The following is a 72,089-nucleotide window of genomic DNA, read 5'->3' as shown; positions in this document are numbered from 1 at the left end:
GTAGCTCAATGGTAAAGTGCCCCTGGGTTCAATCATCTGCACCAATAAGTAAATAAATAAAAAAACTTTAAGGCATGAGTTTTTTCCTTCCTTTTTGCTCTTTCTATCCCTTCTACCATGAGAGGACACAGGTTACAATGCCTTTCCCCTTCTACTATGTAAGAACATAGCTTTTGCCTTTTGTAGAGGTTGTGACAAGATGCCATCTTTGTTTTTTTTATTCAATTTATTTTTGAAAAATATTTTTTATTTGTTCTAATTATTTATACGTGATAGTAGAATGGATTTTGACACATTGTACACAAATGGAGCACAACTTCTTCCTCTGGCTGTATGCAGTGCAGATTCACACTGGTAGTGTAATCATCCATGTATATAGGGTAATAATATCTGTCTTATTCTACCATCATCCCCACAGCCCCACCCCTCCCCTCACTCTCCTCTACATAAACCAAAGTTCCTTCATTCTTCCCTACCCCACAGCCCCCCTATGGATCACCATCCACTTATCAGAGAAAATATTCAGGTTTTGTTTTTTAAGAATTGGCTGATTAGCATGATATTCTCTAGTTCCATCCATTTGCCTGCAAATGCCATAATTTCATTCTTCTTTAAGGCTGAGTAATATCCCATTGTATATATGTACCACATTTTCTTTATCCATTCATCTGTTGAAGGACATCTAGGTTGGTTCCATAGTTTAGCTATTGTGAATTCAGCTGCTATCAACATTGATATGGCTGCATCACTGTAGCATACTGACTTTAAGTCCTTTGGGTATAAACAGAGGAATGGGATAGTTGGGTCAAATGATGGTTCCATTCCAAGTTTTCTGAGAAATCTCCCTGACGCTGTGACTGTACCTAGTGGTTGCACCAATTTGCAGTCCCGCAGCAATGTATGGGTGTACTTTTTTCCCCACATCCTTGCCAACACTTATTATTGCTTATATTCTTGATAATTGCCATTCTGACTAGAGTGAGATGAAATATTAGTTTTGATTTGTATTTCCTAATTGCTAGAGATGATGAACATTTTTTCATATTTGTTAATTGATTATATTTCTTCTTCTGAGAAGTGTCTGTTCAGTACCTCAGCCCATTTAGTAACTGGGTTAATTGTTTTCAGTGTTAAATTTTTTGAGTTCTTTATATATCCTGGGGATTAGTGCTCTATGTGAGGTGCATGTGATAAAGATTTTCTCCCATTCTGTAGGCTCTCTCTTCACATTATTTCTTGTTTCCTTTGCTGAGAAGAAGCTTTTTAGTTTGAATCCATCACATTTATTGATTCTTGATTTTACTTCTTGTACTTTAAGAGTATTGTTCAGGAAGTCAGGTCCTAAGCCAACATGATGAAGATGCCATCTTTGAAGTAGAGAACAAGTGTTTACCAGACCTGTTGACACTTTGATCTTAGACTTTCCAGACTCCAGTGCTATATGAAATAAATTTCTCATTCATAAATGACCCATTCTGTGAGATTTTGTTTTAATAGCCTGAACAGACTAAGACACTTGCCTTGTTCTCCTTCACACAGAGCAGTCTGGTTCTAATCTGGAAAATGGCCATTCCCATGTGAGGCTACATGACCCAGGAAGAGTCACTGAAGCCTGAAACCTGCACTGAAAAAGCCTGTCATTTTTGGTAAGTAGTGGCACCTGCCTGATGTGCCAGTGTGGTTAACACAGCCAGAAGAAAGAGGAGCTGAGGACAGCCTTTGATCATGGTTAAATCCTTTCTGTGCTGAGCAGAGTTACAGCAGTGGAAGTTTATAGTCCATTCAGTGTAGGATAGTACTTCAAGTCAAGGAGTCAGATGACCCAGGGTCAGCTCAGGCTCCTTCATTCCAGCTGTGTAGCTCTCTGAGCAGACCTTGTGGGCTTGCTGCCAGGCTCACAGAGAACTACTGAGCATTAAATGACAGGAAATATGGCACTTCCCTGATACTATGTCTGTATCTAGTGATCAATCAGTAGACATTGGCTGTTCTTATTCTAGATCACTTGAGAATCAAAGGCAACCCATTGGTCAGGGCTCTGAGAGATGTGGACTTGATATGGTCTCAGCCCTCATATTTGACAGGGGTGAGGGAACAAGAGAAGAATTCCCAGTGATACAAAATGGAATATAGTCAGTGAGTGACAAGAGACAGAAGTATACCTAGCATGTCATGGGAGCTCAAGCCTCATTGTTTTGAGGTGCATCTTAAAGAATGGCAGGGATTCAGGAGACTGACATCAGAGCAAAAGGAAATCCTCACATAAGGTTCTAGATGTGGATCAAGTCAAGGAGAGAAGGAAGTATGGGATGTTTGGAAAGTGGAGGCCTGTCTAACATGACTCATGAGACATAAGGCAGGAAACCCTACCCATGGCCCATTCACAGGAGTAGGGATTGAACTTCAGAACAATACTAGGGCCTCACTGAAGGCTGAATATACATATAGCTTCCTACTTATTAGGAATAAGAGAAAAATTATATGGAGGGTTGGAAAGTGGCTACAGAAATAAGAAGTAATTGAAAAGTTTGAAGGCTTAAATAGGCAATTTCCTTCCTTTTCCATACATTCTGAAACCCAAATCTCTGGATTCTGCTGTATGTCAGGATCTAGGGATGAAGACAAGTATAAACTGGAATCTGCTTTGGAGGTGTTTACAAGCCTGATGTGGGAGATACCCCTCCCTCAAAACAGGTGGGTTCAGTACAAAAAGGCACCAAGAAGACAAAAATCTGCTGTGGTCAGGAAGGCCATGTGGCCAAGGCTGCTAGCACTGGGATGGGGAGGAAGTTAGGGAGGAGATGGAACTGCTGTAACTAAAAGATCCCAATGTATTTTGTTCCTAATGAGATAGAGGTTCCTTCTCCTTCCTGTGAGAGTCTGTGGCAAGTGGCAGGCCCTCAATGTGGGGAGGAGTCATGAGGCATCATTTCTCTTATTATCTGCATAGTGAAACCAGATCATGACTCATCCATGTTCCAGATAAGTTGAGGAAGAGCAGTTGTCCAACTGGCCAGGGAATGGCTGGAACTGACTCCTGGGCACCCCTTGCTGCACCATATCACACAAAGTCTTCTTGCAGTGCAAATCCTTAATTCCCTGGGGGCTGAAGCTGTCCTCTAGTACCTAGCACAGGAGCCAGACCTTGACAGACTGATGAATGATACCAAGAACAAACACATAATAGCTTCCCCAAAGAAGTGTGTGTCTGTCACATGGACCCTTCTCAGGGTGGAGTCCCAAGGCAATTGGGGACTTGCTGCAACTGAGAAGGTTGAGGAAGGGCTCAGGGCATGGGAATCTGAGCCACAATTTAGGGAAGCAGATGTCACCATGGATAGTCAGAAATGGCAAGGGACAAACAGGAAGGGCTAAGGCAGGGCCACTCCAGGGCTGGATGGGGTCACTCTTGTAAGGGGGTTATGGTTTAGATATTAGATGTCTCCCAAAAGCTCATGTGTGAGACAATGCAAGAACATTCAGAGAAAAATGACCGGGCTGTGAGAATGTTAATCCAATTAGTGAGTTTTTCCCCTCATGGAATTAGTTGGGTGGTAGCTAAAGACAGGTAAGGTATGGCTGGAGGAGGTGGGTCCCTGGTGGCATGCCTTTGTGGTACATATTTTGTATCTGATGAGTGGAGTCTCTCTCTGCTTTCTGGTCATCATGTGAGCTACTTCCCTCTGCCACACTCTTCCACCATGATGTTCTGCCTTACCTTGAGCCCAAGGAATGGAGGTGGCTGTCTGTGGACCAAGATTTCTGAAACTGTGAGCCCCTAAATAAACTTTTCCTCTTATAATTGTTCTGGTCAGCCCTTTTAGTCATAGCAATGAAAAATCTGACGAAAACAGAACCATAGAAGAGGACCTCAGGACTGGATGAACCCTCAGATAATAGTCACAAGGAACCCTCTGAGGAAAGGAAGCAGAATAGAGTTCAACTTCTGCCTCAGAAGCAGAGAGAGGCTCGACAGTAACACACAGGCCAGGAGAAAACCTGCTGCTGTGGGTACCACCCAAGCTTACCCAGAAGAATCCTGAGTGTGCTCCATGTCCCCAGTCAGTTCCACCAAGTGGCCAGTGTATTGGAAACTTTGAACTTTACCACCCACATAAGGGAGACAGAGTATAACACATAGAGGCTAGAACAGGGCTTTGGACTTTTTGTTTTGGTGAGTTGGAGGGAAGAGGTAGGAAGAGGAAGTGTCCTGAGTCATTGTCATTTTGGGCTGAGCAAGACTCAGGACTTGTGTTCTTCATCACGAATAAAAGAGTTGGCTTGGCTGGAGTTGTAACTCAATGGTTGAGCGCTTGCCTAGCATGTGTGAGGCACTGGGTTCGATCCTCAGCACCATATAAAAATAAATAAAAACATTGTGTCCATCTACAACTAAGAGAGGATCCGGGAGGATGGCTCTATCCTTCATCCCTTTGGGGAACAAGAAAGGCATTTCAAGTGCCTTGGATGAATTTCATTGCCATGGCCTCCTAGCATGACAAGATAGTTGGTGAAAATGACCTAGGTGACTTGCTCAGGTATGATAGCCTAATCTTTAATTGATGATGAACCACTTGTCACATAGACAGGGCCACAGAGAATAAAGTCAGGTAGGTAGCCTCAGAGTGCTATAGAAACAAGGAACTACTATCATGCCCATATAAGGAGACAGCCTTGTGTAATGGAAGCCTAACCTCAGAAAGGTTCTGTAAATATTCTTGGTTTAAAATACTGCTCTAATTCTTAATGATCCCATTTCCTGACAGAACAAACAGAACCAGTTAATTGTTTCCTTTTTGTTAAAATTTCAAACTTAGAAAAATTTCTGTGAAAAATCATATATGCCTTCAACCAGATTCAGCAAGTAATATTTTGCCGCATTTGTTTTATGATTCTCCTTTCCTCCCTCTCTCTACATATGTACATATGTGTGTGTGTGTATAGATATAGATATAGACATAGGTATAATTTGCAGGGAGCAGGTTCTTGGAATTAAACTCAGGGCACTCAACCACTGAGCAACATCCCCAGCCCTATTTTGTATTTTATTTAGGGACAGGGTCTCACTGAGTTGCTTAGGGCTTTGATAAGTTACTGAGGCTGGCTTTGAACTCACAATCTTCCTGCTGCAGCCTCCAGAGCCTCTGGGATGACAGGTATGTGCCACCATGCCTGGATATATATGTATATATATAATTTTTTACAGGTTGAATATCCATTATACAAAATGTTTGGGATTTTGGATGTTACAGATTTAGATTTTTTTTCAGATTTTGGAATATTTTCATAAACTTTACTGGTTGAACATCCCTAATCCAAAAACTGAAAATACTCCAAAATCCTAATTTTGTTTGTGTGCATGTGCTGGAGATCAAACTTGGGGCCTTTATACATGCTAAACATGTGCTCTATCACTGAGCTTCACCCCTAGTCCATGATATTTTTTTAATGTTTATTGGTGATCAAAAAGTTTGTGATTTGGAGTATTTCAGATGTTCTATTTTCAGATTAGGAATGCTTAACCTGTATTTCTTTTATGAACCACTTGAGAATTAGTTGCAGACACATACCCTCCTTGTTCCTAAACACTTCCAGTGTACATTTCCTAAGGACAATTACATTTTCCCACGTATTCACCATCTTAGCTCTGGTTGCCATAACAAAATACCATAGGCTAAGGGGCTTAAATACCAGATGCATATTTCTCATAGTTTTAGAGGCTAAAAGTCTAACAGCAAGGTGCCTGCCAATTGGTTTCTGGTTAGGGCTCTCTTCCTGGCTTTTAGATGACTGCCTGTTCTCTGTGTCTTCACATGGCCTTTACTCATGTGGGGACAGAAAGAGAAAGCAAGCTCTCTCTGTCTCTTCTTATAAGGATACTGAGCCTATCAGATCAGGACCCCATTATGACCTCATTTAACCTTTTTATATATAATTAGTTGTAGATGGACAAAATACCTTTATTTTATTTATTTTTATGTATGCTGAGGATCCACCCAGTGTTTCACATGTGCTAGGCAAGTGCTCTGCCACAGTTCTTAATTAATTCTACATCTCCAAGTTACAAATACTTGGGGAGTTCAGTTTTCAATCTTTGAGTTTGGGGGAACACAAACCATGCATGACAACCACCAGTATAATAGTCATTATATTTTCAGATTAGGAATGCTTAACCTGTATTTCTTTTATGAATCACTTGAGAATTAGTTGCAGACACATACCCTCCCATAAGGAAATGTAACATTGACACAACAGTGTTATCTCACCCATAAGTCTCATTTGTTTTCTCCATTTGTGGTCCAGGATATAATCTAGGATCACATTACATGTAGTCAGCATGTTTCTTTGGTTTCCTTTGACTTAGATCAGCTTCCTTAAAACTTTCCAGAATGGTATAGGCTTAATTGTGCTCCTACATTCACACATTGAAGTTCTAAGCCCCCTTAGAATGTGACTGTATTTGAGGGTAGAGTCTGTAAAGACAACTGAGGATAAATGAGGTCATTGAGATGGATGCAAAACCGCTATGACTGGTGTCTTTACAAGAGGAGGAGGTTGGGTCACAGACATGCATGTACATGGAGGGAAGACCACGTGAAGACAGAGGGAGAGGATGACCATCTATAAGCTAAGAGAAAGGGCCTCAGAATGAAACCAAGTCTGCTGACACACTGGTCTTGAACTTCCAGCCTCCAGAATCATAAGGAAATATATTCTATTGTTAAGAAGCCACCTCCCCCACAAAAAAAGGAAGCCACCCAAGAGCCAGATGCAGTGGCACACTTGTAGTCCCAGCAACTTGGGAGGCTAAGGCAGGAGGATTGCTTGAGCCCAGGAGTTCAAGACCAGCAAGGCAACATAGCAAGACTCTTGTCTCAAAATTACACCACATGGGCTGGGGATGTGGCTCAAGCGGTAGCGCACTCGCCTGGCATGTGTGCGGCCCGGGTTCGATCCTCAGCACCACATACAGACAAAGATGTTGTGTCCGCCGATAACTAAAAAATAAATAATAAAATTCTCTCTCTCTCTCTCTCTCTCTCTCTCTCTCTCTCTCTCTCTCTCTCTCTCTCTCTCTTTAAAAAAAAATACACCACCAACAACCAAATACCAACAACAAAAAACAACAAAACAATGAATAAACCACCCAGTCTGCAGAATTTTGTTAATGACAACCTGACCAAGCAAATGCACTTGATTTTTCATGACCTTTTGAAGACTGCAGAACTTTAAATCATTTGGCATTGTGTGTGAATCTGATGTGTTCTTATTGATTGGTTTTGGATTATGCATCAGTAGCAGGAATCCCTTAGAAGAAATGGCTGTGTCCTTCTTGGTGCTTCATATTAGGAAGAATCACTCCCTCACACATGATTTCTGTTTCTTGCTCAAGGTGTGACACACTTGTTTTAGGGTGGGAATTCTACATACCACAGAGAATTATGAATAAGAAAGAAGTAAGAATTACCCACTTGTGTTTTCCACATCACCCAGGATGGTCACTTCAGTGGGAACAGGGATGTGCAGATAGGTCATGGCATCTAAGGATGTGGCTGAGGACTCCACCCTGGAGTGGTGTAAGTGTAGCCCTGCCAGGAGCCTGACACTGGACAACCACAGCCTCCTGGTCGCTGTGAGTGAGGACAGTGTCCCTGTATGCTTAGATATTTGAGGTTAAGTTCTGAAGGCTGGGAGACCTTTCAGGTGACTAAAACATTTGACCTACAAAATGAGTATGATGCCAGTATTCACTTCACAGGGCTCTGGACATGAATTTATTGGCAGCAAACCCCTGGCCCAATGCTTGGGACTTTTTCAAAGCTCCATATGTGCTAGATTTTGTTATTTTTTTCTGTTACCACATGGCCACTTCCCCTACACCTAGTATCAGAATGCTCCATTCTCTCCCTAGTAACCCCCAACCCCACAGGATGCTTACAATCTAGACCTGAACCTGCTTATGACTGTATTATAATAATCATTGTCCTTGGTATTTATAATCCTTGCAGGCACCACACACAGGAAATATGATCACTCTTCTCTTTTGACAAATTAGAAAAATGAGTCACAGGTCAAGTGATAGAGTCCATGTTACCATGTATTGCAGATATCTGAGGCAGGATTCATGGTAGATCATCCAACCCCAAAGCCAAACTGAACTAGGCCATTGTATAGCCCCCTCTCTCACAGTAACCCTACCTTACCCATCCAAACTTTCAGCCTGGTGCTCTTTATGGAGGGTAATGAAAGGAAGTAGAGAGATGCCCCAAAACCCTACTCCCAACTCAGCTCTTCCTCAAGCATAGAATATCCCCTGGGACATATTGGAGTGGATCAGTCAAGGTGTCACATGAGGCACCCATGGGAATGATGGCTTGCTACTGGGACCCTCCTGGCCTGGGCCTAGCAAATGGTAGAGTCTTTGTTCAGGCTACTGTAACACATTACCACAAACTGGGTAGCTTAAACAGCAGAAATTCATTTCTTATAGGTCTAGAGCCTAGAAGTCCAGGAACAACATGCCAACCATTTTGGTTCCTAGTGACTTGCAGACAACCACCTTGCTGTGTCCTCACATGTCAGAGAGAGGAGGCAAATGTTCTCCTATTTTTCCTTATAAGGACTCCATCCTCATGACTTAATTATAGGCCCTACTTCTTAAAACCATCACATTGGAAGTTAGGGCATCAACATCTGAATGTGGGGAGCACATTCATTCACAAACATTCATTCCATAACAGATGGAGAGGCTGGAAAGCTGTCCAGGAAAACACCCAAGGGCAGGGGTAGGTGGCCCTTAGCAGAACTTTCCTGTCTCATGGTATGATGAGAAGCGCCATGCTGTGTGGAATAGATGAGATCATACGGGCTGCAGAGCATGATAGGAACAGTGGGAAGTAAGGAAGGCTGTGGGGGACTGTGAGGGCTACGTGTAGAGCCTAAAGGAGTGTGCCTTACATTGGGGCAAGCTGGAATGGCACACAGGGTAGGATGCGGAGGCTGGACACAGGTAGAGTCAATATCAAGGTGAAGTGTTCATTCAGGGCAGTGCCACAATATCTGTTGCTAGGGTTTCACAACCTTGGTTCTGTTGATATCTGGGCTAGACCATTTTACTGGGGTGCTGACCTGTGCATTATAAGATATTCACCATCATCTTTAGTATTCCTCCCAGTTTTGGCAACTGAGATTCTCCAGCTAAGAACCACTGATCTAAAGCAACTATATGTGTTCCATGTGGTCTGATGCAGGGATTGGCAATTTTTTTTTCTGTAAAGGTTAGCTAATAAATATTTTAGGTTTTGAGGGCCCCTATGGTCTCTGTCACAGCCACTCACCTCTGCTGTTGTAGTGGGAAAGTGACTGTAGACTACATTAAGAGTGTAACTGTGGTGGCTGGGTTTGTAGCTCAGTGGTAGAGCACTCGCCTAGTATATATGAGGCCCTGGGTTCGATCCTCAGCACCACATACAAATAAATAAACTAAAGGTATTGTGTCCACCATATTTTAAATTTTTTAAAAAAAGAGTATAGCTGTGTTCCAATAAAACTTTATTGATGGACACTGAGATTTAAATCTCACATAATTTTCACATGTCACAAAATAGTCTTTTGACACTTTTTCAACCATTTAAAGTTGGAAAAACTGTCTTAACTTGCAAGCCTTATGAAAAATGGGCAGCAGGCTGGATTTGCCAACTGTGGTCTACAGGATGAGATTCCTATTTTTGTGTAAGCTACCCAAATTCAATTCCCCACATGGGAATGTGCAGAAACTTTCACACAGCATTTTATCAAAGTGGCATTCTAAAATCTATCTTTACCTGCTCCATCTCTTCCAGTCCCAGTCATTAATACAGGTTGAAGCACAAACTGAGCATAGTCTGATTTCCTGAAGTCCTGATTTGATAGATGGAGAAATTGTGAATTACAAAAAGCTTCCACATAAAACAAAAGATTTACAAGTATTCTTTTTAATTAAAAATTATTTCAGGCCTACAGAAAAATTATAAGACTAGTGTAGAAAAATCCCATAGAACTTTTATTCACATTACCAATTTTGAACTTTTTATACATTATTTCTTATTCACTTTTATTTTTTATCACTTTTATTTACTTTTTGCTTCATAATTCTGTTTCAATCTCCAGATTATTACTGATTTTTTAACTAATAGAGAGTGACTTGAAGACATTATGGTACTTTTCCCTTAAAATCATTATTTTGAATTTTTTTTCGAATGAGTACATTGACTTAACATGACCACAGGCAGTTTTGAAAAAAAATTAGAGATTTCTTGAAGATTAAATTTATATAACATACAGTTCATCCATTGTAAGTAAATGGGGAGGGCAAGTGAACTCCCAGCAACAGAGGTCTTGATAGGGGACTTCATGTCTAGGTGATGTTGGTCAGTAGCACCATGGGGAAACTGGGTCAGAAAGCTCTGATGGGCAACATTGGTTTGGAGTTTGCTTTATAGATCTAGGGTTTTTCTTATATCTGGCTATCAAATACTGTGTACACTTTTCATGGGGTATATACTAAGCAGGAAGTCTCTAAATGGCTAAAAACCAAGTTGAACCATAATTGATATTTGGGCTAGACCAGCATGCAATTCATTTTGCCCCTGTCGGCAGCTATGGCTAACACTATATGCAGATTTGGTTTGGCGGGCAATTCTATCCTGGCTTTTCAGTTTCCAGCTAAATTCCAATAGTGCATAACATCTGTGTGCTTTTGTGGTCATGACATAAGCTATGCAGATGCTCTCAGCTGTGTTTTTTCTTAAGTATTTCTCAGCTATTTGAGATGTTTTGAAATGTTTTCATGGGAAGTTTGACTTTGGCAATGGCAACCTTTGAGCTAACAGCCTGGGCATACTATGAAGAATTAAACAACATAGGGCTACTGTATATTGGCCATCTTTGATATATATCCATCTCCTGGTCCCATTTCATTCTATGACCTAAGTTGCATATTATTTCCTAATGCCCAAGTTTTCAGTCAGCAATAAAACATTCTTAAGACCCACTCAGGCATGGTGATGGACTCCTGTAATCTCAGCAGCTCAGGAGGCTGAGGCAGGAGGATCACAAGCTCAAAGCCAGCCTCAGCAACTTAGCAAGGCTCTAAGCAACTTAGTGAGACCCTGTCCCAAAATGAAAAATAAAAAAGGCTAGGGATGTGGCTCAGTGGTTAAGTACCCCTGGGTTCAATCCCCAGTAACAAAAAACCAAAACAAACAAACAAAAAACCCAGAATCCGGTTCACTGGTAGAATATTGTGTGCTTAGCATATGCGAAGCCCTGAGTCCAATCCCCTGTATTTAAAAAAATCTATAAAGACACAAACTAGAATTTCATGCCCCTTTATAGCCCGTCTGCCAGTTTAGTGAGGAAAGGCAGAAGAATGGATCAGAAAAGGAGATTTTGATTCCTTCAGTCTGTTCAGTCAGTACAGTGACACTTTGACCTCTATAGTACATGTCCCTGGCTATCTACAAAACTTGGTCAGTGTCATCTATCCATATAAGGCAAGACAAATTGGCTATTATGTAGTCCTCCCCATAAGCAGCCTGGGAATAATTGAGGGCTACATGGTTGTCAGATCCCATGATCCCTAAAGTACAGTGAGATTCAGTCAATAATTCCAATATTTGGATTTATTAATTTGTATGAAATGTGGTATCCTACATATAAGCAGTTCCTACAGACCCTCAAATTAGTGGCCCTAGAGTAGTTAATACAGGAGGAAGAGTTAGTACAGAAAAAAAAAAATTTGCGATGATGGAGAGTAATAGCTAGAGTGATTTGTGAGGGCCAGTTCTTGGGACATGCTGCCAGAATTTTTAGAAAAGCCCCTTATAGACCCACCATGCTCTGTGCTCTGTTCTGTGCTCTGTCATACTAGGAAGACAAGTTGGTGTGGCTTACTGTAGCCCCGGATGATGCAAACAATACATAAGAGATCATGTGTGTTCCATGTTTCATTCACCACTTGGCTCAACTCAGTTGATTATAGACTCAGCTGACAACTGGCCAATGTAGATACTTTTTGAGATGTCGGTGGTTACAGCATAAGCTCATCTCCATAAATTAGGTTTATAGGGGACCTTGCCAAAGAACAGATATAATACTGCGTATCCTAAAATCACTTTGGCAGAAGCCAGTCCAGCATGCAATTCAGTTTGCCATCTGTCAGCAGCTGTGGCTAACACTATATGCAGATTTGGTTTGGCAGGCAATTCTATCCTGGCTTTTCAGTTTCCTGGTAAACACCAATAGTGCATAACATCTGTGTACTTTTTTGGGCATGAGATAAGCTATACAGATGCTCTCAGCTGTGTTTTTTTAAATATTTATCAGCTGTTTTTTGTAAATTATTCATTTAGCCACATACATTTGGAAATAAGGGACACTCATAGATGGTATCCTCAAAAGGGGTTCCAAGTTATTTAAAAAATAGACATCAGCTGTATCATAAATCTGAGCCATTTCTATCCTTGATTATCAGGACATTGCTCTGCTTCAGTGGGGACCATAAGCTCCATTGCTTAAGATCAAGGAGAAGCTGTTCTAGGGCAGTCTTCTCTACAGTTTTGGTAGTAACAGGGATGGCCCCTTGGGAGTAGGCAGTGTAAAGAACTAGTTGTCCATGTGGGTGGAAAAACTCTCCAAGCACAGAGTGGCCAGATTTCTCCATGGGATCAACGTGGGTTTTTTGTTGTTGTTGTTGTTTGTTTTGTTTTTTAAATAATTCTCTATGCAAAACCACACAACAGCAAGGCATCCTGTGGGTTGCCATCATTGAGGATGCAAAGCTCACCTCCTAGAAGCATGATGTAAGAGCCATCCTTGCTTGTGGTGAAGATGGGTTAAGGAAGAATTACCGAGCTGGTTGTAACCCCTGATGTTTTGCATATGCCTTGGTCCACATGATATGACGTGCCATTGCTTTCCCTGGATATATTGAGGAGGTCAGGAGGTTGATGGAAAGCAGCCTCTGGCCACTTGGCTACTGTGGTTTCTTTCTGCCTCAATAACTGGGGTTGAACTGGAGGGGGAGACAGCATTCTAATAAACAGGAAGTGAGGCCAGTCATGCTAAGGGTGTATATTGTTAGGGTTCACACTTACCATCACCACAGGGACTCCTAAGAGCTATAATGTTATCTCTGTAATCCCACAGATTTGCTGGGATTGACTCTGGATTGCAGGGTTCTTATTTTAATTGTACCAATCAAGAGCCTCCTGATTGCAATGCTGGGCATATCCTGCCTGTGGGCACTCTGGGCATGCCTTAAATGGGACTCCATGGGTGTGGCCTATTTCTCTGTTTGATGGCACTGGTTGATTTACAGTAATCAGTTTTCTCTGACGTGTGGTCAGAGTTGGCCCACAGGACCTCAAAGGCCCTGCGTGTCACAGGCTGTATCCTAGAGTAGGGCTGGGGCTGAGCCCGGATGGGAGCTGGCTGTGGTAGCAGAGATAGAGGAGGAGAGCAGGCCTCAGTGTTGGTGTCTGATCGTGTAAGTAGGAATGACCAACCAGGGTCTGCAGTATGGTTCCTGCTGTCCTGCTCTGGCCCAAGTCCTGTGTCTCTCTGTGGGTGTAGATGTGGCACAGTGTTCCAAGAAACTCCCAGTCAGCATTAGGATGTGGACCACCAGGGAAGGGTGACTCACCAATGCACATGTAGTCCTCACTGATGAGGAAAGGAGTCTCTCAGGTGAGGTCGGGCACAGCCACAGAGGAGGCTTAAAGTTGCAGATCATCTGTGCTCAAGAGCAAGGGATGATAGTTCCCATGCTATGAAAAATGGCAGTGGTGTGTGTCTGCTGTGGGTACGTCACAGCATGTCTGTTCGTCTCCTCACTTGTTGTGAATCTCAATATGGTGCATTCATTCCATAGGGATTTGAATTACTGTTATCAAACTACAGACCCCACTTTAGACCATTAGAGTGGCCATTCTGCAATGGAGCTTATGATCCCCACTAAAACAGAGCAATGTCCTGATAATCAGGGACAGATGGTGTCACCTGGTGCAGGGGTAACAGCTCCAAGTCCTGGGTGTCAGGAGCAGGTCCACCTTGGTTGCTCAGAGCCTTTGGTGGTGCACAGCATGTGGGTGGCAGTCAGGACGCCTCTCTGCAGAAATGGTTGGGTGGTTTCTTGGCCTGTGCTGAAAAATCATTGCGCCCAGGCTGGGGATGGTCGCAGAATGGGTGGTCCATGTCAAGTCTCCTTCAGGATCAAGGAGAAGTGGCTAGGCTCTGGAGTATCTGTGAGGGAGGAGGGAAAGGTGAAAGTCACAGGTGGAAGTTCCTTTGCCTTGGATGCCAAAGTCAGGGTTCCCCTGTCTATGAAGAATGGCAGTGGTGTGTGTCTGCTGTGGGGTGTCACTGCATGTCTGTTGTCTCCTCGTTTGTTGTGAATCTCAGTATGGTGCATTCATTCCATAGGGATTTGAATTACTGTAATCAATATTATAAAGGAATTTTTGACCACTACAGTGGCCGTTCTGCAAGATTCTCAAATAACCCTTGTTTTGAAAGAGGGTAACTTACTTTCTATGATACTTGCTGCTATATTACAGCAGCCTAGGTGTGAAACCCAAGCCAAGGGATTTTGTGATGCCCATTGCTGCATTTGCATTGAGGTTCATCAGGAGCTTGGATGTGATGAGACCTTGGGGCACATGCAAAGACCATCTGTGGGAACCCCTTGCTGATATTAGAAGAGGACAAGCTGAGAGGCCTCTGTTAAGGCTGCTTAATGGCTCCTGCTGCTGCAGGAAGAAGCCCAGTGAGATTGAGTTGCCAGTTCTGAGCCCCCCCCCTCTCAAGTTTCCCTCCCATGTGGTGGCCCTAGTGTTGAGATGTCTAGCACCCAGTACAGCCTCTAATGGCTTTGTGTAAGTGTCTCTCTGCTGGGTCAACTCCTCTAATAGAGATCCACTGTGAAAGCCCCATGATGCCCAAATGCCCTCACTTCTCAAGTGATAGGAGGGGTAAAGTACTCTCCCCTGGTCTGGTGACTCCCTCTCCTTCAAAGTTTCCTTACCTTGGGAGTTTGGTTAGTTCATTTTTAGTGTTGTATACTCCCACCTTCATGTCAGCGGATATGTGGTGCTCCAGGATGGACAGAGCAGGGTCCAGTTTGCTGATTTTTTTTCTCATGGGATTTGGTGATTTTTTCCCCATATACCTGAGCCTTGTATTTTCCAGGCCTGTTTTCACCAAGCCCCAGCTGAGTAGTTACCTATTAGTCACTGACCAGGAGTCAGTACAAGACTGTGAGAAAATGTCTGTCAGGGGCATATTCTATTTCTAGGAGGAGAATGGTTCAGCCCATTGGTCACTTTGTTCGGTCCCCCATATCGAAATTGCACTGTCTGATTCAGAGTGACAGGCCGCGTTGTCCATTCACTGGCCCCCATGTGCCTGGAATTTACTGAGTGCCTAAAGAAAGGCCATCGCTTCTCTTATTTTGGGGTGCTGACCACCCTCCCTTTGGCCCATTGCACCGGGTAGAGGCATTTCTGTAGTTCTTGGGGAATTAGCTCCACTGGCAGAGTATGCGGCTTCTCCTCTGGGGTTTGTGATACCCCCGTAGAGCCAAATGTTACCCATAGCTGGATCCTGGGGTAACATTTCTTTTAATGAGGGGCCCTCTGTGGATGAGCTGATACTGGGGCATGTGTGGGGGGTGCACTCTTCCGTAGCACAAGGTGTAAGAGGAATCTTGGCATGTAGGGGCAACTAGCTCCTCCAAGGAGTGGCTTCAGTTTCTATTAGTGCCCAGCATACCACCAGGGGGCACCTGTCTAGGGGTGAGTACCTGTGGGTGGAGCCTGAGAGCTGCTTAAGGTGAAGTCCATGGATAGGCTCTGTCCTTTCCTCTAGAGGTTCCAGGAAGTGAAATTTGGCGGGGTGGAAGGTTCGGATTACAAGTCGTGCTCTTGGGGAGCTAGCAGGAGCAAGGAGTGATAACCTCCTTTAGTGTGTGTAGTGCCTGTTGTTCATGTCCCCACTGTAAAGTGCAAGACTAATGGTGACTCAGTGGATGGGGTTAACAGGTTTGCGGGTGGGAAGTGGTCAGAGGAAGTTTTGGCCCAAATTCAACATTATTGCCACCTGGTGGCCTCCTTAGCCACGTGGGAGTTGGAGCCCAGAGAGCCTGTCTTTGGCAGGATCTGAACAGGTTGCCCACTGAGTTCCACATGAAGCCCCTGAGTTAACAGAGCTGGTGGGGCTGTGTACCTTAGGAGACAGTCAAGTTCCTGGTGGTGGGGGGCCAGCAGCCAGCCTATAGCAGAGCCCACGTGCTGTGGAGGTCCCTACCACACAGGTGACTGAAAAGAGTGAGCTGTTGACCCTCCAAGGGGAACGAGGTTGTGGTGGCCCTCCTGTAAATCTGTCACTGAACAGAACAGGTCAGCCGTATCTGATCTCCATCTCCTCAGGTCATCTTGCATTTCACACGTACGATGACAAGGTCTGGCAGTGAAGGGAATTCGTGTTTCACCTGCCATCACCTGTATTTTGCCCCCTCTCCTCAGGGGCTTTAGGCACAGACCACACTAGAGAACTGCAAGGTGACATGCTAGGAAATGTCCTCCTTCTTTGAATAAATCATCTGTGACAGGCTGTGCCTAGCTGGTGCTGCCTGCATTTACCCCCATGCTGATAAGTGTCCCCAATAGTGTTGAAGCCTCAGGTTTGTTCCAGAAGTGACCTGCTGACTGAGTAGGTCTGTTCCATTGATGAGAAAAGGATCATTGGAGACAACAACTAGGACAGAAAATATCTTTTAGCAAAATGGAGTCAAGTTTAATACTTAAGTGGGTAACTACCCCCCCAAACCTCCTCCTAATCTGGTCACCCCCAGAGAGGTCCCTTTAATTCATGAACACTTGCTGGGATGAGATCTCAACACCTGTGACCAACAGAACAGCCAGTGTGATTTATTTTCTGGAACTCAAACCACACTTACTATGGGGAGAGGGAGGGTGCCTGCCTCTGTGGCTACAGGGTCCCTCCATGGGGGCTGGTCCTTGTCACTGGCAGTGGTCAGGGTCAGGTGTTGAAGGTGAGGCTGCCTCTGAAGAGGGAGCCTGCCAGGGCTGTGACCCAATGCTACAAAGTATTGTGCTGTACCAGTGATTTACCAGAGAACATCCAGTTTTGGACCCTCCTGCTCCTTAGGATTCAATATAACCCGGGATGGTTAATTTTACATACCACGTGCCTGGGCCATGAGGTGCCCACACATTTGGTCAAACCCTATTCTGGGTGTGTGTGTCTGTGAGGGTGTGTGGATGGCATTTGAAATGGAAGAAAGAATCTGGCTCTCTCATGTGGGGGTCACTAAGTCAGTCTCAGGCTGACTAGGACAGAAGGCTGACCCTGCCTTGAGCAAAGGGACTCCTCCTGCCTCTCTGCTTGAGCCAGCATGTTGCTTTTTATGGCCTCAGAACTCAAACTAAAGCAAGACCAGTGCCTGGGTCCCCAGGCTGCTGGCCTTCTGACTGGAAGTGAGCCATCAACACATCAACCATCTCCAGCCAGGCCCTTCTGAAGCATGAACCCAAGATGACAAGGGTCTCCACCTGCAGGTTTTGGGACTTGTCCACCTCTGTCACAGCTTGCACCAATTCCTTACAGGAAATCATGTAGATCTTTAAGCCCTATGTCTCCACCCTGTTGGTTGTTGCCCCGGAGACTGGTGCCTAATAATTCACCTGTTTTTCCTCTAAGGGCTCATGCTGAAGCAGGGGCTGACTGTGGCCAATTTGTCTGGACGAGCAGGCAGGTGGACCAGCTCTTGCTAGTGATTTTGATTCAGGCCCCATGGGGCATGGTTCACAGAGTTCCAGGCAACACTTGGCTGTGCATTTATCTTTCCTGTGTTTCTGTGAATTTCCAGGCAGCTCTTGCCTCTGAAAATGTTTCAGCATTAGCCACCATGGACAGTAACCAGGACGGATGCTGAAAATCAAATGTGCTGACTCTGGATTCACTTGGCCCACTTAGACTCTCCAAGTCATTATGCCACCTGCCATCTGTCACCTGATAGGGCCACCTGGATATCCCTGGTGATGGAGGAAATCTTTGTTGTCAGGTAGCATTTCCTGTGGACAGTCTGCCCAGGAGGTAATGAGGCCTCATGGATTGTGGGTGCTCTGAAAGCCATAGGGATCTGCACCAGTGAGGGAAATGCAGGCAGACTTCAGTCCAAAGCCTCCTGGGGTGGAGTGCTGTGCCCACTTTCCATACTTATTTTCAGAGTCATTTATTAGGGATGCTATTGTTCAACGTTATGGTAGACAAGGATATAATGTCAGCCCTGCCTTCTGGTTTCCAGGTACTAGGTTACCACCCCATCACTGGGTGGACACCTGATGAGAAGTACCATTGAAGCAGGACCAACATGGATTTCCTGGTTGGATTCAATAGGACTGCCACTTCCTTCAGTGTTCCAGAATTGACAGGAAGATGAACTTCCTGCCTTTGTCTCTTCTTACTCTTTAGTTGTGTTGTTACTGAAAACTCAGTCCTTGTCCCTGATGGCAATCCAATAACACAATTTTGAGCAAAGGGAAAAAAGAAATTTTATTTCTTTTCTAGCAAAGGAGAAACAAGGGGATTCCTGTCCCAGAGGTTTTGATTCTCCCCATCAGGGGAACAGAGGTTTTTCATAAAGGTGATCCAAAGACTCCTGTTTCCCCCTGAATATTTGGGAGGAGAGATGATGTGACATTCTTTACAAGTTTTACTTTCTTTTAAAATTCTTTTACAAACCTAAATACTTTTTAGAGTTTACCAAAACCTTTACTTAAGTTTTGTATTATATCCCATTTATTTTGAGAGCATAGTAATCTTTTAAAAAATATTTTAGATGTACATGGACACAATATATTTGTTTGTTAATTTATTTTTATGTGGTGCTGAGGATAGAACCTCACACATGCGAGGCAAGTGCTCTACTGCTGAGCTCCAGCTCCAGCCTGAGATCATAATTATCTTTACAACTATATATATATATATATATATATATATATATATATATATATATATATCTTTTTGGAAAAAATATATATCCTTTGAACAAAAATTTGAAAAAGCTTAATTTTAGCCTACTTTGAAGCCATCCTAATGTGGAGAAGGACAAGAGACAGAACTTTAACTCACATGAGGCTGAGTGCTTGATAAATATTAATATTTTCCTCTTTTTCGGTACTAGGGATTGAACTCAGGGGCACTTGACCACTGAGCCACATTTCCAGCCCTATTTTTATTTTTATTTAGAGACAGGGTCTCACTGAGTTGCTTAGTGCCTTGCTTTTGCTGAGGCTGGCTTTGAACTCACGATCCTACCTTAGCCTCCCAAGCCTCTGTGATTACAGGTGTGCACAGTGCACCTGGCTGCCTCTTTGTTTTTAACAGTGTCATTCTACAGAGTTCTCATGTATTGTTTCCTGAATATATAAATATCAGTTAACATACGACAACATTACATCTGATATATGAATCAAACAGAAAGGCTTAGAATGCTCTTAACTTCTTTTTGTGAAAACAGTAGCAAAATGTTCTCAAGTTCCACATTGTCAACCTTTAAACAAATCAGGTTCTCCTTATTACCTTCCAAAAAAAAACTTTTAAATTCCCACTTCAGTGTAAAGAATAACACAAAATTTATATACAATTTATTGACAAGTTACCTTTATCTAGTTACAAATCATTAAATGATATTAATGCTAACCAAATTTATTATTTCTATATAAAGCTGAAGGAAACTATTGCTACAGACAGTTTTAATTGGGAAGCACCAACTTGGTAAATTGCTTTCGTAAGCTTTACATTTTAAAAAGCTTGTATACATAAAAACATGACTACATCTAACACACAAAGAAGCCAGTGACGGTTAGTGTCACAATTACACAGATGTTCTTACATTAACTTTGTTCAACTTTTAAAGTAAGATTTAGAATCTATAGTGTACAGTAACCATGGTCACAAGTCTCCATGAGTTAGCTATACTAGCAAAAATCAAGGAATAGATTTAAATCTCTCAAAACATTTAGGAAACAATGTTAATTACCAGAAATATACTTAGTAAAAGCAAACAGATATAAGACAGGTCTTCAAATGACAGCATGGTCCTTCCATATCATATACAACATATAAAAGAGCACTTATTGATTACCTTTCTGGTAAACCTACATTAACTTTCATTTTACAAATTTTTACATAACATTTAAACAAGGCTCAGACAAACATAGTTCTCAGATGTCTACATATCTCTAATCACATATATTTAAAGTATCAGCTACATTATTATAGCCCGAAATAATTGTTGTTTGTTTAACAAGTTATAAAGTAATAATTTAAAAGAGTTTAAAACAGGAACAAACCCTAATTCCTTTAAGACTTAATTTCCCTAAGTAATAAAACCTAACAGATACAGAAAATTATTTTCATAGATAAGAGCAGATCAATATTTCAGACTTTGCTTTGTATCAGTACATTAAAATTAGAATAACTTTGTAAACTTAGCTAATTTAATCACACAATATTTTTTTAAGATTTACCTTCCACAAACTTTTTGCAACATATTTAGACATTCTATAGCTTGTTTATATTCTTAATTTTGTCTTCTCTTTAATCTTGGACAAGAATATTACTTTACCATACAAAACACTTTCTCATCCAGAAACTTTTCTTTTACCTTCTATTCAAACTGTTTCTATACATATAACTTTCTTACATCTCCTTTCTAGTTTCAGATCTTAAATTCATATGAATATTATCTGTGCATTTAATATACAAAACAAATTTCATCCCCAGAGAGGGATAAGATAATCTACATATAGAAAAAGTGTACCTCAATCTTCTTTTTTCCTCCCAGGTTGCATTCAAGGGGTTGGAGCACAGGATATTTTTGCACCTGACCTATCTCCCATATCATCACAATGCCATCAACTTTAAGTGAATTTCCCAACATCAATTGTACCCAGAGTCTCCTTTTAAGCCTTTTTTCTTTTTTAATATTTTGTTTTACTTGTATTTGGACACAATGCCTTTATTTTATTTTTATGTGGTGCTGAGGATCGAACCCAGTGCCCCACATGTGCTAGGTGAGCGCTCTACCACTGAGCCACAACCCCAGCTCCTGGACCTTTTTCTTATACTAGGTACATTGATGTGTATTGGAGGAGGCCCTTTCCATCGTTTTCTTTAGGTTTCCTTGAAGATCCCTTTGCAGAGGCTGCCAACAAAACAAGGTTGTCCTTAGTTTCTGGGTTGTTTTTTTTTTTTCTTTTCTGGGTACAGTTGGGTATCTTGCCAGTTTCCCCAGGCATTTCATTTGATGGGATACTGTCTTAGCAAGAATTGCTCTGCCCCAATGATAGATATTCCCTAGTCAAATAGGGTGTCCTGTTATATCTTAAAAGAGGAGACTATTCCTGTCCTTGGGTCATAAACTAAAAGGGCTAGAACCTACTGCCAAGTTCTTTATGGCCACCAGCTTCTGCCTACCATGGGCAAAGGGGACTGGAAGGCAAGGCAGAGGCCAGGTTCTCTTTGGCCATTTTTCTACAGTCCTGGCAGTTTTCCTGGCATTTTTTTCCAGCCTAGGGCTGGTGTCCTTGACCCACAGGGAGATGATCTGCAGCTGCCTGGAGTCAGTCTGAAAAACAGTGCTGAGAGTGCCAGCACTGGGTTGAAAGGATTTAAATCTTATTTAGCCCTTCCTTCTGGTGGTCCTTCTGTGCTTGTATACCAGAGTCAGTGCCTGTTTTGCATCCTCAAATTAGTTTCTAGCTGGTCAACTCCTTATCATGCAACTGAAAAATGCCTACACATACAGACCTTCTTCCATTTATTAACCTCTGACAAATCAACTCCAGCTACAAGATTTTATAATAATTCAGGAATCCATTAAAAGGCCAGATTGTTACAGTCAAACATCATTAATTTCTTAGACAGGCTTTTACCTACAGGTGGCCCAGCCAACCAAGTTCTTTCCCAAGAGACTACCTATAGGATCAATGTTGTATTGCCCAGGTCTTAAAAGGCCAATAACAGATACAATCAAAAAATACACAGAGGGACAGACAACCAGAGGGAATTCCCAAGCCCAAGGCCAACAAAAAGATGAGAACCTAGAACAGACTGGAAGGAATTAAGTCCCACTTAACTGTGACTCCTACACCATTGTTGCCACAGGTATCCCTACAAAGGAGAACCAGATGTGTGGAATCAAGGATCTTAATGTGCACACTGGGAGACTTACCAGATGGCCAAGGGTTTCACAAATTTATTGTATTCAGTTTCCTTTTTCTTAAAGTAGACTGACTGATATCGCAACCTATATAGTTCAGAGAGAGAAGGTGAGAGTTTCCCAAAGCAAAAGGAGCTTTGGCAGCTGCTGAGACAGTCCCTCAGTCCCTTTCTTTACTCACAGGAACAGCTTTTTTAGGTCAAACAGAGGCAAACTCACTTACCTCCTAACTCTATAGCAGTTGACTCTCAATAAGCTCACCACCTACCTTGCATCCTCAGCATGGAAATGGGTTTGCTTGGAGTGACAGGGCTATCCAGGAAAGCCAGAGCAGGAGCTGCTTTGGGTCCCATTTGTTACCAAATCCTCAGTCCTTGTCCTCAAAGCCAATCCAATAATGAGAACATAGTTTTGAAAAAAAGGAAAAGAAATTTTTGTTTTGCCTATAAAGGAGAAACACAGGAGACTCCAAAGGCTGTGGTTCTGCCCATCAGGGGGAACAGGGAAGAGGTAATCCAAAGGCATCCTGTTTCCTCTGTGATAAGGGAGGGGATGATTAGAAGGAATAGATCACTGAGGGGAAGATTAGCTAGAAGAGGAAAAAAATGTCTGATTTTAGAGTAGCAAAGGCTTTATTCAAAGCATGAAGTGGACCATTGTTACATTGTCAGCCCAAGATTTGGACTCTTCACATCCCCCTGGGAAAGAGCTACAACAGTGATTATCCACAACAGTATACATGAATGTCACTTTTGCTGTGGCATATTAGCTACTTGTAAAGGCAGCTCCCCTCAATTGTGTGGCGGAATCTGGTCTCGGCCCAATGCCTCTCTTTTCATCTTGTTTACCTGCCATAGTGGTCCCTAGGATAAGGATATCCTGTCCTCTCAGAGTCCCCCAAGTCAGTGACCTACTGAAGTTCCTCCCACTATAGTCTGTTTGGGGTCAGTGTAGCCCACCCCTGGTCCAGAGGCATGTGTGGCTCCTCATTTTGTGTTCAGGCCCACAGGTCTCACAGTGTCCAGCACCTGCATAGTGGGGACCCCAGTGGTTGATTCACTTCCTTCCTTGGGCAGCTAGGCACCTCTGACCCCCAGAAGTTAGTGCTAGCAAGTTGGATTCACTCAAGTACTGGTGGTACCACTTGGTCAGGTTTGTAAGGCACAGAGGGAGGGAGACCACAAAAAAATAGAGTTTAATGCCAGGTCTGGCTATCGAGGTGGGATTACATATTCTGAGTCCTACCACATGAAGCCTTCCAGGATCAATTAGCCAATTGATTGTCCTACTGACTGGGTAGGCCCCATTCTACTTCCTTGATCATCACCAAATCCCCTTCCTTGTCACACTGTGTAGTGTGTTTGAGGATTTTAATTGCTCAAAGAAAAGACTTGAAAACATGATGTTAGTGTTAAAGCTGTCATTTTGTCAGTGCTAGGACAGGTTGCATGAGAGGGCAAGCCCTCACAGCTGTGCCTCATGAGACTAATGGCATGGGACCACCACCCAGGAAGTAAAGGAGGGAATGGAAACTGCAAAGGAGAGGGGGATTAGAGAAGGGGTTACAAGTCTAGGTGATCAGTTGCTCAGCAGCAAGATGACAAATCTGTGTCAACATTTTGGGGTCTTATGTAGCCCCAAGGATTTGTGTTTTTTTCTGTGGATGGAAGATGTTGGGCACAGTTTTGCAGGGTATGCAAAACAGACAAGCTCTAAATGGCTAAAACTAGTATTTGGCTATATTTAAACAGTTGCAAGTGTAAAGGCTGAGTTTGGCACCAGCAGATTTTGAGTTACTTGTTCCAGCCTGCCATTAAAATACAGGACCAGGGCTGGGGCTGGGGCTCAGTGGTAAATGCTTGCCTGGCACACGTGAGGCACTGGGTTTGATCCTTAGCACCACGTTAAAAATAAGGTAAAGGTATTGTGTCCACCTATAACTAAAAAAATACATATTAAAAAATACAGGACCATCTTTGGCTTGTTAATGTAACAGTCTTTAATTTTTATAATGTGAAGAAGATACCAAGATTATTTTTTCCAGGTGGATATATATTCCAGAATACTGTCTTTCCCCCACTGAATTCTGGTCTTTGTGGTTAATCAACTGACAATCTTTGTGAGGATCTGTTTATAATTTTTTTAAAATTTGTTCTGTTTATTTCCTTGTCTTTCCTGTGCCAGTACTTCACTGTCTTATTTAGGTCTTTACATTTACATTATTTACTAGCATTTGTAATTTTCTCTACAGAAGTGTTACACATATTTTAAGCTTGACCCTTAGTTTTTGACTTATTACATTTCTTGATGCTATAGTAAGTAGCATTATTCTAAAGTTTCATCTCCTAGAATCCCTGATATATATAAATACAGTTGTACATATAGTTTCATGTATTGACATTTTATCTAGTAATTTGCTAAATTTACTTATAAATTCTAATAGTCATCTGAAGAGACTTTGGATCTTTTTACATTCATGAAAACATCATCTGCAAATTATGACCCTTTTATTTTTTCTATCCTTTACACTTTATATTTTTCATAGTTTTTTTAAATTAATTTCTTGTGGATGTACATGATGGTGAGATTCACTATGGAATATTCATATATGTTCATAGGAAAGTTACATCAAATTCATTCCTATGCCTTTCTTTTTCCCATCCCCCCTCCGTTTCCTTCATTCCCCTTTACCTACTCCACTGAATATATTTTTTTCTTTCATTATTGTACTGGCTGGTACCTCTCAGTCAATCCCAAGTAGCAATGAGAATAGTGGTAATAGATACACTTTTCTTGCTCTTGATCTAAGGAGAGCCTTGCTCATTTGCCATTAACTGTGATATCTGCTGTAGGGTTTATGTAGAAGTTCTTTGTTAGACTACAAAAATTCTTCCCTGTTTTTAGTTTGCTAAGGTTTTAACATAAATAAAACATTCTTCCCATTCTCTTCATTCTGGTGGGTATATGCTTTTTTAAAAAATATTATTTTAAATGTAGTGTTTTTATGTCTCAGGAGAGAGAAGGCTAAGAAGTGCTTGTAGCAAATATACTTTTAGCTGAAAAACTTAGATGTATTCTTATTTCTTTAAAATCTTTCCTGTATGTGTAATAATGTTCCCATTGTAAAAATTCCTAATGCTGTTTTTTTGTTTACTTAGATGCCTTTCATCTGTATATAATTTAACATATTCTACTTATTTTGTTCATGAAACCGTACATTTCTTTCAAAAATTTTTTTGTATGTGGGATGATGGGAATTCATTCCAGGAATTCCAGGGGTGCTTTAACACTGAGTTATATCCCCAGCCCTTTTCATTTATTAATTTATTATTCATTTATTTATTTATTATTTAGTACTTGGAATTGAGCCCAGGGGGACTTCATCACTGAGTCATATCCCTAGCACTTTTTTTAATATTTATTTTTTTAATTGTAGTTGAACATAATACCACATTGCTGGTGGGACTGAAAATTGATGTAACCAATCTGGAAAGCAGTATGGAAATTCCTTGGAAACTGGGAAAGGAGCCACCATTTGACCCAGCTGTCTCACTCCTCGGTTTATACCCAAAGGACTTAAAAACAGCATACTATAGGGACACAGCCATATCAATGTTTATAGCAGCACAATTCACAATAGTTAAACTGTGGATCCAACCTAGATATCCTTCAGTAGATGAATGATAAAGAAATTGTGGTATATATATATACACAATGGAATATTACTCAGCATTAAAAGTGAATAAAGGGACTGGCATTATAGCTCAGCGGTAGAGCGCTCACCTTGCATGTGCAAGACCCGGATTTGATCCTCAGCACCACATATAATTAAATAAAAATAAAGTTTAAAAAAGAGAATAAAATCATGGCATTTGTGGTAAATGCATGGAGTTAGAGACTATAATGCTAAGTGAAGTTAGCCAATCCCAAAAAAACAAATGCCGAATGTCTTTTCTAAGGATGCTGATTCATAATGGGGATGGGTGGGAGCATGAGAGGAACAGATGAGCTTTAAATAGGGCAAAGGAGGGGGAGGAGAAGGGTTACAAGGGGGTAGGAAAGACAGTGGAATGAGATGGACATCATTACCCTAAGTACATGTATGAAAACACAAATGGTGTGACTCTACTTTGTGCTCAACCAGAGACGTGAAAAATTATGCTCTATTTGTGTACTATGAATTGAATTGCATTCTGCTGTCATATATAACTAATAAGAATTAAAAAATAAAAATTATTTATTTTTTAGTTGTAGTTTGACATAATACCTTTATTTTATTTATTTATTTGTTTGTTTGTTTAATGTGGTGCTGAGGATTGAACCCAGGGCCTTGCACATGCTAGGCGAGCACTCTACTGCTAAGCCACAACCCACCCACCCACCCCCGCTAGCTCTTTTTATTTTTCATTTTGAAACAGGGTCTTAATAAGTTGATTAGAACTTCACTAAGTTACTGAGGCTGGCCTCAAACTTGCCATCCTCCTGACGCAGTCGCTGGAATTACAGGTGTGTGCCACTGTGGCCAGCCCAATTTGATAATGTTCTTATTTATTACTACTTTTTACATTATTGGGACTTATTTTACCACCTTTATGTTAATAAATGTTTGGTTTGTTTCTTTCTAAATTCCACTTGTAAATTATACAGTAAATATGTGCATTTTCCTTTTAATTTTTGCTACATTGTACTGTTTTCATATTTAATGTGTACTCATTGTTCATTTCTAATATGTTCATGACTTCAATATTTTTCTTTAATACAGTAATAATTTAAGAGTGCAGAATTTTTGTGTTTCTAATTTTATTGCATTGTGCCTAGACAAAATGTTCCTATGATCATTGGGGACTTTCTTTGTGACCTTCTATTTAGTCATGTATGTTTGTAAATATTTCTTCTGTATATGTATTATTGGATTTAAATATGTTGTTCACTTACATCCACATATCACATATATATCAAACTTAATAATTGTGTTATTCTGTGGAGAGTCACTCTGAATGATTTGCGACTTCCGTCTTGGAGCGGAGAGGCTTTGATGGTCACTACATCTCGTAGTGACTTGGACATTGGCCCGCCCCAGAAATTTGAGGACAGTTTTCAGACATCACCCTACAGCCCAGCCCTTAGGTCTTACACTCCTTTGTAACTCCGCCCCTTCTTACCTTTTTTGGATGGAACTTTCTAAGAAAGAGTGTCCTCCCAATAAAAGCCCACTTCCAAAGTTCTCTCTCTCCCTTCCCCCTCCAGCCTCTTGTGACTATCCCTCGCTCTCACATTTGGGGAGCTTGAGGCTGAGAGCAGAGCCGTCCTGAAGCTTGTTTAAAGGTAAAGTGTGTCTGTGTTTTATTTGATGTCCTTGGAAATTCACATGAGCGACCTTAAGTTCAGCTGCCCTCTGCGGGCGGGGTGTGGGCAGCATTATTCAAGTGAGCATTGCACTTTATTCATTTGCTCTGAGAGGAGTGTTAATTTCTGTCTGTAATTGCAGATTCATCACTATTTTTAACAGCTTTATGGCCTTTAAGTATTTTATTTCTTAGAAGTAGTTGGACACAATACCTTTATTTTATTTATTTATTTATTTTTATGTGGTGCTGAGGATCGAACCCAGGGCCTCCCATGTGCTAGGTGAGTGCTCTACCACTGAACCACAACCACAGCCCCTGACCTTTAAATCTATGCTAGTGGGTGCATAAACATGCATTATCATCATGTTTTTTGATGAATGTTACCTTTTGTTAATATAAAATATCCTTTTTTGGGCTGCTTAATGTATTTGTCTTCAAGCAACACAGTAGCCAAACTATGGAACCAGCCTAGGTGTCCATCAGTGGAAGAATAGACCACGAAGGTGTTGTATATATACACAATGGAGTTTTATTCAGCCATAAAGAAAAATGAAATTATGGCATTTGCAGGAAGATGGATGGAACTAGAGACCATTATGTTAAGTGCAATAAATCAAACTCAGAATGGCAAGGGTCATGTTTTCTCTCATGCAGAAGCTAGAGAGGAAAAAGGAAGACAAATGTTGTCGTAGATATCCTAAAAGGGAGATTGGTAGAGGAAATGGACCAAGGGATAAGAGACAGGGAGGAAGGGGAGAATGCTGGACAGAGATATTAGCCAAATTATATTATTATATTGTGTGCATATATGAATATGTAACAACAAATCCCATCAATATGTACAACTATAATGGACCAATAAATAATGAGGAAAATATTATGACCATTTCTCATTATTTTGGTAGTGTTTGCCTAAATTTTTAGTTTATTTTTTTAATTATTTTTCAATATTATTAAATACTTTGAACAGTCCAAAATGTATAGAGAAAAATACTTGGGTATTGTTGTGAACTGCAAGTTTGCTTCACCTCCTTCCATTTATATGGAACCCCTGCCCCCTAATGGGATGGTGTTTGAGGGACATCCTAATGGTGGAGTCCTCATAATGGGATTAATATCTTTATAAGAAAAGAAAAAGACTAGAACTGGTTCCTTCAGCCATGTGAAGACACAAGAAGATGCTATCTGCCAACCAATCTGCCATCAATAGCTTTCAGATCTGCTGGTGCCCTGATCTTGGACTTCCAAGTCTCCAGAACTGTGAGCAATAAATGTTTGTTGTTTAGGTCCCAAGCCTATGGTACAAGGGTCCCTTCATTCTCTGCAGGGGATAAGTTCCAAGACCCTCCAGTGGATGCCTGAAACCACAGAATGTACTGAGGCATTTTAATTTGATGCCTTTTACTCTTTAACTAAGTATTTTCATATACTGTGGCCATAGCTTTTGCAGTTTGAGATGTAACAGCAAAACTAGCAGATTTCTTTTTCCTTCTTCACAATTTCTGAGAGAAGATTAATTCTTTTTGTAGATTTTAGCAACCTCAACATACAATTATTTACTTATTAAAGGAGCCACTTCTGTCACTTCAGATGTAGCCAGCATGTGTTGTTGCAGGATCAGTGGCATTGAAGGATGAGGGAGGAAGGTGGCTTTCAAAACCTAGACACAATTTCATCAAATTCCCTATATAGGCCTGCCTTCCCCAGAGATTAGGTGGCTGATTCTCCATAGCACTTCTCCATACACAGTCCTCTGAGCAGGGTCCAGGTGCTACCACTCCTGTCAAATCAAGTCTTCAGTGCCAACCTCCAGTGTCACTTGTCCTGCAGCAACATGATGGTCCCACCCACAAGGTTAGCCTGGGTGCTGAGGAAAAGTTATCTGGGAACTTCTTGTTTCTGAAGTACTAGCAATGCTCAGGGATGGCAGATTCCTTTGTCGCCTCCCCAGTAGATCTGGCCAACATGGAAGTGGGCAGCTATAGTGCAGTCCCTGAAGCTACCCCTTTCTTAGCATCAGAGGCCCCTACCCTAAGCAGATGACCTGAAATCTTGAAACTTATCTTCTTTCAGGTTGTTAAAATCCCATATCAGACCTGATCTTCATGTGTGAGAAAGAGGAGCTTTGGATGCAGGGAGGAAAATCTCAAGTCACTTAGGTGAGTGGGCACTGTTAAGAGGAAGAAGTAGAAGATTTCAGTTGGTGAGTGGGAGGTCAGCTCTTTTGCCATGTCTTCCGTTAAGGATGTAGGCCTCTGGTGGTTATTACATGAGATGAGAATTTCTCCCATTAAAGGACTTTTCCACAGCTAGTTTTCATGGCCTACTTTTGAGAACTAGCCCTGTCTCCCTTCCTTTTCCTCAGGAACTGATTGCTGCCCCCTTCAGCTGGAATGAGCATTCTAGGATGCCCTCTCCTTCCCAGGCCTTTCAACTTTCCCTCCCTCCAGTTGTCATCAACTCCCCTCCTTAGGCATTCAAACATTTATAGATGGATGCTTTTTCAATCTGTGACTTCTGTTTCTACTACATCCTTGTTTCATCTTGAGAAAACCCCCAAACTATTTTCGCCTTGTGTTTTACAATCTGATACCACCTTCCCCAAATTTCAACTTCTTTCAAGGCTCACCATTAAATGGCCCCATCATTTTCTTCTCTTTATTCTTCCTTGTCAAAGGGATAGAGTATTTGTTCTGATTGTTGTTGTTAGAGGAAAAACAATTTATATAGTTTGAGCTGTATTTAACAACCTTGATAAATTATTCTAATAATTTATCTATGGATCCTTTGGATTTGCTATGTATGTCCTATCTACAGAGATTGAAAGTTATTCATTCATTTCCAGCCATTGCTCCTTTTGCTTTTTCTTGCTTTATCACACTGCCTCACATGTTCAGTATTATGTTGAACAGATGTGGGCTTAACAAGCATGTTTGTCTCTTTCATAGTCACAGCAGTGAAGATTTTCCCATGTCACCATTAAGGTTTTTTAAAATATTTTTTTAGTTATACATGGACACAATATCTTTATTTTGTTTATTTATTTTTATGTGGTGCTGAGGATCGAACCCAGGGTCTCTCACACTCGAGGGGAGTGCTCTACCGCTGAGCCACAACCCCAGCCCCACCATTAAGTTTTACTATAGTTTTTTTATTGTTTGCATTGGAGTTTGAACCCAGGGTGTTCTACCAGTGAGCTATATCCTCAGCCTTTTTTATTTTTTTATTTTGAGACAGGGTCTCACTAAGTTGATGAGGCTGGCCCACAAATTGTGATCCCTCTGGCTCATCTTCCCAAGTAGCTAGGATTACAGGCATATACCACCACACCTAGGCTTGACTACATTTTTTAAAAATACTCTTTATGTATGAAAGAGGAGCTTTGGATGAAGGGAAGAAAATATCAAGTTACTTAGGTGGCATAAGGAGTCCCGCTATTATGTATAATTGTAATGCACCAGTAAAAATATTTTTGGGGGGTACTGAGGATTGAACTCAGGGGCACTGAATCACTGAACCCTATCCCAGCCTTATTTTGTATTTTTTTTAGAGACAGGGTCTCACTGAGTTGCTTAGCGCCTCACTTTTTGCTGAGACTGGCTTTGAACTCATGATCCTCCAGCCTTAGCCTCCCGAGATGCTGGGATTACAGGTGTGCACCACCCCATGCCTGGCAAAACATAAAATATTTTTAAAACTGAAAAATACTACCACCAGACTAATTATGTTCCTAGTTTGCTAAATGTTTATATTGTGAATGGGTTTCAAATTTTATGAAATCCCTTTTTTTCTTTATGGTTCTTTACAATATAATTATGTGATTACATTGACTATGTTATCAAATTTATTGCCATAAATCTTTTTTTCATAATTCCAATATTATCCCTTTTTTGGAGGGTGTACTAGGGATTGAACCTAGGAGTGCTTTACCACTGAGTTACATCCCCAGCCCTTTGTATGTTTGTGTGTGTGGTGCTGGGGATTGAACCCAGGGCCTTGTGCATGCGAGGCAAGCACTCTTATCAACTGAGCTATATTCCCAACCCTCCCCATCCCTTTTTAAGTTTATATTTCATAACAGGATCTCACTCAGTTGCTTAGGGCCTCACAATTTTGCTGAGGCTGGCTTTGTACTTGAAATCATTCTTTCTCAGCCTCTTGAATCCCTTTAAATGTTTATACTATACTGAAGTCCACTGTATCAAGGACATTTGAAAATTTGTTTACTTTTTTTTCCTGGCTGGAATTTGGGATTTTATTAATCTCTTCAAAGAATTAGCTTTGATTTTTCTCTATTATTTATCTACTAGGGGAAATGAAAACAAATAAGATGAACTGGGTATGGTGGCACACACCTGTAATTCCAGCAACTCAGGAGGCTGAGGCAGGAGGATCATGAGTTTGAGGCCAGCCTCAGCAACTCAGGAAGACCCTCATAACTTAGCAAGACCCTGTCTCAAAATAAAAATGGCTGGAGTATATCTCAGTAGTAAAGTACCTTTGTGTTCACAATACCCCCAGTACAAATAAACAAAAGAAAGAAAAGAAAATGAAACCAATATGTTGGAAGGGACTCATAAGAAGTGCTATACATAGGTAGTGTCACACCACATTTTGTCACTTACCTGAACTGCTTTTCACTCCACTATATCCACCACCCTCTCTCTCACAGTGCCTCACACCACTCCACTTATTCCACTTTGTTTGCATCACCAACATTCATTCTGTCCACTCAGTCTTATCTCCAAAACATGACCCATATGCACTGGCACTTGCTGTTCCTTCTCTAGTACCTCCCTCCACTGGGTATCCCCCCCCCGGCCCAGCCCCATTATTTCATATTGACCAAGACCAAGTCCCTCATTATACCCCATTCAACCACACTTGGCCCTTTATTATCCTTCTCTCTCTCTTTCCCCTCATTTCAGCCCATTTATTCACATACTGCAGTCCATCCCCATCCCTTTCCCTCTAGGCCTGTGTCTCATTTACCTCAATTCATCAGTTATCGGGTTGTTATTTGTATCCCAGGAAGCAGGAATCCAATATTCATGGGAAATGGTGAGATCCAACTCTCCTCCATCTCTTTAGTAAAACCCCAGGAAGATACTCCACCATTAGGAAGATGCGTTTGTTTCCAGGGCCTTTGGGAATCTTCTAGCAGACCTCATCAGGCGCAAGCCAGTCAGCCCTATATTTCCTCTCCTTGCAAGGCACTGAATGGGTTATGTCTAACTTAGAGTTCAATGGGAAAAAAAAGTGGGGGAGTTCAAGGTTTATTTTCTTACAACATACTTCATGGGAAAAAGAAGACCAGGAGGGCATAGACTGTCTCAGGTCTAATTTACCCACCTATATTAACAAACTCAAACCTTGCCCATCCCCAGATTTTACATACCTTAGCTCGCCCACTTCCACCAAAGATGGCCCTTGTGAGTAACTACATTGTCATGAGGACACAACTACTATAATTCACAAGCAGGACCTCTTGTTCTAGAGCAAACATCCTGTGATGTGGGTTTGGGTCATGGTCATTCAGACCGTGGGACTCAATCTGTCTTTCACCCCAGGAAATATGTGCCACTAGCAGCAGTGTGACCATAGGAGCAGTTACACAACATCTCTGTGGATCTTTTTTAAAATTTTTTTTTAGTTGTAGATGGACAGCATGCCTTTATTTATTTTTATATGGTGCTGAGGATTGAACTCAGTGCCTCACGCATGCTAGGCAAGTACTCTGCCCACTGAGCTACAGCCCCAGCCCTCTGTAGATCTTTTATACCTCTTGTTAAAGTAGTGTGTGTGTGTGTGTGTGTGTGTGTGTGTGTGTGTGGCATGGGGGTGCTTGTCTGTAATCCCAGTGGCTCAGGATGCTGAGGCAGGAGGATCACAAGTTCAAAGCCAGCCTCATCAAAAAGTGAGGCACTAAGCTAAATAAAATACAAAATAGGATTTGGGATGTGGCTCTGTGGTTGAGTGCCCCTGAGTTTAATCCCTGGTACCCCGAAATAAAAAAATATATATATGTGTGGGAGGCAATTTAAATCATTTCAAGATGTGGAAAGACTGTGGTGAGCATTAACACAGAATCTTTTCACTGATGTCACTGTGCATACTACAGAAGAAATGTGTTCCAATCTCAATTACTTTAGGTTTAGGTAGTATGGTCTCAGCTGGCCTGAGAATCAATTATTTGGCACCCTCAGGAAAATGATGCTTATGTGCTTTAGGAATTTAATATTGTTCTGTCTGATTATTCTGTTTATCCACTCAAAAAAAAAACTGAATTTCATGGCTGGGAGCATAGATCAGTTAGAGCACTTGTCATATCATGCTTGTGGCCCTAGGTTTCACCTGCAATGTCACAAAAAGAAATTCCACATTGAGCTTATAGATATTAAATGTCAATAAGCTATGTCTTGACTCCAACTTCATTACAACAGAACAAAACTATGCTTTTTAAAATTTTATTTGTTCATTGAAAAGGCAGTACATCCACATAATACAGTTTTCTAAAACTATGAAAGGATACACAGCTATCTCCCTCCCAGTTCCCTGCCCTCAGCACCCACTGCCCCTTCCCCAAGGGAATCAAGGTTATCAGCATCTTGTATCTCTTTTCATAAATGGTTTGTGTATATACAATTATGTGCTTACCATTTTCCCTCTTTATATACACATCGTGACATACTATGCTGCACCTTGTTTTTCTTCCCTAATAATTTGGAGGTTGCTCCACATCAGTAACATAAATGATATCCAAGTTTCTTTATCATTTTTTTTCTACTTAGGGATCTGTTGTACAAATACATAACAATTTCAGGAAGCAGAATCTGGGGATTTCATTTGGACAGCTTCCAATATTTTCGCAAACAGTGCATCAACAAACACCTCTGTGTTTTCACCATTTTGACAATTTTGAAGTTGAGTTGATGTCTTGGAAAACATTTGTGGTTTTGATTTTCTGTGAAATAGTCTCTTTGAATGAAAAATTTTTCCTGGACTTGCTATTCACTGGAGGTTCATGTTGGGAAGATACCAGGAATATATTCTAGGAAGATCAGTTTTTCTAACAAATGAGCTCCACACACACACACCCATTTGTTAGTTCTTTCACTTTACTTTTCCCAAGTCACTAAACAGGAGATACTATGGGTTCTTCACAAGGAAAAGTCTCTTCTTTTCCCCAAGGTGCCCACAACTATTCCTCCTATCAGTACAGGCTATTTTCTGTAAATAAGGCTTGTCTGAGTATCTCCTTGATGAGGCCCCTGCCTGTTTCTCCTCAGATGCCAAATAGCCTTGGAAGCCTCCTACCTGCTCATGCACTCTGTTACCATGGTTACAGCTGCCTGTGGTGCTGTACCTTGGAGTGTATCACGACCCTCTCCTTAGAGTCCTAACCATGCCACCTCTCATCTGTGGCCCTGCACTGGGTCTTGGTTTCCTCTGCCTCTGGAGGCCTCTGGTAGCAGTTGTCTCCTAATTTTATCACATATGGAGCTCACACTTTTGCTTCTTTTTCTCCTGTTGCTCTTGGGTGAAAACTGAGACGAAAAGAAGAAAGGCCAACTTTACTCCCTGTGTTTAAACCAGAAGTCAGAACGTACATTTAAAATATTAAATTGATACAACTTTCCTTTGGGGTACCTAACAGACACTCACTTTACTCCTTAGTGTGCCGTGAGCTTTGACTTCCGGGTCTGGCCTCTCCCATGGGCCTTTTTTCCTGTATGGGTTCTCTGATGTACAATAAGGTTGGATTTTTGGGTAAAGGCTTTCCCACACTCTGTACACTTATAGGGCTTCTCTCCAGTGTGAGTCCTTTGATGGACAGTGAACGTGGACTTTTCCCTGAAGGCTTTGCCGCACTCTGTGCATGCATAGGGTTTCTCTCCTGTGTGTGTTCGCTGATGGATTATGAGCTGGGACTTCTGGCTAAAAGCTTTCCAACATACAGGACATTCATAGGGTTTTTCTCCTGTATGAATTCTTTGGTGTATAATGAGCTTTGACTTTTCTCGAAAGGCTTTGCCACACTCATTACATTTATAGGGTTTTTCTTCTGTATGAGTTCGTTGGTGTATAATAAGATAGGACTTCTGGGAAAATGCCTTTTCACATTCATTGCATTCATAGGGCTTCTCCCCTGTGTGACCTCTCTGATGTAGCATGAGATAGGACTTCTGGGAGAAGGCTTTCTCACATTCATTACACTCAAAGGGTTTCTCTCCAGAGTGAGTTCTCTGATGCACACCCAGATTTGACTTTTGGGTAAAGGTTTTTCCACACACGTCACATTCATAGGGCTTCTCTCCTGTATGTGTCCTCTGATGTACAATGAGGGTCGACTTCTCATTGAAAGACTTCCCACATTCCGTACATTTATGGGGCTTCTCTCCTGTGTGAGTTCTCTGGTGCGTAATGAGGGTGGACTTGTCACTGAACGTTTTCTTGCATTCATGGCATTCATGGGGTTTTTTCCCTGTGTGAGTGCTGTGGTGTATAATCAGATCAAGCTTCTGGATGAAAGATTCCCCACACTTAGTGCATTCATAGGTTTTCTCTCCTGTGTGGGTTTTCTGATGAACGATAAGGTTTGACTTCTGAGTGAAGGCTTTTCCACATTCATTGCATTCATAAGGTTTCTCTCCTGTATGAGTCCTGTAATGTATAATGACAGTTGACTTTTCTCTGAAGGCTTTCCCACACTCAGGACACTCAAAGGGTCTCTCTCCTGTATGAGTTCTGAGGTGTATAATTAGCTGAGATTTTTGGCTAAAAGCTTTTCCACATTCGGTGCATGCAAATGGTTTCTCCCCTGTATGAGTCCTCCAGTGGACAATGAGGTGTGACTTCTTGCTGAAGGTTTTCCGACATGCAGTACATTCAAATGGTTTCTCTCCATTTTTAATTCTCTGATGAAGACTAAGACCTTTCTTTCGCCTGAGGACTTTCCCGCATTCTTTATATCCATAGGGCTTCACTACAGGATTTGATTTCTCAAACTCGGTATGGAAGAATAATTTTGCACACCCATTATCGTGTTTCTTTTCCACAGCACTTTTAAATAAGTCTACATTATCTGCCATATCATTTCCAAATGTTTCAAGTTTATGAGGTCTTTGTATTGGAATACCAAGGCTTGTATTCAGATGAAGAGTGTTTCCAAATTCATTACAGTCGTGGCCATTCTTGGTAGTCATTATTTTCTTGTCAGGGAATCCAACTTGCATCAAGAGACATTGATCTTGGTCATCCTGATGCTGGCTCTCAATCTTTTCACCAACTTGGCAGACTTCTAGAAAGAAGTGAAATAAATCATCTTGATACACTGAAATTAGGGAATGAACCTTCTTTAGAAATACCCTGCTATATGACACTCTTACCTCATTTTAGCAAAGTCCCTAGCCTAGAAAAAACTCTTTTACTAAACTTCTACCTACTATCTTTTTTGTTGCCAATATCCATCTTAACCCTGACACCTCAGTTTCTTGCCTCAACTTTTACATCAGCTCTGGGGACATTATGGTCATGTGGACTGTACCTGACTTATCCTGTTTCCACCTAGGAAGAAATGCAACAGTGCAATTCCTAGACTCAAGTCTTACAACAACATTGAATTCACATTCTCAGTGAATGACAGAAAAATCTTGAATAATTAGCCTGAAAAAAACAAAACTCTAAAAAATCATTGCCCAATCTGGGTTTGCCAGTATATCCATCCAAGCTTGTATTCACAGTCCTTCAACACAATTATCTCTACTCCTGTGTGAGCTACTGCCTCTAAAAATACTTACTATTAATGCCAAATCCTTTCTCATGTTCCATACCCACATAGCCCTGCTGTCCTCCATATTTTGCTATATTCAGAATCTAGATAACTTTCAAGAGGCAATTCTGTCTTTTCAAAAATTTTACTCTGATTCTTCTATATAACATAAATTTTTAATAATTTCTAATGTATTTGGTTATCTGTACCACTCATTTAGGTAGTTAAAACTTCAAAGCCTTGCCTATATTTTCGTATTTCATCAACTGCAAGACGCACAGTATTTCATATTTTAACGTGTCTAAACTCAGATAACCCAAGCTTGCAAGCAATAATTAATTACTGGCAATATTTCTTTCTTAGTTGGATGTCTTAACATTAGTGGTATCTTGAAATCACTAAAATATGGTGATTTTTGCATACCTATATATTTTTAAATCATGTTTTGTAACTTATTTTTTCTTTACACTTTTCCCCCAAAACATGAAAATTTTCAAGCATGGAAAAAAATTGAAAGAGTACTATAACTGCTCATATTACCGCTCAGATTCCATAATGCTAACATTTTGTCATAATAGTCATGGATTTTAAAATGGTTCATGTAGCTGTGGTTCTCCTTCCTATGACTTCCTTTCTTTGGATAGCAAAGCACTAGTTTTTAGCCAGGGATTAATACAAAATCACAGAAGAGCCCTTTGTAAAATGTACTCAGAAGGACCCAAGCTTCACCCAAGGTCTGCAGAATCTGAATCTCCTTATGCGTTCAGAAGCAGAATGCCATCATGGGCTTAAAACAGACTTTCTCTGAGGGGCTGGGGTTGTGGCTCAGTGGTGGAGCCCTTGGCTAGCATGCATGAGGCACTGGGTTCGATTTTCAGCACCACATAAAAATAAATAAATTAAAACAAAAGTGTTTAAAAAAAACAGATTTCCTCTGAAATTAAAGGCAATTTCCTGATAACTTAATTGTCTCCAAGATTCAAAACAGTCTCCTTTGATATTAAAGCTCCAAATTGTTATAACTTCTGAACTTCCTCATACAGAAAATAAAAACTCCCTCCAGCTGATGTCAGATTCTCTAACTAAATCTGCAGATGTATGTTTCCTGCCTTTTGTCCCACTTTGCCTCTTATAAAAGCTTTCCTTACCCTTGAGTTTTCTGAAAATGGAGATTTGAGATAGAAAATGTCTCTTCCTTCAACGTTGGCTATTTACTCACCAGCATGACTCTAAGCATTTGTGGAGCAGTGAACTGCCAGCAAGGATCATCCCTTGAGCAACATAGCTCAAGCTTGCAGTGATCCATAAGGATCCATAAGGAGGAGGGAGCTCGACCACTCAAGACTTGCCACACCTACAGTTAGAATTTCATGGAAAATCCCAGAAGCCACCTAGAGACACTTTTATATCCTGGGATTCATGCCCCCCACAACCCCCCAACTCACATTCTCCCACATTTCTTGCTATAGCCTCAAGCACTAAAAATTATTTGTTGGTAAGGGAAAAAAGGTTAGTTTGGCAAATGCCAGGTTCTCACTGGTTGCCCTCATCAGGGTGCATACGGAGAATTTTATTTTCACTCTTTGAGTCTTTGGACCTTGAGTGGGTCATTTTGTGTTGGCGCTTAGATAAGCCATTTGGTTGCAGGGTATTGGTTGACGAGGTTAAATTTGAAGGATGAAAATTTCCTAGCAATTCTATTGGTTTGTTTGGAGAGCTCTTTTAGGTTGGGTTTTGGTTTGGAAAAAGATTATAACATTGCTTATATATCTAAAAATGCATGCTGAGTTAATGTAACTATTTTATATATTGGTTACTTGGTGATTGGCTTAACAGGCTAACACTGATGTCTGCAGCAACATATTAATCTACTAAAATAGGGAATTCCATTTCAGAAGAGCATATGCAATTCCTGGGTTGGAAGGAATTATGGGCAGCTCTTTTGGAAGGTGCATATAATGAAGGTCCTGATCACCTTGAGGGATGTGTAGAAGGGCATAGGCAGCCAGAGCAAGATGGTGAGTGAGAAGACTGGGGGCAGGGCCAGAACAAAAGAGCAGGAAGAGGGTCTTCCAATGAGGTCAACTTCCTGCTTGATGAAAGTGTTCCTGGACACAAGTGGGGGATCCATTCAGACAGATACTTCAGTACTCATGCTCCTAAGCAGGAGATCCAATAGAAAAAAATAAAACAGACATGTGGACAGAGGGGGCAGTAATCAGAAATAGTGAGGAGTGCATGGACAGGGGAAGAGACAGGAAAAGGAGGAAATTCGAGAGACCATAAAAAGAACTGGCCAAAACTCCCCCATCAGATTCCCAGTTCTGATTCCACTTTTCTTCAAAGAAGTCTATCTGTATCTGTCTCCTCTACAATAAACCTACTTCTTGCTTGCTTCTTCTGTGTCCTGTTCTTTGCTGAATGGAGACAATGAACCCAGCACCCCTAGACAGCAAGAACATCTGTACCTTTAACTGCCCCATTCACCCCTAGGTGTTTGGGAGCTTTTTTCCAAGTACACTTTATTGACCCAAAACATTTCCCAAGCTCCTTGTATCATTCACCAGATAAGCCTCTATCAAAATCTATCCAAACCGGGCATGGTGGCACATGCCTATAATCCAGCAGCTGGAGAAGCTGAGGCAGGAGGATCGCAAGTTCAAAGCCAGCCTCAGCAGAAGCAAGGTGCTGAGCAACTCAATGAGACCCTGTCTCTAAATACAAAGTAGAGCTGGGGATGTGGCTCATTGGTCTAGTGCCCAGAATTCAATCCCTGGTACCCCCCACCCAAAAAAAGATCCACTTTAATTTGAACTCATGAGTTTACTTTTTAAAATTCTACATGCTTAAGTTATAAATTTTTGTTTTGTTTGATTAAAGGTTTTTTAATTTTATCTAAGGGTCCCTCCACCCCAGTAAGAAATTGGCTATTTCAGTTTGTTGGTCTGAGTCTTTGAGATGTAAATTTTCTATCTGGCCTCAACTGAAAATGCAAAGTTAAGATTTGCAGATTGCTTAAAGCTATATCAGATAACAGTCAGACTTTTAAAATGGCAAATATAAATTTTAAATTTTGAGATTTTCTTGTGTGCACCTGCTTGTATATTATTTATTTGCATGATACTGAAGTGGCTTATAGATAAGAAACAAATTTATAACCTATAAGTTACCCCAAATCCTTTTGATTCACACTTTAGTAAATCTGTGAAAAGTTAATTTGAACTTATTGATAGTAAGGCTTTTGTTAAGATTTGGATACGAGTTGTCTTCCAAAAGGTCCTCTGTTAATGCAGGAATATTCAGAGGAGAAATGTTTAGATTATAATAGCTTATAGATAAGAAACAAATTTATAACCTATAAGTTACCCCAAATCCTTTTGATTCACACTTTAGTAAATCTGTGACAAGTTAATTTGAACTTATTGATAGTAAGGCTTTTGTTAAGATTTGGATACGAGTTGTCTTCCAAAAGGTCCTCTGTTAATGCAGGAATATTCAGAGGAGAAATGTTTAGATTATAATAGCTGTAACCTGATCAGTCCATCCTAATTTGAATGGACTAACTTGCTGGTAACCATGGGAAAGTGGGGCATGGCTGGAGTGGGTGCATTAGTGAGGGCATGCCCTGGAAGAGTTCATCTTCCCTTAAGCCCCTTCCTTTGCTCTCTCTGTATTCTGGCCATCATGAGAAGAGCAGTGCTCCTCAACCAATCTCTTCAGTCATGATGTTTTGCCTCATCATGGTCCCAGAGCAATGGAGTCAGTCCACTATGAACTGAACCTCTGATACTATGAGCCAGGTATTTTGGTTATAGCAATGAAAACCTAACACACACAGAAGTGCATACCAAAAAGTGGGATTGTTGCTGTAAGTAACATGACCATGTGATTCAAAAGCATTTGGAACTGGTTTGTAGAATAAATTTAGAAACATTTGGAGATGCAAGCTTGAGAATGTTTACTCTGACATTATATATTAGACATCTGTAACTTGCTTTTGCTTTTTACAGAGGCTCACAGCTGAGAGCTTTTGAATGGACCAATTGCTTAGAAACTGTGGGCAGATGGTGTGTGGCTGGGATGGGGTGGTCAGTGGGGGTATGCCCTGGAAGAGTTTATCTTCCCTGAAGCCTCATCCCCTTGCTCTCTCTGCTTCCCAGCTGCCATGAGCCAAACAGCTTTCCTCTGGCTGGCCCTTTCTGCCATGACGTTCTGCCTCACATCGCCCAGAGCATGGAGTGGACTGACCATGAAACTGTGAACCAAAATAAAAGTTGTTACTGACAAGTATTTAAGTCTCAGTGACAAAAAGCTAACTAACATGGATGTCTTTAAAATCTGATAAATCATTTTTTTCTGGCCTCCTAATCAGTTGGGATATTTGTCTAAGGTCTTTTTTTTTTAATCCTTTGTTTTGCTGTAAATCCATTAATGAAAGCTTTTCTAAGTAGAATTGATGATTGGCCAAAAATGTTTATGTGACCTAATGTCAACACTCTGACAAAAACTAGAAGAGCTTATCTGCTTCTTTGTAATAAATGAGCTATGCTATTTTCCTATCCTTTGCTTAGATTGAATTCTTTAAAAATGCAGCTTTTTAAATAGTTTTCTTTTTATAAGGAAACCCTGAATTAAGAATTTGAAATCTTAGGGTTTTCATACCTCAGAAACTTTGTTTTCTTTTGCTAAATATGGAATCCCTTTATCTCTGTATGATATCTATGGTTTACCTAAAATATTGTTCAATAGATTTGAAACTTCACAAGTGAGCCTGAGCATTAAAAATGTCTAGATAGAGTTTGAACAGAGACCTAAAAGGTTTAAAATTAAGCATAAATAATTTTAAATAAAAATACATTGACAGAATTCTTAAAATTAAGGAATTTAATTTTATTTGGTAACACATGACTTAAAATGCTAATTATCTATGCATGGTTTCTAATTTCTGGAATAATATCATTTTATAAGGATAAATAAATCACAGGTGTTTATAAATCATGGAATATTTGTTGTTGTAAATTGATCATAAATTTTAGCAGCACTCCTTAAAAAGTTTCTTCCTAGTTGTAGATAAACAGGATGTCTTTATTTTAATTGTTTATTTTTATGCTGTGCTAAGGATTGAATCCAGTGCTTTACTCATACTAGGCAAGGACTCTTCCACAGCCCTTTAGCAGTACTCTTAAAAATTAACTATTGGTCTGTGAACTTAAAACTTCATTCAGTAACCTAAATGTTATATACATTTCCATAATTTATTATATTATTTATATTGGATATGAAACATTTAATGTTTATCAGTTTTTAGACATTTGCTTTTAAAACCTGTTTGTCTCTTTTCAGTTTCTTTTTACAACTTCCTTCTAAAGATTCATGTTGATATCCAGGCCCTAAATTCAAGATTATTAAAAATAAAACTGATGTTAATTAGCCTTCAGTAAAAACAGACTAAAAGCCTGTTTACAATTCTCTGAACTAACATTAGTCTCTTCGCTAACCTAGAGTAAAAAATGAGTTTGTATGGTGTTGCATATTGAACACCTCAGGTAATTTCCATTTGTGTTTCTGTATTTTCTGTACAAACTGCCTGAGTTTTATAGTTCTCATCAGCAAGATTTTTTTACTGCCTTCTTCAAATTGTCCCTCAAAGCTGTGAAGTGGATTTTACACCATATTTTATGTTGAAAATCTAGTTTGTATTATTAAATGTTATAGAAATTTTCACTAAAAAGATATAACAATAAATGTAGATCTATATTTCTAATATGTCATCATACCTCTTTTCTTCAGGATCTCCATTATTTTGAATGTATTTTATTTTCTCCACTATTAATTATCTAAAGACACAGGATAATAATGTTACTTTTTAAGTCAGAATTTTAACTTGGAAGATGTTTTAGGTTTGATGTATATCTCTTCTATCAGTTAAAAGATTTTTAAAACAATAAATAGCTGGATGAAGTGGTGCATGCCTGTAATCCCAATGGCTCATGAGGCTGAAGCAGGAGGATTATGGGTTCAAAACTAGTCTCAGCAACAAGCAAGGCCCTATGGCTGGGATGGGGTGGTCAGTGGGGGACCCTGTCTCTAAATAAAATGTAAAAAGGGCTGGGGATATAGCTTAGTGGCTAAGCACCCCTGGGCTCATCCTGGTACTCAAAACAAAACAAAAACACAATGAATATTAGATTAAAATGTCTGCTATTTTTTCCAAAGTGATGTTCACTAGATGAGAACTTGTACTCTATTAGATAGACCAGCAGTCAGAGCACACCTATCTTGTTACAAATGAGAATATTTGATATGAAAAATTTTTAAAAAATATTGTTCATTTTCTTGTTTGCTTGATTAATGTTTAAATTCTAGAGGAACTTCAAGTATTTCTTAGAATAATAGTCCACTCTTAGCAAAGTTTACAAAGAACTGACTTAAAGAACAAATATCCAAATAACCTTGGATAATTTCCAAGGTTTTCAGCTGATTTTGTTAGATTTCTGATTGCTTAAAAGAAAAAAAAAATTAAGTCTTACAAGAATTTGAGTTTAATCAAATCTTTTTTTCCTAGTTGAGTTTTTTGTTATTGCTGTTGTTTTGTTTTTCGTACCAGAAATTGAACCCAGGGGCACGTAACCACTGAGCCACATCCTCATCCCTTTTTATGATTTTTATTTTGAGACAGAGTTTTGCTAATTTGCTTAGGGCCTCACTAAGTTGCTGAAGCTGGCTTTGAACTTGCCATCCTCCTTCCTCAGCCTCCTGAGCCACTGAGATTATAGGCATGCACCACTTTGCCTGGCTACCAGTCTCTTCTTGCTTAAATGAACTAGTATTTTTATAATGATGGGATGTTATAAATCATGATATCTTAACATGTTATAAATAAAACTAAATTATTTTGCTAAGTACTCTAATAACTCCTTATAGATTGCCTGTAGTCATAGTGAGCCATGATCTCTAAAGTTAATAAGGGGCAATCCTGCTTTATTCATCCTTCATTTTAAGACAAATTTAAGGTTGAATATTTTGATACAGGGTAAGTATGACTTCTGATTATTTTAATTTTTTTCAGTTGTACTGTTCACATTGTGAATTATTTTGCAAACAACATTTGAACATATATGTATTTTGAAATAATGACATGAATTCTTGTAGACTGTGTTCAACATTCCTAGGGTTCTATGGAATGTATCTAAATTCTACAGATGTTATGAAATGTAATGTTAAACTTTACCTCGATAATGATTATCCTTTATTTAGATAAGAAAGACTATCTAATAGGCATTTTTCAGTGCAGATCTGACTGGACTGCTTTTGTTTTTCTACAGACACGTTGGTTTTCTTTGATTGGATAAAAATTTTAGAACTAAAGAAATTGTGTTTATTAGTCCAAATTATATAAACTGGATTATTAATGTTTGGTATTTTTCCAGCCTAAGAGCTAATCTTTCCAAAAACCTTTCATTGCTTAAAATTGGCAAAAAGGGGTCTTGTGACACTGACTCAAAAACTGTCATTTCCCCTCCTACATGAGACCACTCAGATCAAATGAGACAAGGCTCCTGCAGCGTGGGACAAAGATGCTTTGCAAGTAATCTACAATGTCTTCAGAGAAAATTGTTCAGAGATGGTAGCAGGGGGTGGGTGGATCACATGGAGCTACTTGTCAAACCCTACCAAAAATAAATGGGGGAGGTTATGGAAAGGGAGTTATTACACTCTTATGTGAGCTAACACTAAAGCCCTTCCCCCAAGTAGAACTACTAAATATTTCAGACTATTTCAGAAATAAGCATCTAACTCCTTATGTTCAAGTCCCTGGATGTGATTTACACACCAATTCAACAATGGACTGCCAGCCAGATGGCATGGAGCCCCAATTCTCTCAAGATTAAGGAGATGAACTTAATGGGAGATTTGAAATAGACTCCTTCTGAAATTAAGGGAAACTTCCTGATAACTTGCTTTGCCTGCAAGAATTCAAATAGCCTCCCCCTTTGGCAGGGTACTGGGGATTGAACTTTTTCGACCACAGAGCCACATCCCCAGCCCTATTTTGTATTTTATTTAGAGACAGGGTCTCACTGAGTTGCTCAGCGCCTTATTGTTGCTGAGGCTAGCTTTGAACTCTTGATCCTCCTACCTCAGCTTCCAGCACCTGGGATTGCAGGCATGTGCCACCACACCCAGCTGAAACAGCCCCCTGAAATAGCTATTAAAACAGCTACAAAGTGTTTTAACTTCTGAACTTCCTCCCACAGAGGAAAGATGCCAAGGAAGTTGAGACTGACAGGTTCTATGGCTAACTAAATCTGCTTATATACATTTCGTGCTTTTTTCTTTGCCTCTTCTTATAAGAGCTTCCCTCGCCCTTGAGCTTTCTAAACATGGAGATTTAAGATGGGAAATCTCCTCTAACTTCCTTGACAGCTGGCCTATTTTCCTGCCAACTTAACTCTGCATGTTAAGCCTCGCTTCTTATCCCTGATAGTAATAAGCTCTCTAGTCAATGAACAAATCCTAGCTCAGACTTTCACTTAATGAGTGGCCTTAGGCAAGTGACCTAATCTATTTCTATCACTTTTCCACCTATTACAAATTGTAACAGTACGTACTCAAATGAATAATGGGAGGATCCAATTACATGTGAAATCTTGCACTGCACAAAGGAACTGTTTTAAAAGTTTTACTCCAGCCGGGCACAGTGGCACATGCCTATAATCCCAGCGGCTGGGGGGCTGAGGCAGGAGGATCCCAAGTTCAAAGCCAGCCTCAGCAAAAGCAAGGCACTAAGCAACTCAGTGAGACCCTGTCTCTAAATAAAATAGAAAACAGGGCTTGGGATGTGGGTCAGTGCTCGAGTGCCCTTGAGTTCAATCTCTGGTACCAAAAAAAAAAAAAAAAATTAGCCTGACAACTGTTGTGATTATAAAGAGCCATTACATTACTATAAAAAGAAATAAGGAGTATCTTTATATATTTATCATGTTCTTGAATGTGTGAAAAAGAAGGTAGACAAAACTGCATAGTATGCTACAATTTTTTTAAAGAGAGAGAGAGAAAAAAATTTTTTTTAATATTTATTTTTTAGTTTCAGCAGACACAACATCTTTGTTTGTATGTGGTGCTGAGGATCGAACCCAGGCCACACACATGCCAGGCGAGCACGCTACCGCTTGAGCCACATCCCCAGCCCAGTATGTTATCATTTTTTAAGGAAAGAAATGAATATGAATGTATATTAATATATGCTTGTATTGTTAAAAAATGATGGAAGGATAAACCTTAAATTTCACTAAAGGAAATGGAAGGAGGAAGGGAGGACGTAAGATGAAGAAAGAAGCTAGACTACTCTGAATATACTGTGTTTTCTAGATTTGACCTTGGAACTAAGTAAATATTTTTAAATGTTTTATAGAATCTTAAAGAAAAACAATATAAAATAATTCCTAATAACAGTAAACATCCTTTTTGTCTGCCTTTCCTAAAGACCAGACAGAAATGTCTTGATTCTCAGTGCATCAACATGAATTAATTTGACTCAGTATACACATACAACAGTCTCAGACTAATACTACAATATTAACCATCAGATATAAAATGAATAAATTAAAAACTTAAGTCCAGAATCTCATTTGGAAGTATCATTTTGAATACATGAGGTATTTTTTTCTTTTAAAAAAACTTATAAATAGTTCTTAACTCTGTCAGTGAAAAGGCCTAGAAATGATTCCCTAACATCCATGCTGTGGTATTAAAAAAGATCCAGGGCTCCCTAGAGGAAATGCTCAATTCCAAATCAGAGACAGGGAATATACAGAATGAGCCACGAACTTGTAGCACCAGAAAGGAAGGACAATACCAAAGGCTTGGGGGCCAAGTTGAAAGAGTTTCTACCAGCCAAACACAGGATAGTTTTGACTCCTAATAAGGATAATAAGGCAATTGATTAAGAAATAAAAATATTTAAATCCTTAAGTCTGAGAATGGTATATTAAAAAGGGCAAATTATTGTTTACCTTTGAATTAAGCTATAAAATCAATTCATTTCAAACTTAAAAAGTCACTTAGCCCATCTTTTCTGTATAATATGTAGCTTGTGGTATCCAAATAATATATGCAGGGCTAATTCTCTATATAAGCATTCCATCAAGAAAATGACAAGATGAAAACATCACCATTTTGCAGCTATTAAAGAACTAATGGGTCTGAGCAGTAATCACTAATAACTGGTAGTTACAGATAACCATGCATAACATGCCTCCTAGTAGAAATTTTTAAATCTTCCAAATATGATCCAGCTTCTAGATCTACCAACTTAAAGGAATAACTGGGGAGAGTAAATTATGTCAATTACCACCATGGGGTATTTAACAGAAAAATCCAGAATCCATAATACTAAAGGACAAATCACCTAGTTGCTTAAAACAACAAATGGAAAAAGAGATGAAGGGGAATCTATAGGTAAGAGAATGAATAACTATAAGCACACCCAGCTCCCGGTGCTGATTTTTAAGTACCAATCCCATTAAGAGGAACAAAAGATCCTTGCAGAAGTTGCTGATTCCAGGTCTGAAACAGAAAGGTGATGTAGGATGTGTATTTGTGCTAGAATGTAAGCAAGTGCTCCAAGAATGATAGGGACATGGGGAAAGGACAGGGGAACTACCCTGAAAATAATTCTGCTAGCCAAACTGAGCACAGTTTGAACACAAAAATGAATAATGACAGTAATGGATGGTAATAGTGAAAAAAAATAAACATTAATAACTGCTTCAGGCAAGAATCATCAGTGAATATTAAAGCTAATGGGCAAAAGTTTTGAGGAAACATACAATTATCACAGGGTACAACAGTTCCATTGCTATGTATCTGCTCAAATGAGAACATACGTCACCACAAAAAAAAAAAAAACGTGCAAATAAATGTTATCAGCATTTTTCATAATAGCCAAAGAGTAGAAACCACAAAAATGTTCAACAAATGAATAAATAATGTGATCCATACATACAATGGAATATTATTCTTGTGTAAAAAATAAAGTGCTGGTTCATGCTGTAATGTGAATGAACCTTAAAAACAGGTCACATGAAAGAAACCAGACATAAAAGGCCATATTTTATATGATTCCATTTATACGAAATATCCAGAGTAGGCAAAACCATAGAGGCAGAAAGTAGATTAGTGGTTACCAGCAAATGGGGAAAAGAGGGAATGGAGAGTGAGTGTTAAGAATAGGAGTTTCATGGGCTGAGGATATAGCTCAGTTGGTAGAGTGCTTGCCTCACATGCACAAGGCCCTGGGGTTCAATCCCCATGTACCACACATGAAAAAAGAAAGAATAGTTGTTGTTTTTTTGAGACAATGAAAATGTTCTAGCATTACTAGTGATGGTTGCACAACTCTGAATATACTAAAAACCACTGAACATTTGAAAAGGCTAAATTTTGTAATAGTGAATTGTATCTTATTATTTTAACAAACAGATAATCAAGGAGCTCAGTGGTAAAGCACTTATCTAGCGTGCACAAAGCCCTTGGTTCAAACCCTAAATACCACAAAAAAAAAAAATCAAGATATTTTCGGATATCAAGTCTGACAGGAAATACCTAAGTCAAACAAGAAGTATGAACTGGAGAATCCAATATGGAATTAACATTAGTATCCAGCCTGTGACTAATGTGGGCCTGGCAGATAAGTCAGTGATGGGTGAGAATAATAGAAAAGGTAGTGCCAGAGAATGACACCATTTAAAAGATACTTACATATAAAAGGAATTGTGCAGAAACTTGCTGGGGAGTACCAACTTAACAAGAGCAATGTGGCGTGTGGGGACAGGGTTAGGGCTATCAGTCTTATATCTGTGGTGTTCCTATCCCTATCCAACAGCATCAAATGGTCAAAATCTTATCCTAGGACATTCTTGGAAGCCCTTTCACAGGAATTTATAGGCTAGGGCCTCGCGCTCAGAGCCTGAGTCAATCCTATTTACCTGGAAAGCTCCAAATTGGAATTCTGTCTTCTGCTGGGCATAGCTCTTCCACCTCCAACTTGAGGATGAGGTCTGGTTTACAAACCTGTTGCCCTGTTAATGACAAATGACAGATAGCTTCTTGGTATAATTCTTCAGAGCCAAGGCAAAAGAAGTTTCAGTTTGATGACAGCACAAGGGAACCTGTTGCTTGATATAATGGTAATGTCAAACCATTTAACCTGGATTTTTAGTTCTCAAATACCTTTTCAGGAAAGAAAAGTGGGAAATTGAGAAACAAAATATCCTCCATTTGATGCAGTAATCATAAACAACAAAATTACCTGAGGAAGCCATTCTTACCCACGGAGACCAGGTTGCTGTAGGTCTCTAGCATCACATCTCGGTATAAGGTCCTCTGCAGAGGGTTCAGGTACTGCCACTCCTCCTGGGTGAAATCCACAGCCACATCCTCAAATGTCACTAGTCCCTGTAATGGCACATTCCTTTTATTCTAAAATGCTCACCACCAGGTGATAAGGATAGAACACAGGAGAACTTCTAATTGGGTTCCCCAGTCCTCATGATGACAATACACAATATCTACTCCATATCAAGTTAGTGAAAATCACAAATCATGAGAGAAAAACTATTCCATTAAGAAATAGAGGGCATTTTTGTTTGTTTTTGTACTAGGGATTTAGCACCAGGAATGTAGCTTAACCACTGAGCTACATCCCTAGCCCCTTTTCTTTATTTTGAGATAGTCTCATTAAGTTGGTTAAGGCCTTGCTAAGTTGCTGAAGCTGGCTGTGAACTTGAGATCCTCCTGCCTCGGCCTCCTGGGCCACTGAGATTACAGGCATGCACCACCACATCTGGCAATAGAGTATTTAAGATGATGCAATATTAACACAAGGATAGACAGTCTGGTGGGAAAAAAAAAGAATCCAAACATGTACAGACAACTGACTTATGACAGTTGGCATAGCAAAACAATGGAGAGAGTATGATCTTTTCTTTTTTAATATTTATTTTTTTAATTGTAAGTGGACACAACACCTTTATTTTATTTTTATGTGGTGCTGAGGATGGAACCCAGGGCCTCACGCATGCTAGCTGAGCACTCTACCTCTGAACAAGAACCCCAGCCTGAGAGTATGATCTTTTCAATAAATGTAAATGAATTATTAGATGTCTATATGGGGGAAAATGAAATTTATCCCCTAATACATGCAGATCACCTGCAGGTAAACTATAAATCTAATGTAAAAAGTGATACAATAAAGTGTCCATAAAATAACTGTAGGGTCACCTAATCACCCCTCCCCTTTCTGTGTCTTGACTACTCTGTGACCCAGACAGCTGTAGGTATTTCTCTGCAGGTTTGAGCCCAAACTGGTGCCTTGAACATTCCCAGGCACTGATAAACTGGTTTAGATGGTTGCCCAAATCCTTAAATCCTCATGTCCCCCTCACTGCAGACAAATCTAGCTAGGTAGGACATCCCTGTCTCTCATTGTCATGATGCTGAAGCCCACTCTGTAAGTTTTAATAGATGCTCAGGAATGATCATCTGGCTTTTTAGTGCTTCTTTCATTACAATCCCAACAAGCCCCATAGCAAGACAACTGGGGTACTCCCCTTGTAGGAATTCCCCTGCTGCCTTTTTTTGTGTGTGTGGTGCTGAACATTGAACCCCCTTCCTTGCACATGCTAAGCAAGCACTCTGCTACTGAGTCACATCCCAGCACATGCTGCCTCTTTGGGGGCAACATCAGACTGGATTCAGCAAAATAAAACAATAATATAGAAAATGTGTTCATAAGTCTAGGTGACAAATTCTAAATCAAGACATGAAAAGCACTCATAAAAGGAAAGACTTGGAGTGTTACAAGATTGAAAGGGTAACAGTGAAAAGGCAAGCCATTAAGGGAGATCACCTGCAATATTCATGAAGAGGACAACCACTGTCCTATCTGTAAGAAATACACAACACAAAAGAGTGGACAAGAGAAGTGAGTAGGTACTTCCTTAAAAATGAGAACCAAGTGACCTATGAACAGAAGAAAATGTACTTGTCCTTGGCACTCAGATACATTGCAATGTATTCAATCTTATTAGCACTCAGGAAATGAAAATTTAAGCTACACTGAGACACCTGTATGTACTTGCTAGAAAAGGTATAATTAAGCAGACTAATGCACCATAATGTTGCATTGAAATGGGAATTCTCATGTCCCATTAGTAGGAATGTAACCTGGTACAATCACTTGAAAAACACATGGCATGATTTACTAAAGTTAATGATTTGTATACACTATGACCCAGAAGCTCCTTCCCTAGGTACTCACAGAAAATTGTGCACATGTGCTCTAGGAAACAAGTCCAAGGATACTCAAAGAAGCACTGCTTCTAAAACTAATTCATGGAAAAAATCCAAATGTCCATTACCAGTAGAATGAGTAAACTGTGGCACAGTCATTCAATGAAATGCTGTATGGTGACCAAAAGTAATGAACTACACCTGCTTGTTGTAATGCAGGTTCACTGTTCACTTGTTACCAATGTGAATCATGTGCAACCGTTCACACAAGTTATATGGAGTGGGATTTTTCTTTAGATAGGTATCAAGGGACAACAGAATCCTAGGATTCATTGTGAGTTGGTACCCCAAGTCTCAGGAAAGCTGATCAGGGCAGATGGAGTTTTCTGAATATGCCTCACTTGCACCATAGTGAACTGACCTCAGAAAACAGCCAATCCTATGTTTTATATGTTGAGGGCAAATGAACCATTGAAAGACATCCTGTTTCTAGGAGGGGACTGGATCAGGGTTCAGGTTATTCTGGCTAGCTCCCCACTTATCTCAGGTATTACATTCCCAGCACATTCTACAGTTATTCTTAAGAAATATAAATAAGAGTCAGTGTGGTGGTGCACACCCATAATCCCAGCAGCTCAGGAGGCTGAGACAGGATAACTGCAAGTTGGAGGTCAGCCTCAGCAACTTAGTGAGACCCTGCCTCAAAAAATATGAAAGGCTGGGGATGCGACTCAGTGGTTAAGTACTCCTGGGTTCAATTCCCAGTACAAGGGGAAAAAAGGAACTACAAATAACAAAGAGGTGAAAACTAGTCCAAGGCCACCCAGAGAATCTTCCTGCACATATCCAACACAGATTAATATAGATAAATGTACTAATGAGAAAAAGAAGCCCCGAATATACTCCATATTTCTATTTATAAATTGTAAGAGAACAAGCTAGGCTAGTTAATCCATGATGTTAGCAGTGAGAATAATAATTACTTCTACATATGGCAAAAATTTAGGGAAGGGAATGAGAAGGGTGCTGAGGTCCTAATTATGTTCTTTCTACATCTTAGCCTAGGTGGTAGCTACAGAGTGTGTTTTCATGCTTATGATAATACATCCAATTGTATACTTAAAAACTGTGCACTTTATATGCACTTTATATCTTTATTCATAAGAATTATTTGCAGGGTTGGGGTTGTGGCTTAGTGGTAGAACACTGGCCCTGGGTTCAATCCTCAGCACCACATAAAAAAATAAATAAATAAAGGTATTGTGTCCATCTACAACTAAAAATATTTTTTTAAAAGAATTACTTGTAATAGAGCTGGGAATGTGACTCAGTGGTAGAGCATGTGTGAGGTCCTGGTTTCATTCCCTAGCATAAGACACAAAAAATATTTTCAACAAAAAGAGGCAAATCAATGGAAAAATGGGACTTTCTATGTCAACAAATTATTCTGAAACAACCGGATATTCTTCTTTTTTTAAAAAAATGTTAATTTTTGAATTGTAGTTGGACACAATACCTTTATTTCACTTATTTACTTTTATGTGGTACTGAGGATTGAACCCAGATCTCACACATGCGAGGCGAGTGCTCTACCACTGAGCCACAATCCCAACCCCCGGATATTCTTTACAAACCTCAATAACTCCAATATAAAATTAACTCAAAGTGCATTATAGATGTAAATGTAAAATCTAAACCTATAATATTTCTTAGAATAAAATACAAGAGAAATTCTTTTGAACCTTCAGTTAGCCAAAAATTTCTTAGATGTGACACCAAAATTCAAAAGACATTGTTAGAGATTGAAAAGTCAGAGAATGAAAGAAAGTATTTATAGATCAAACATCTGGCAAAAAAACTTGTATTGAGAATACAAGAACTATCAAAACGTGAGGGGAGGGCTGGGGTTGTGGCTCAGCAGTGGCACGCTCACCTAGCACGTGCGAGGCCCTAGGTTTGATCCTCAGCACCACATAAAAATAAGTAAACAAAAAAAAGGTATTGTGTCCAACTACAACTAAAAAGTAAATATTTTTTTTAAAAGTGAGGGGCGTTACTGGGGAATTTATCAAATTACATTATTTGCATGTATAAATATGACACAATGAATCCCACCATTATGAATAATCATAATGCACCGATAAAATGGGGAAAAACCTAAAAAGTGAAGCAAAAGCTAGATACCTCACCAAAGAAGAAATATAGTTAGCAAATAAATACATAAAAATTTTCTCAACACCATTAATCATAAGGGAACTGCAAATTAAAACAACCATGATACACCACTGTACACTTATTATAATGTGGGGGATGACAATACGTAGGGCTGGTAAGGATATGGAGCAACCAGACTTCTACTGGCAGGAATGTAAAATGGCATAGCCCCTTTGGAAGTGGTTTTCCAGTTGTTCATGAAGTTAAGCATGTACTACTACATAATCTGGCAATCCCACTCCCAGGTATATTTACCTGGGTGAAATGAAAACTATATAAATCTCAAACCCTATAAAGGAACATCTATATGTACACATGTATGTGTATATATACGTGTGTGTGTGTGTGTGTGTGTGTGTGTGTATATATATATATATATATATATATATATATATATATAGAGAGAGAGAGAGAGAGAGAGAGAGAGAGAGAGAGAGATATTGAACTCAGGGCCTTGTGCATGCTAGGCAAGTACTCTACCACTGAGCTATACCTGCTAGCCCTTAGCAGCTGTATTTTTTATTTTTAATCACCAAAACATGGAAATAACCTAAATGTTTTTCAACCAATGGATAAACAACCTGGATTACACAAAATATAATATTACTCAGCAATAAAAATGAAAGAACTACCAGGCATGGTGGTACACACCTGTAATCCCAGCACCTCAGGAGGCTGAGGCAGGAGGATCCCATGTTTGAGGCTAGTCTGGGCAGCTTAGCAACACCCTGCCCAAAATAAAAAATAAAAAGGGCTGGGGACATAGCTCAGTGGTAGAGCGCTCCTGGGTTCAATCTTCAGTACCACACACAAACACACAAAAGAACTAATAACAGTCAACAACATGGATGAACCTCAATGTATTCTGCTACATCAAAGAAGCCAAACTAAAAATGACACTTTGAATGATTCCATTTATATATGGGGTAAAAGCAAAAGTGCAGAATGGAAATACATTATTGACTAGGAGACAGGGTGAGGAAGGGGCTGACTACAAAGATGATACATTGGGAGGTGACAGAACTCTTCTGTCTTCAGTCTACCACTGATGGTGTTGGTAACATAACTATGGGTTTTTAAAAATTCATACAACTGTATACTTTTTAAAAGGGTTCATTTTATTATACATAAGTCATACCTTAATTTTTTAATTTTAAAAATAAGGAGCCTCCAGGTAATCTAGAATAACACCTCTGTATAAATCCAAATCTCTCTATATATCCTTCAAAAGACTATATAAATCAACCCAAAGAGTATATAAAATCACACATAATATCTTCAGTATAACTTATAGTACAAAATAGAGACTACTACAGAGTTTTCATTGCCTATAAGTAAAAAAAAAAAAAAATCAGAAAAACAAGTATCAAACCATTCCTGTAGTGTGAGGAGGATCTGAACAAAACGGAACAGAGGAAGGGAATGGAGAGACTAAGGGTGAGCTGAAATCGTGCTTAGAGAAAATCCACTGTAAGTAGGAAAATGCAGAAAAGCTGACCAGAGATATGAGAGTACCAGCTACAGGAAAGATAGGTGGGACCCAAGAAGGCAGTCACAGAGCATGCATCTAAGGGAGAAAAGGATAAAAAGGAATAAGGAATATTATTCCGAGATTGGGTGGTGATCTAAAAAAAAAAAAAAAAAAGAGGGAAATTTAGGATCATGTAAGACAAAAAATGGCTAAAACAAAATCAGACCACACACAATCCTTCTCCACAGTGCCAAAAGAAAAAGTCATCCATTGGGGGTGCTGCACTCCATCTCACTGTGAAAACGTAAGTGCTCTTGAACTAAAAATCTCAAGCAACCTCAACCCCTAAACCTGTCCTCAGAACAAATAGACCAAACAGTCTGCATCAATTCAAGGCTTCTTTAAGAACAAAGGAAAATGAGAAAACATTTCAGGTGACTGGGACTGGGGTACAGCTTAGTAACAGAGCACTAGACTAGCTTGTGTGAGGCCTACAGTTCTGTCCCCAGTGCAACAAAACCAAAAAATCCAGGTGACAAAAAATTCACTCCACAATGAGAGCACAGGGAGGCTAAGCAGCTTCAAGCTCTCATCCTCTCACGGAAATATAAAAACAAAAAGAAACTATCAGAATCATCTTTGCCAGAACTCTGGAAAACAGCCAAAGATTTGTAGTAACCAAGCAAAGATGGAATAAAGAAAAAGGCAATTTGAAGATGGTAAGAAAGCTTTGTGGCACTTTTATTTGCCCTTCTCTTCCAATAACAGTGTGATGAAACAAGAAATTAGTAACAGAAATGGATAATTTCTGTTATAATTTCTGTTATAATTGAACACAACTTACCCCAGCAAAGACAGTAAGCTTAAGCAGCTCTGATTACCTACAAAGTAATCAAAGAACTAATCTCTAAAAGTTTCACATGGAAATTTTATTAAACCATCAAGGAGCAGACAATCCAAACACTACAAAAATTCTTCTGGGCTGGGTTGTGGCTCAGAGGTAGAGCACTTGCTTTGCATGTGTGAGGCACTGGGTTTGATCCTCACCACCACATAAAAATAAAATAAAGATATTGTATCCTCCTATAACTAAAAAATAAATATTTTTTTAAAAAAATTCTTCTTGAAGACACAAAATGAAAAACTTCCAAATTCTCTACATAAATCTGTTAGAGTAGGTAGGTAGGTAGGTAGATGTGAGCAGGGGAGGAGGAGGAAGAGGGACAACAAGGCTCATTCCATCTTAAGTGATGAAAATTCATTCCACCTTAGATAACAGAAACACTGTCCATAAACTCACTTCCCTCACAGTCAGATACTACCTTCTTAAATTAAAAGAATTGGGTATAACCAGCTTAAGAAACTTTCCAACTTCTAAGCATGCCCAGAGCACTGAGGCACTGTCATTTAAGTGACTCCAATTCATTGTAACTATTACATCAAAGCTTAAAACCCCCGTTCCCTGTAGGTTTCCCTTAGATATTGATGGGAAATTTTCAACATATTGAAACCAGTCATCTATCTATGGTTTGTTGAATCCACAGATATGAAATCCATGCATACCAAAGGCTGACTATATTCAGACACTGATATTCTGTTGCACTCTCGATGAGAAGGTGACCTTGTTAACATTTTTAGAAGGGAATTTGGCAATTCCTCAAAAATTAAAATATTTTTTAGTCTGATTATTTCACTGAAAATGATGCTCTTCAATTCTATCTGTTTTCCGCAAATGAAAGTCAAAGGTTATATGTTTTATCTAAGATAGAAAGAAAACAGCAGGAAATGGAGTTCATAAACATAGAAGGGAGAATAGTAGCATAGAGGAAGAGGACCAGGGGAGTGAGAGAGGGAGGGCAAGGGGAGGTGCTATGGAATGAAACTGATCAAAGTATGTTATGTGTATGTATAAATATGCTATAATGAAATCCACTATTCTGCATAATTACCATATATCACAAAAATTAAAACAATATCATTATTTCAGAAATGTCAGTTATAGAAATCTGTCCTACAGGAATGTCCCCTCAAGAATACAGGCATTATGGGGCTGGGGTTGTGGCTCAGGGGTAGAGCACTCACTTAGCATGCTTGAGGCACTGAGTTTGTTCCTCAGCACCATATAAAATGCAAAATAAAGATATTGTGTCTACTTAAAACTAAAAAATAAATAATTTTTTTAAAAAAAGAATACAGGCATTATGGGGCTGGGGTTGTGGCTCAGTAGTAGAGTGCTCACCTAGCATGCATGAGGCACTGGGTTTGATCCTCAGCACCATATAAAAAAAAATAAAGATATAGTGTCCACCTAAAACTAAAAAAAATAAATATTAAAAAAAGAATATAAGCATTACAAATATTCATTCACTTCCTAACTTTCTGGATAGGATAAAATTGGAAGTAACACAAAATTAAGGTACATATTGAATATTAATTGTTATAGGCTAAATGTCCTCCCAATTCATATATTGAAGCCTTAATCCCCAAGGTACTGACAGGGCCTTTAGAGGTAATTAAAATTAAGTGAGATCTTATAAGAGTAGGACCCTAATCCAATAGGACTAGTGTCATTAAAAAGAAGAGGAAGAGTCACCAGAAACCAGCAATTTCCCCCTCCCACTTTCTAGGTAAATACACAAACTAAAGGTCATGTCTTCACATGTTAATGCCAACCATTAGCAAGGCAAGGAGAAAGTCTTCACCAGAGAACAACCTTGCTGTGCTGGCACCTTGATCTTAGGCTTCCAGCCTTTAGAACTGTGAGAAAATAAGTTTCACTGGTTAAGCCATCCAGCCTGTCATATTCTGTTATGGCATCCTGAAATGACTAATACAGGCTGAATACCCTTCTCCAAAATGCTTATGACAAGAAGTGCTTCAGGACCTCAAAAGAGCGTACTACAGGGATACTGCCACATCGATGTTCATAGCAGCACAATTCACAATAGCTAGACTGTGGAACCAACCCCGATGCCCCTCAATAGATGAATGGATAAAAAAAAATGTGGCATTTATACACAATGGAGTACTACGCAGCACTAAGAAATGACAAAATCATGGAATTTGCAGGGAAATGGATGGCACTAGAGCAGATTATGCTAAGTGAAGCTAGCCAATCCCTAAAAAACAAATGCCAAATGTCTTCTTTGATATAATGAGAGCAACCAAGAACAGAGCAGGGAGGAAGAGCAGGAGGAAAAGATTAACATTAAGCAGAGTCATGAAGTGGGAGGGAAAGGGAGAGAAAAGGGAAATTGCTTGGAAATGGAAGGAGACCCTCATTGTTATACAAAATTACATATAAGAGTTTGTGAGGGGAATGGGAAAAAATAAGGAGAGAAATGAATTACAGTAGATGGGGTAGAGAGAGAAGATGGGAGGGGAGGGGAGGGGGGATAGTAGAGGATAGGAAAGGTAGCAGAATACAACTATTATGGTATTATGTAAAAATGTGGATGTGTAACCAATGTGATTCTGAAATCTTTGTAATGTTTTGAATAGCCAATAAAAAAATAAAATAAAATAAAAGAAGTGCTTCAGATTTTAGATTTTTTTTCAGATTTTGGAATATTTTAAATGATATCTTGGGGACAGGACCCTAGTTTAACCATGAAATATTTATGTTTCATAAATACCTTATATACCAGCCTGAAGGTGATTTTAAATAATAATGTTAGTTCAACTGCATTTTGACTGCAAATGAGGTCAGGTGTGGAATTTTCCATTTGTGGCATCAATGCTGCACTCGAAAAAGTTTTACATTCTAGAACATTTTCAGAGTTCAGATTTTTGGATTAGGGAAGAAAATGGTAGTTTTCTAATCTGATGTGAAAAAAAATCACTTTAGTTACTCATTCAAGAAGTATTTGTAAATCATCATAATAAGTGAAAACCAAAAACTGGCAATCTGTATATTACATGCTTACTTTGTTTCAAAAGAAAGAAAAAGGGCTGGGGATACAGCTCAGTGGTACAGGGCTGGCCTAGCATGTGTGAGGGCCTAGGTTTGATCCCCAGTACCACAAAAAAAAATTTTAAGATATTAGATACCAATAATGGCATAGACTCCTCTGTCCCTGTTCTTCCCCACTAAGTACAACTGGAAGTCCTGGGATTAACACAAGAGATGACCAAAAGAGGATCCTGAAAGAAGGAAAAAGGCAAGAACTCTGATTAGGGTCCTGAGGACTTAAAAATAATAGTATAGGGGGTCAGGGTTATAGTCCAATGGCAGAGTACTCACCTAGCACGTGTGAGGTACTGGGTTCAATCCTCAGCACCACATAAAAACAAATAAAATAAAGGTTAAAAAATAATAGCAGAGCATCTTACAACCCAATAACAGAGAGCCACACAGATGATGTCTCTCTAAACTCGTAACCTAGCAACAGAAAGCAGCCTAGGTGGTCTCAGCCTGCCCCCAAATCAACAAGGGTCCCTCTAACAATACCAGACAAGCCTGGGACACCAGCAAAGAAGATTAGTCAGGAACTGGGAACTGTGCTGACAATAAGCAGGATGAAAAGTGGTCTTGTTCTCCACTGAGCCACAGAGACTTTCTAGGAGTCAGAAAGCACTGACAGGGGAATCCCCATATAACAATCACTCAGCCTGGAAAAGCTCTTCATCCCTGCTGGCCAAGAACTCCTTCTCCCTCCAGGAGATCAGGTACCATGCAAATTCAGCAAAGGGGAAACTGACACAAGAGGCACCATTTTAAATATAAGTTGGAACTACTCTAATCACAAGCACCTTTGATGCTGTTTCCAGTTTTCCACCTCCTCCAGGTTCTTCAAAGTAGTCAATTCAGATATCTACCTTATACAACCACCTGCTAGTGACCACTCCCTGTGGGACAGCTAGATACAACCTCCACACCCTACACAGACTGCACATATGCCACAATGACCACCTCTCAGTTACAGTGTGATTGCGGGGAACCATGCCTACTTACTTTAAACCCCCTACTTAGAACTCTCCTGAAGAAAACCCACTTAGGTGATGTACTAGACCCTAGTAAAGGCTTCAGCTCACAGTTTATTCCCTCTTTATTTTACCCCTCATCCTAGTTGAGCATGTTGCATCATAGATGGCTCATCCCTTCCTGAGAGGCATGCTGCACTCCTCTCTGGGGTCTGTAAGTAGTAAACCACTTCTGATATTTTGTGGGTTTTGTCAAGTTGTCCTTTCTGTATCAACTGAGATACGTGAACATGACTACTTTCCCACTCTCCTAAGAGTGACTATCTTAGCAGAAATAAACTGGACATAGGACAGATAAGAACTACAGGGAATCTGCAGTATAAAGTTTCCTCTAAGAAGGTCACCTGGTCACAGCACAAACACCAGGACTGGTATTAAGCCATCCACCAGCATAAAGAAAAATCCCAGGAAAGGCACACTGTAAACATCCACCACAATATTCCCCAGACCCCCCTCACTGGAGGGCCGGAGTTTATAACCACTCTTGTAAGAGATCTCAAAACCAAATTAGAGAGCTAAGTATATAGTTCAGTAGGTAGAGTGCTTGCCTTGCATGCACAAAGCCCTGGGTTCAATCCCCAGCACCAAAAACAAAACAAATTTTTAAAAAAAAGCAAAAATACAATACCCCATGACATAATAAAAGTAAACATTTCCCACAGTTGCAAAGGACTCCCCAAACTCTTAGAATTTACTGTCCTTTGTAGCTAGTGAGATGACTCATAAGTGGCCCTAGAAAGCTTCATGACAGTCACCAGAAAAACTAAGCACATGTCAGGAGGGTTGAAACTTTCAGGCCCACCCTCAGATCTCTGGGAAGAAAAGATAAGCTAGAGATTCAGTTGGTCTCCAACAGCCAATGATTTAATCTTTCATGTCTATGTAATAAAACTTCCATGAAAATTTCTGAATAATGGAGTTAGCAGAGCTTCTGAGTTGGTAAACACACTGAGTTGCTAGGAGAGTGGCACACCAGGAAGGAAACTCTGTACCTCCTCCTAACTAGCTCTATATAACTCTTCCATTTGGTTCCTGAGTTGTATACTTTATAACAAACCAGTAATCATAATTATAGTGATTTCCTGAGTTTTGTGAATTGTTCTAGTAAATTACTAAACCTATAGAGAATAGTATATGGGAACCCCCAAATTTGTAGTTAGCTGAGCAGAAGGGCAGGTAGCCTAGGCACCCCACTTATGGTTGGCATCTAAGTTGGGGTAGTTTTATGGGACTAAGACCATAACTTATGGGGCCTACACTAATGCTGGTGCATATATGAGTTTTGGGTAGACATAATTTAGCCCATAACACCTTAACAAGATTTAAAGCAGCTAACAAAAAATGCTTCAACAATTAAAATTTCTCCTGCAACAAATAAAAACAGGAAATCTCAACAAATAAATAGAAGTTACAAAAGAGAGAACCAAAGAGAGATTATAGAGCTGAAAAATACAATAAGCAAATTACAAACTCACTAAATAGGGTTGGGGGTGTAGCTCAGTGGGAGGGCACTTGCCTATCATTCACAGGCCCTGGGTTCAATCCCCAACACCTGAAAAAAAGTCAAAAAAACTGTTTAGTGAAGATGGAGATGAAAAAGGACAGAATCTGTGAATCTGAGGATGAATATCAATAGAATTTACTCAATCTTTTTTTTTTTTTTTTTGGTAATGGGGATTGAGCCCAGGGACACTTAACCACTGTGTCACATCCCCAGCCTTTCTAATTTTTTTTTTTTAATTTTGAGACAAGTACTTACAAAGTTGCTTAGGGCCTCATTAAGTTGCCTAAGCTAGCCTTGAATTTGCAATCCTCCTGCCTCGGCCTCCCAAGTCACAGGGATTAGAGGCTAGTACCACCATGCCCAGCCAGTTTATTTTTTTTTTAAATATTTTTAGTTGTAGATGGACACAATACCTTTATTTTATTTATTTGCTTTTATGTGGCACTGAGGATTGAACCCAGTGCCTCACATGTACTAGGCAAGCAAGCACTCTACCACTGAAAGAGATTGAGCTAGGTGCAGTGGTACACACCTCCTAAAATCTCAGTGACTCAGGAGGCTGAGGTAGAAGGATCTCTAGTTTAAGGCAGCCTCAGCATCTGACTGAAACCCTGTCCCTAAATTTTAAAAAAATGAAAAGAACTGGAATGTAGCTTAATGGTAAAATGCCCCCATAGTTTAAACCTCAGGACCACAAAAAATAAATAGAATGAAAAAAATGAGCAGAATCTCAGAGGCCCACAGGATTATAACAAAATATCTAATATTCATATTGTTGACGTCCTAGAAGGAGACTAGAATGTGACTAAAAGGGTATTCAAAGCAATAATGACTGAAAACTTTCCAAATTTGACAAAAGTCATAAACCTACAGATTTAAGAAAATGAGAAAACCTATGGGTTTAGGAGAAATCCTTGCCAACATATGTCCAAACTAAATTTCTGAAAACTAAGTACAAAGAAAAAAGAATCTTGAAGACAGCCAGAGAGAAACAACCCTGTAGAGGTTTAAAAAAATGTGAATGACAGATTTCTCACAGGAAAACAAGGAGGTCAGAAAGAAATGGCTTAATACTTTTCAAGTGCTGAAAACAAAAGCACAGTTAACCAGTTTTGTATCTGGCAAAGTTATCCTTCAGGAAATAAAGAGAAATCAAGACATACTCAGAAGAAGGAAAACAAAGAATTTGTCACTGACAGACCTATTAAAAAAAAAACTACCTATAACAGGCATGATAGCATGTGCCTATAATCCTAGCAATTGGGAAGGCCTAGGTAACTTACCAAAACCCTGTCTCAAAAAATAAATAAATAAAAGAAGAAGAAACCTAAAGGAAGTTGTCAAAACATAAAAGAAGTGATAAAAGAATGAATTTCTGAGCATTAGGTAGGAAGAATAATAGAAAGAGCAGAAAGATGATTGATTAGATATAAATACATGCAGAGGAGAAAGGGAATTAGAGGCAAAAATGGAGTAGAGGGGAATTAAATCAATCAACATTTTGCTATTCACATCCTTTTTATATTCTTCATTATTTTAGATTTTTGTAGAGTACATCTATTCCATTGTCAAATAGAAATTTTATATTTCTTTTACAAAGAGTAGCAGAAGAGAAAATGCTTGGGATCAGTGACATTTCACAATGAAAATAGAATTTAAAAAGATTCCTGAGCACATGGCCAACCCACCCACTGCTTGCCACATCTGCCTGGCAGCTCAGAGATTGGCAACTGCAGAAGTAAGGAGCAGCTGAGGTAACAGCATAGTACAGTGCTGTCTAGTTGATCTGGAACATACAGGCATGTATACAGTGGGCAGCAAAGTACAGCACAGCATTGGGGTATGTGGTCCCAAGTAAGATGAAGTAAGTACATTCCACACTGTCTCTCTCTCACTGAATACAAGCGTAAAACCTGGACAGATGCATTAAGTGGCAATCTGGTAATTCTGAAAAGTAAAAACAAAAACACAAAGTAGAGGAAAGAAGCCATATGTGCCATATGTGGTGATGTACAACTGTAATCCCAGAGACTCAGGAGGTGGAGGCAGGAGGATCACAAGTTCAAGGCCAGACTAGATTAAGGGAAAAGCCTAGACTTTGAAGTGCCACCAAATTCATTGCGAGTTTGCCACTGATTCTGTGGTTTTCCCTGGCCCAAGATAAGTCAGCATGGAGTCAAGAAGATAGTACAGATACAGAAAGAGCTCAAGAACCAGGCATGGTGGTGCACTCCTATAATCCCAGTGACTTGGGAGACTGAGGCAGGAGGACCACGAGTTCAAAGCCAGCCTCAGCAACTTAGCAAGGCTCTATGGAACCCAGTGAGACCCTGTCTCAAAATAAAACATAAAAAGGGCTGGGGATGTAGCTCAGTAGTTAAGCACCCCTGGGTTCAACCTCTGGTAGAAAGAAAAGAAAAGAGAAAAGAAAAGAAAGCTCATGAAGCAACTCTCTAGATCAGCTTGAAGAGTAGTAAGGGAGCTCCTAATGCTCAAAGAGTGAGGGGAAAATCCATTTTTTCTTTTTCCCCCCTTTCTCTCACACCCTAGGCAGCAGAAAATCCAGCAGTAGCAGCAGCAGATAATCCAGCAGTAGCAGCAGCAGTAATAGCTACAACAGGACCTGCAGTACCAGTAGACTCTGGCCATCATCTAAAACCCAGGCTCTGATTTGAAGCTCTTAGTCCCAAGAGAAACTTCCATTATTTTTTGTCTTCTGTATCTGCAACTTGTGTCCATCCATGGGCATAGCTGGGGTAAGTGTGCAGTCTAGTAAAAAACAAAAAACAAAAACAAAAAACGTTTCTCTATAAGATGGACAAAAAGGGGGAAAACAGGGAACTAGAAAATTCACAGGAAATCATGGGGAGGAAGAATTCAGGAAAGAAACCCCATAACATCATATATCAACTCCTGGGCTCATTCTCAAACTGTGCATTTGTGGATCTAATCTAAAACAAAAAAGTAAACACTTTTGAGAACTGAACTAAGGGACAAACCACTGCCTACATCCCAGAATGTCTGTTATGAGGTTTAAAAACTAAACAAACATGGAAACCACAAACTACAGAAGACTGATTACAACTTTTAGCCTGAACTCAACTGGGTGAACTGCCTACGGCAAATCAAAATATCAACATTCTCCATATGACTTAAACAAACCCAGTGTCTCATAATATCACATTAAAATATGTAGGACATATTCCAAAATTACATGGTACACAAGAAAATCTCAACAGTCACAAGAAAAAAACAACAGATACCAACATCAAGCAGATAGAAGTGTTGGAATCATGTGAGAAAGTCTTTAAAGCAGCTATTATAAAAACCACCAAGGCTGGGGATATAGCTCAATGGTTGAGCAGTTTCCTACCCTGCATGAGGCCCTGGGTTTGATCCCCAGTAACACACACACACACACACACACACACACACACACACACACACACACTACCCAAGAAGTTAGACCAACCTTCTGGGAACCACAAGAAAACTAGAAAGTCTCATCAAAGACACAGAAGATCTAAAGAAGAACCAAATGGAAATTTTGAAACTGAAAAAGATAATAACCAAAATAACTTCCTACTAGAAAGGGCTTAATAGCCCAATGGAGATAACAGATAAAAGAGTGAATAAGCCTCAAAGTAATCAATACAATTTAACCAATCTGGAAAACAAAAATACTGAAAAAAATGAATAGTGCTTCTAAGACCTGTGAGATAACACCAAATTTAGGTTATTAGAGTTCCAGAAGAAGAGAAAGGATAGTTCAGAAAAACACTTGAAAAAAAAATTCCTGACCACTTTCCATATTTGGCAAAGACCTGCATCTGTAGGTTCAAGAGGCTCAGCAATCCCCGAACAGAAAAAACCCACAAGAAATGCACAACCAGACACATCATCAAACTGCTAAAAACTAAGGACAAAGGACTACATATATAGTAACTGAAAGATAACAGGAAGACTAGACACTTGGAAATTAAACATCATTCTTCCAGGCTGGGGTTGTGGCTTAGTGGTAGAGTGCTCACCTGGCATGTGTGGGGCACTGGGTTTAATCCTCAGCACCACATTAAATAAATAAATAAATAAATAATGTTGTGTCCATCTACAACTAAAATTTTTTTTTAAAAAATTATTCTTCCAAATAACACATATAATCAAAGAGGAAGTATTATTGAAAATTTGAAAATAATCTGAACTGAACAAAAATTAAAATATACAAAACTTTGTGGGACACAGTTAAAACACTGCTTGGAGGAAAATCTTACAGCATTAAATGCATGCATTGAGAAAAGTTTTAAACCAATAAAGTAGCCAAGATATATGGGCTGGAGTTGTGGCTCAGCAGTAGAGTGCTCGCCTAGCATGCACAAGGCACTGGGTTCGATCCTCAGCACCACATAAATGTAAAATAAAGATATTGTGTCCACCTAAAACTTAAAAAATAAATATTAAAAAATAGCCAAGATAATAGAATTAGCCTAGGTATCTGCCAATAGATAAATGGATAAATCATAAATACATATATAAGTGTGTATATGTATGTGTGTGTATATATAGACATATAAAGTATACACACATATGTATATATAGATACATAAAGTATAAAGGTATATAAAGTATATATTAATACAAAATGGATCATAGAACAAAATATAAAACCAAAAACTAGTAAACTTACAGAATAGGAGAAAATCTTCATGACATCAAGTAAGGAAAAAAGTGTTCTTAGATCTGATACCAAAAGTACAATCTATATAATCAATAATTTATACACTGGATACTTTCAAAATAAAAAAAAATCTTGCTCTGCAAATAACACTCTTAAGAGAATTGAAAGGACAGGCCACACATTTGGAGAAAAGACTTACAAACCATGGGACTGACAAAGGGCTTGCATAAAGAATATATAAAGAACTCTCAAACCTCAACAGTAAGAAAACAATCCAATTTTCAAAAGGACAAAACCTTTTGAACAGACACATTATCAAAGAGAACATACAAAAAAGTAAATAAGCATATATAAAATGTTCAATATACTTGGCTATTAGGGAAATGCAAATTAAAACCATAATAAGATACTACTACATGCCTTCTAGAATGATTAAAACTTTTTAAAAATACTGAATATACCAACTGCTGACAAAAATGTGCCAACTGAAATTCTTGCATACTGCTTATGGAAATGAAAAATGGGTCAATGGCTCTAGAAACCCCTTTGGCAGATTCTCAAAAGCTAAACATACACTTACTATATGACCCAGCAATTCATATTCACTCTAGAGAAATGAAAACATGTTTACACAAAATCTGAATGTTTAAGTAGCTCTACTTATAACTGCCCCAATCTGGAAATAGCCCAAATGTATTTCAAAAGATGAATGGATAAGTAAGCCATAGAACATCTATACCATGAATTCAGCAATAATAAAAAAAAAAGAACAATTAATAACACACACAACAATTTGGGTGAATCTCCAGAGAACTGTGTTGAGTAAAAAAAAAAAAAAAAAAAAAAAAAAAAAAAAAAAAAAGTCCAATCCCAAAATATTATGTACTATATGATTCCATTTAATTCTTTTTCTTTCTTTTTATGTTACTGGGGATAGAACCCAAGGAAGTTTTACCACTGAGCTACATCCCCAGTCTTTTTCATTTTTTTTTTTTTATTTTGAGACAGGGTCTCAATAAATTGCTGAGGGTCTTGCTAAATTGACTTTGGCCTCAATCTCACAATTCTCCTGCCTCGGCTGCCAAGTTGCTGGAATTACAGGAATACGCCACTGCACCTGGCTTGTATGATTCCATTTAAATCATGTTCTTGAAATAACAAAGCTTCTGAAATAGAAAACATACTAGTAGTTGCCAGGAGATTAGGAATGGGTGTGAGGAGAAAAGCTGTGAATGTAGCCTTGAGGGAGCCTTGAAGTAATGAACTATTCTGTGCATGATCATATTTTTTAAAATTTTTTTAGCTGTTGATAAACCTTTATTTTATTTATTTTTATGTGGTGCTGAGGATCGAACCCAGTGCCTCCCACATGCTAGGCAAGTGCTCTGCCACTAAACCACAACCCCAGCCCATGCCTAATCATATTAATATAATATCCTGATTGTGATATTATATTTGTTTTGAAATATGTTATCATTGGGGGAAATGGGAAAAGGTACACAGGACCTATCTATATTATTCTTTGAATTATATGTAAATCAATCACCTCAAAAGGAAAAGTTTAATTTAAAAAAAAAAAGGTTGCACTAAGCTGGGCATGGTGGCATACAACTTTCATCCCAGCTAATCCAGAAGATGATGGAAGACAATCATTTGAGCTTAGGTGTTCAAGACCAGCCTGGACAATATAATGGTATCCATCTCAAAAAAAAAAAAAAAAAAAAAAGAGGGGAAAGAAAGAAAGGTTACAGAGCATATGGCCCCATTTAAATGACACTCTTGAAAAGACAAAACTATAGTGACACAGAATGGATCTGTGGTTGGCTAAGGTTATAGGCAGGGGGAGGATATGACTATAAATAAGTAGCATGAGGCAGTTTTTGTGGAGAAGAAACTAGAACCTGTAGATTAGTTACACCAATCTGCACGTATTAACACTTATCAACTGACACAAGTGCAAAATCAACTTTAAGTTAATTTAAAAGATAAAAAAAATGAAAGAAAAAAGATGGTAGACTATGGCTATCTGTAGACTTTGTGTCTTGGCCAAAAGAGAATTGAAAGTCCAACTGAGAAAATTACTTCAGGAAAGTCATTTGAAAGACAGGCAGGTTCCTTAAGAGATGTCATTCCTAATTTATAATATGACCATATCTCCAGCTCACTTAGAAATGGGAAATATCTACAGGAAATCAGGAACGTTATTTATCACCAGGTTGTGGTTAAAGATAATTCCACATGACAACTGAACCAAAAAAATGCCCTGAAAAGCAATTCCAGGAAACCCTGGCTTCTCCTGAGGCCTTTCTATGCTCTCTCCTGATGAATAAGGTGAGTCAAGGAACTGGTTATATTTCCTTTTGGCTGCCCAAAGACTCAAAGAGAAACCAGCAGCTCAACATTAATACAGATGGCCCCTGACTAAACATGGTCTGACTTATGATTTTTCAACTTTATAGTGATGCTAAATCAATACATAATCAGTAGAAACCATACTTAGAATTTTTAATTTTAATAATTTCCTGGGCTAACAATATGTAAAACAATTCTCTCTTCTGATGCTGAGCAGCAGCAGTGAGCCATAACTCCCAGTCATGTGATCAAAAGGGGAAGCAACGAATACTCCACAGTGTACCATGTTGCCAAGCTATGACGCTGAGTAGATTAGAAGTATTAAATGAATTTTCAGCTTTATTATGAGTTTATCAGGATGTAACCCCATCACAAGTCAAGGAACATGTCTGTATCTGTTACCCTGAAGTCCTCCAAGTATGTACATTCTAATTAGCCTTGATCTTCTGTCTCTCGTTTTCCCTGATCCTAGTCCTCATTCACAAATAATTTTCTATTTCATGGTAAAGATTCCTATAAATCTCATCACATCTATGGTTAAAAAGAGAAAGGAACAAACAGATAACATACTTACTTGGGGTTTGGCCATTTCCTGCTGTTCTTGGGAAAAGGCAGAGATGTGTGAAAATTGAGCTGGAACAAGTAGAGAAGGGTAGAGCATATGAGGACCCCATTAGGCTTGGAGTAGCAGAATTATCCTCCTAGAAATCCCCTCACATAAGCTAGCAATGAAGCTGCTCTTCATTATATGTATATGGTTTTAATAATGACCAGTATATTTTTGACTTTTTGTGTGAACATTGAGCACAAAGGCTTTTATTACATATAATAAATTGTACCCCAACCCAGAACTTGTATTCACTTAATGAAATAATTTATCATAATGTGTAATTTCTCTGTAAGTAACTTCATCTGGGCATTGAGTTTAATAATGCCAAACTTAAAACAATCCCATGTGACCCATAATAATAAGTAAACATTAGCAACAAAATTCTACACAGTTATTTAAAATGTTATATGGAAGTATACACTTTTCTGTGTATGTTGTGGTAGACATATCTCAAAAGCTTAAAAGAATGTTATAGAAGAAATTTAAAACTGAATTACAATAAATTTCTAAATAAAAATAGAGTATAAAACTGCAGAAACCTATCTTAAAACTATAAAAGTTTAAAAAGGCATACATATATATGTTTAAGAATGGACATAAATGTGATGGGGGGGCAAATCAGTTCTTTTTTTCCTTTCCTTTATTTCCCAATTAATCTGTAATTCAAAAGTATTATTAAATGTCACCAAAAAACACTGAACTTTAGAACTACCTATTATCCAAATGACATTTTACCCCTAGCCCCCTCAGATCCTGCAGCACCAGGCCCCGCCCACCCCTCCCAGCCCGCAAACTGTGGAGAAGGCCCGCTGTTAGGTAAGTCTTCTCAGGTGGCTCTTCTTCCTTCTCCTCACCTCACTGGGATAGTCTTGCCCAGGACCTGAAAAGAGGCCTTCAGGTGCAGGTCACTTCTCCTGGCACTTTCACACCAGGCCCCTACTCAGGGATTAGGCGAGGGGAGAGGGACAGAGGGGGAGGCAGGGCGCACCTAACGAGGGGCCTGAGGGATACGCAAGAACCCTAAGTATAGGTCACTATGCTGGAAAATGTGTAAATGTCAAAGTTTAATAGGCCCCACTCTATCCTAACTAGCCCCATAACTTTGTCCACCAATGAGCCCCCAGACCCTCATACACTGACTTCTCGGTTCCCCATCATTCAACCTATAAACCCCCTTATCAATGACCCTCATAAACCTTCCTTCACTCGTCCCCCAGAATCCCCCATCACTTAGCCCAAGACCCCCAGCAAACGTCCGCTCAACCTCACTGTCTTTCTCGTCAACTGATTTTCTGCTTGCTGTTGAAGAGACCGTTACAAGAACTGGCCCCGACAAGCACTTCCGCTTCTGAACCAGCTCTCCGGCACCGTAGCCTATAAAATCTACAGCGACCGGTTCTGCGCACGCTCAGTAATGCCTTTGAGACCACATCTGCCAATAGTCAACATGGAGCCGCGAAGGTGTTGGGGTCACAGCGCAAGCGCAGAGGAAAGGCGGCTGTACAGGTGACGTCACTGTTCCAAGGCGAGATATTTATGCCTACAGCGTCTCTTCTCCAGGTTCGCTGTTCAGAGGTGTTTACTTTGTTCTGCGGAGGCCAGCATTCTAAGATTTCAGACACCAATACACTTATGGAAAGGCAGGGAGGACAAGTGCCCAATTAAGGAAAAGATTCTAGCGGTCGGGAATTTTGTGTCTTGAATTCAAAGGTCAGCAACGCTGTTGCCGGTGTAATTGCAGGATACGGGGCGGAATGTTCTGCGTACACAAAGACTAAGAGGGTAGGGAAAAGCCACTGGCTCCATCCAGTGGCTAGGGCTGGAGTTTACGTATTAGCTTTTGAAGAAGATAGGAAAGTACACAGACCACAAGCTGAAGAATGAACAGTGTTGTGGGACACAAACAAACACACACCGTTGGTAAATGGGCTGTATTAGTGACTGACAGGTTCCTTTCTCTGAATGGGCAGAGGCATTGTTAGTGTGTTGGGAGCTAGGAATAGGGTTTATAATCTCATTCTCTAGATAATGGGTAAACAGTTAAGAGGGATCGAATTTTTAAAAGACCAATATAAAGCAATCTAGTCTTGTATTTTAAGGCTAAAATTACATGTGTATATTTCATTCATTTGTTTATTGCCCTATTAGAACGTGACCTCCGCAGGGATATGCCTAAGCACCTCCTCTGTGCCCAATAGTATTCTAGATATTGGGAATGAAGCCAGGAAAGAAATAATAACATGATGTGGACACCTTGAGTTCAAACCCCCACCCACCAGCTGTGTGATATAAGGCACGACTGTTTACTTCCCTGTACTGTGTCCTCATCTATAAAATAAGGATAATGACAGTGCCTATCTCATTAGGGTTGAGGTGACAAATGAGTTGATATTGTAAAGGGTTTAAAACAACACCTGGCACATAGCAAGTGCTATGTCAGTGTTTATTATTATTATATAAATAAAATCAGATGTGTATATATATATAAACTTCTTAATAAGAAAAAATAAAATTATTTGCAAACTGCTTTGTGAGCAGACTATAAAAGGCAAGGGTGGAAACAGCAAGATCAATGAG

At 39.6% G+C, this 72,089-nt stretch overlaps 1 protein-coding gene across 9 annotated transcripts; it reads right to left on the bottom strand.

The window, feature by feature from the left end:
- Nucleotides 1-34,201: 34,201 nt before the first annotated feature.
- Nucleotides 34,202-70,866, bottom strand: LOC143639179 (uncharacterized). Of its 9 annotated transcripts, none has more exons than XM_077107358.1 (6): nucleotides 70,367-70,866; nucleotides 69,477-69,535; nucleotides 61,847-61,923; nucleotides 49,741-49,867; nucleotides 49,399-49,491; nucleotides 34,202-36,937 (listed from the first exon to the last, which is right to left on the bottom strand). In XM_077107358.1, exons 3-6 carry the CDS (start codon nucleotides 61,892-61,894, stop codon nucleotides 35,310-35,312), a joined length of 1,896 nt encoding a protein of 631 aa, XP_076963473.1. In that variant the 5' UTR covers nucleotides 61,895-61,923; nucleotides 69,477-69,535; nucleotides 70,367-70,866; the 3' UTR covers nucleotides 34,202-35,309. The 9 variants fall into 9 exon arrangements, with proteins under 9 accessions (XP_076963473.1, XP_076963472.1, XP_076963475.1 ...); XM_077107357.1 differs by having other exon boundaries at nucleotides 70,777-70,866; XM_077107360.1 differs by lacking the exon at nucleotides 61,847-61,923.
- Nucleotides 70,867-72,089: the final 1,223 nt, after the last annotated feature.

The sequence above is a fragment of the Callospermophilus lateralis genome, chromosome X (genome assembly GCF_048772815.1).
Source record: "Callospermophilus lateralis isolate mCalLat2 chromosome X, mCalLat2.hap1, whole genome shotgun sequence".
Classification (NCBI taxonomy): domain Eukaryota; kingdom Metazoa; phylum Chordata; class Mammalia; order Rodentia; family Sciuridae; genus Callospermophilus; species Callospermophilus lateralis.
Note: the sequence above shows the minus strand (reverse complement) of the source record. Positions and strands in the feature narration are given on the sequence as shown.

What these genes read in the sequence shown, in the direction of transcription:
- LOC143639179 (XM_077107358.1), bottom strand. Translation starts at nt 61,894, where the DNA reads ATGATAGGCAAGTGCCCTCCCACTGAGCTACACCCCCAACCCTATTTA. An exon ending in TACACCCCCAACCCTATTTA is followed by an intron (nt 49,868 to 61,846) that starts GTGAGTTTGTAA and finishes GTGCCATTACAG; the next exon opens with GGACTAGTGACATTTGAGGA. An exon ending in TCCAATTTGGAGCTTTCCAG is followed by an intron (nt 36,938 to 49,398) that starts GTAAATAGGATT and finishes ACTTCTTTCTAG; the next exon opens with AAGTCTGCCAAGTTGGTGAA.